Source organism: Rhinopithecus roxellana, chromosome 6 (assembly GCF_007565055.1).
Source record: "Rhinopithecus roxellana isolate Shanxi Qingling chromosome 6, ASM756505v1, whole genome shotgun sequence".
In the NCBI taxonomy this organism is placed as follows: domain Eukaryota; kingdom Metazoa; phylum Chordata; class Mammalia; order Primates; family Cercopithecidae; genus Rhinopithecus; species Rhinopithecus roxellana.
The window spans coordinates 69,843,358-69,915,446 of NC_044554.1; the positions used below are offsets into that span (position 1 = coordinate 69,843,358).

Genomic DNA, 72,089 nt, shown 5'->3' on the forward strand with positions numbered 1-72,089 from the left:
AGTGAGCACAGTACCCGTTAAGTAGTTTTTCAACCCCTGCCCCCTTCTGCCTTCCCCCTTCCCTCCTCCCTTCTCTCCCTCCCTCCTCCCCTTCCTCCCCCCTCCTCCCCCTCCTTCCGCCTCCTTTCCTTTTCCCCTCCTTCCCCTCCCTCCCCTTCCCTCTCCCTCCCTCTCCCTCCCTCTCCTCTCTTCCTCCCTCCCCCTTTCCCCCTCCCTCCTCTCCCTTCCTCCCCACCTTGCTCCATGTGGTAGTCCACAGTATCTATTGTTCCCATCTTTATGTCCATGTGTACTCAATGTTTAGCTTCCGCTTATAGGTGAGAACATATGGTACTTGGTTTCCGTTCCTGCATTAATTTTTGTAGGATTATGACCTCCAGCTGCATCCATGTTGCTGAAGCAGCTTATAATTTTTATATTCCTAAGTAATTTCTGATTGGAAGGTGGCTATATACATAAGAGTATGAAACTTGAAACCAAAATTTGCATAGGAATTTCTGGTAAAAGGTCAGTGACAAGAGAAAGGCTTACGTATGTTCTCTGTGTCATAAGATACTCCATCTTGTTAGAGTTTCCGTGCTGTCTGACCCAAAGTTTCTGGTTGTTCAAAAGCGTGCATTAAAGATGGTGTTACCTATGAATATTTGCTGCACATTGATACAATTGTTTTCACATCTTCTGCACTGACAGCCTATTACCAGGAAGCATGTTCTGTGGCTACCAAACGTGATTAAACCATAGTTTTCAGGAGGCACTTGGTTTCAATGTCCTTCTTAAAATTATCTTTAGCCAGAAATGGAGATCCTATTTAATGATGGCCTATGGAAAGATAAAACATGCTTAATGAGAGTTCAGATCGTCTTTTTTCCACCCGGACTCTCTGTGTGATACAAAACAAAATCCACAGGGACTAAAACAGTCACAGACATCTTGGCAACATGGGGGAAGATGGCATCCAAACTCTGCCATGTTGATTCCACAGTGGTTAGACAGGCTCCACTGTAGAATGTTTGGCTTCTTCTAATGCTGACTGGGTAGGAGCAGCTGTTACCCTTTCCCGGATAAAGTGACATACTCTAGAAGAAACAGAGTCCTAATGAGATGGAAATTAATTCCTTTTTCCATCCAGCCATCTCAAAAACAAATACACTGCTAGAAAAACCCAAAATATGGTAAGCAAAAGATCAAATCTGATTTAGATATAGCAATTGCTTGTTTTTCATAAGACACATTTTTCTCTTGCTTCATAAATGCCAAAAAACCCACTTTTAAAAACCCATAGCATGTGCAGTTAATTCATATCTTTATATCTAAGTATTTTTTGAATATTATCTATACAAATATATATCAAATAAAATGTTAAAGCTTTAGTGAGCAAAAGTTTAATATATGAAGTATCATAAAGCAGACTTATAACCTCAATATGATTTTTTATTTATTAGAGTAATATTTTTAGGTAACAATACATTTAACCACATCTAAGAGTACAACACAAGAATAATAAAACCTTGTATACAAGATGTTACAATTAAAGATAAATACATTACAGTTTAATTTACATATAGAAATGTCCTCTAGGGAATACAAGAAGTTAAAATTATAGCCCTAATTGTGCAATTTTTTCATACTTATTTATCTTTCGAAGGTAACTAAAGCTAAATACAACTTGAAAACTTTGCAGACCAGTGAGATATTACCATTGAAAGAATATAGTAACAAGGTAAAAATAAATATAAGAAAAATACACTATTAAAATCTAAGAAAAATAACATTAAATAATTACATTATAAGATTACATAACTCACTCAGAAACTTAAAACTATTATTTCACCATGATGTCACTGATTATTTTTGTCACTTATTCAATGTATTTCAACAAATAATTATTGAACTCCATGCTCTAGGGAATGTGTTTGGCCCTGAGAAAGCACTGGAAAACAAAACAAACATAGAACCTGCGCTCATAGAGCTTATAGTCTAATAGGAAGACAGCAGGGAACACAGGCAGCTGTAATACAGCATGACAAGTTCTGTGCTTAGGCTTCCCATCCTAGAGGAAGCAACATCTCAGCTGAGACCTATAAGGTAAGTGGGATTTGATCAGGTGAAAGAGTGCAGAAAAAGTGGAAAGAGAGTTCCATATGAGAGAAGGAAATGCGAAGACCCTGAGGTTAAAATAGAGCATGGTCTATTCTACAGCAGTGGTTCTCCATACAAAGGTCCTCAGATATTTGATGGCCCACAGTGAAATTCTCACTCATCAGTGGGGAAATGAGAGCAGTGTGAGGTCTTTTCAAAATAAAAGTCATTCAACTTGAATGACTGAGTTTATGACCATCTTATTTTCTGGCATTAAAATGACCCCTCTTTTATGAAATGATGATGATAGTAGATGGTATTTCTTAATGACTCTTTGAAAAATCAACACAACAAAACCTGTTGGTGTATGACACCTTAAAGTCTGGGGATCACTGTTTAAAAAATAAAATTCTTTTTTTTTATTTTCAAGGGAAGGGAGGAAAGGGAGCCATCTAGAGATGAGGCTAGAGAAGAAGGCAGGAGTTAGATGATGAAAGTTCAAGTGAAAACTTTGGAATTGAAGAGCGATGGGAATTATCTTAAGCAGAGAAGAGAAAGTCTATTATATTTGTAAAAGACGATTCTGAGATGCTGTGTGTAGAAAGTGTCTGGGACAGGGCAAGACAGGCAGGGGAGCCAGATAAGCAGCACTGTATTATCCAGGGAAAAAGAAGATAATAGACTTAGGACCAAATGGGGGTGGGGTTGGGGGGTGGTGAGTGGAAGATGACTTCAGGAGACAAACTTAATAGGATTTAGTGATGTGTCTTATTGGGTGAGGAAAATAGGATGGTCAAGCCTGACGTCCAGGCTTTTTTCTTTGGAAACTGAATTGAGCATTGTGGTAACTATTGAGCTTGAGAAAGAGCGTTTTTATTTTTTTTGAGTTCATCTGGGGACATGTTGAATTTGAGGTGCCTTTGTGTTCAAATGTTCACTAGGTCAATTGTCTACATAGGTCGGCAGAACATGAGAGAAAGAGTTGAGCTTCGGGTAGAAATTTTGTAGTCTCTAGCAAAATGATTAAGACCATGGATGTGAATAAAATTTCCCAGAGAACAAAGCAAAGAGGGCTTAGGATATATAACTTAAAGAACAAAGAGAAGAGGTCTTAAGATATATAGCTATAAGATTGGCTAGAGATGAGCTAGGCAGAAAGAAGCCAGAGACAGAGTGTCCAGGGAGGTGGGAGGACACCCAAGAGAACAGGTTTTGCAAGAAACAAGGAAAGAGGTATCATTTCAAGCAAGGAACAGGCAACAATGTTGGATGCTGTAGGAATCGATTGGAAGAGGGACTGAAGAATGTTCACTGAATGTAGCAACAAAGAGATTGTCAGGCACCTTGAGAAAAGCAGTGGAGGGGTAGATGCCAGATCACAGTCTGTGAACTTACAGGCAGGAGGAGCTCTTTTACACAGCAAGACCTTGAGAGACAGGAGAATTCGGTCAGCAACTGGCAGATGTGGGTTTGAGAAAGTAGTTATCTGTTTTTTAAACATAGAGACTTGATGTGGATATTGTAGGAGCCACTTGATAGGGAGAGTTTGATGACTTGTAGCAAACAAAGATACAAATCTAAGTTCAAAATACTATCTTTAAAAAATGCTAATGTCTTTAAGGACATAAATCATGGTGTTCCCATAAGAACACATGATACAACTATAAAACTGTCAATGCATTTAAATACACTTTACAATTAGGGATGTAAAACAGTTACAAGAAATTATCTGAGGGAATCACATTTCAAAATATTTTTTTAAATCACATTTTAAAATATTAAATTATGGCAATTTTAGCTCTTGTCCATAGAGATCATACTCTTTAAATAATATGTATCTTTGAATAGCTGGTGGTAGAGGAAGCTTCTCCATTGAGGCTGGCTGGCAGAGTTTCTGGAGACCCATAAGTCTTCGAATTTTTAACCGACACAAATGCTTCAAGGAACAAGGATTCTCTAAAAGGAAAATAAGCAAAAAAAAAAAAAAAAATTTAAATAGTAGCTTGACCCCTAAGATATGACTGTTTCAGAATAACATGAGTAGTGTATTCTGAAAAACACGTATGCACACTTTAGCACCTGGTGATTTTAAGTGAAATTCAAATTGTAATTGAACATTCTAGTCTACTCCTCTAGAATGTAAGTTCCATGAGGGCAGACATTTAGTCTGTCTCTGTGCCAGGAAGAGTCTGGCTCATGGTAGGTGTTCAACTAGAATTTGTGGAATTAATAAATGGACTTAAGAAATCAAATGCTCACATCTCTTCTCTATTTTTTAGAGCTAAGTATTATAGAGATAGATTTCTTTACTTTCTTTCTCCTACCAAGCTGTCTGATAAATAATTATCCATGAAACATAGATGCAGATGATTCCACATATCATCAATAATCCAATCTGAGTTTTGTTTCCAGTGTCTGATACTTAAACCTTGTATATTCTCAAAAAATATACTAACATTATTTAGATATCTGATATTTTCAATTCTTACTTTATCTATATTATAATTGCAAAATTGATATTTTATAGCAGCAATATGAATGACTGAAGGAGCAGCATAGCATTGAGGATTAGATGTGCGCTCTGGACCTGGTCAGCTTGGATTAAACTCCTAGCTCTGCCCCCTAATATTTGTGTAACCTTGGGCAAATCACTTGATGTCTGTGAGTTTGGTATTCCCATCTGTGAAATAAGAATAACAACAGTACTTATCTCATAGGGTTGTCTGAAGATTAAACAAGTCATGTAAAGTATTAGAAAAGTGCTCAGTACATTGTAACCATTCTATAAATATTAACTGTCATTCAATGCAATAATAAACATGATCACATCTCAATTATGTTTGATGATACAAACAATTTATCTTTTAAAATTAAAAACAATGTTCTCAAAAGTTATTGATGCAACATTACCAAAATAAGCAGAAAAAAAAAAAAATCTAAAAAACAAAATACGGTTTTTTTTTTCCTAACAAATACACTGCCTTACAGATAGCTGGAGGACTCCTGACATCCAGTGGTTAATCACACTCATAACAATCAACTGGCTTCGACTCTAGTCGCAATAATATATGATGGAAACAATAAAAACAACTTTCTGCCCTTATTCTTACTTGGATTGTCTTTCCAAAGTCATCAGAATCGGTAAGTATTTTGCAAAAAAAAAAAAAAAAAAAAAAAAAAAAAAAACAGTGAGCAATTAATTTCCATTTAGAAGCAAAGTCTGTTCTTTCTATGACAGGAAGTATAATGGTATCATAGAAAGAGTCTGTGTTTTCAAGTAAGACAAACAAGGGTTCAGATCTTCACTTTGTTATTTTCTATGTCTATTACTTTGAGAAATTAATTTATCTAAACCTCAGCATTTTTCTCCCCTTTGCAATCTCCAAGCTAAAAAAGAAGGTTTTAAGCTTTTTATTGCAAAATAAAATAGAGAAAGAAAGTACACATGTATAGTTGCATAAGTTACGTAAGTAATTATTGGTTGAACATCTAGAATCACCTCGTAGGTCTATAGGAAATAGGACTTTGCCAGAGACCAAATAAATTCTTCTACAATCCATCCTTCCTTATTCCTTTCCCCTGCCATAAATAACTACTCTTCTGACTTGTAATCACTTTCTTTAGAGTTTCATCATCTAAGTGCACTATGCCTGCACTATAGTATTGACAATATATTTTTAAAATTTTTGCTATGTCCTTTAAGTCTTTTCTAATCTGCAGGTTATTCTCTCCATCCCCTTCTTGTCCTTTCAACTAATCTTTGAAGAACCCAAATGCCCTGTAGTTTTCCACAGCCTGAACTTTGCTAATTGCATTTTCGTGGTGCAATTCCATGTCCCACTGTCTCCTCTATTTCTTGCAAATTGGTAACTGGCTCCAGATGCTTCACCAGGCTTGGGTTTGATCTCTTTGGCAAAACTATAGCTAGTTCTGTGTTTATTCTTTGGGGGCTATGTTGATTCTCATTGACTACATCCATTAATTTATTGGGGGCTATATAATGGTGATATCTAATTATATCTTTTAAAATTATTTAGAATACTTTTATAAAGGAAGGCTTTTGCTCATCTACTCTTTAGTTATTAATGGCACAGTTTATATATATATATGTGTGTGTGTGTATATACGTAAAGCAAAATAAATGCTTAAATCTTTCTTTTCATAAGTTTTTAAGATAATGAGTTGATTTTCTATCATCTTCTGGAGCTGACCAGTTTTTTTAAAAAATGTATATTTAATAAATCGTTCTATTGTAAAGATACAAGCACATGTATATTCATTGCAGCACTATTTGCAGTAACAAAGACATGGAATCAACCTAAATGCCCATCAAGAAAATTTGGTACATATACACCATAGAATACTATGCAGCTATAAAAAGGAATGAGATCATGTCCTTTGCAGGGACATGGATGGAGCTGGAAACCATTATCCTCAGCAAACTAATGCAGGAACAGAAAACCAAACACTGCATGTTCTCACTTATAAGTGGGAGCTGAATGATGAGAACACACAGACACATGGAGGGGAACAACACATACTGGGGCCTGTCGGAGGGTGGCTGGGGGAGTTTCAGCATCAGGAAGAATAGTTAATGGATGCTGAACTTAATATCTAGGTAATGGGATGATCTGTGCAGCAAACCACCATGGTACATGCTTACCTGTGTAACAAATCTGCACATTCTGCACATGTACCCTTAAAACTTAAAATATAAGTTGAAGGAAAAAAAGAAAAAAAAGAAAAGAAACCCACACATCGTATATTTAAATAGATTGGTTTCAATTCATTGAAATCATTACCCTTTTGAAACTTAAATTGTCCCATCTTTGGCCAGTTGGAGCCTCTTCAAGTTAGCTCCTGAATTCTTTTGTCATGAATCACGTAGTCTTTGCTTTCTTTGTTTTCTGGTATGACCAGATGTTCCAGGTTCATCTTATTCATTTCCTTCCCCAGATGCAATCATCCATTTAGCAAAAACAAAACAACCTCCAGCAAAAACGCTGGTTTCTTTTCGTAGGAAATAGCATTTCCAGGCCAAAATCTGTGTCGTAGGAATGCTCATTGCTACTGGGTTTATCATTATTTCTAAGACTTATCTGTAAACAGACAGACAATGCACACACACACACACACACATACCTAACACACACACCCCCACCCCCCACAGCAGAGTCCTCATGCACACAGATGCTTTCAAGATACAATAGCTTATGAGTTTATATTGTTACTTCTAATTCAAATTCAGCACTACAGGATTTTTTTTAATCGCTTCTCTATTACATCTGTATTTTTTTTCTGACACCTGACAATCTTTGGTTTCAAGAATACTAAGAATGGAATTGGAATGTTCCTTAATTACTCATTTGCTGAATATATCTCTCATCCTCAGCATAGCAATATTAATATTATATCACCATCAATATTTTAAGATATTTAAAAATATGTATTTTAATTATTAAAAATTATTTATTTTATCTACTTACTAATATTCAAAAATAAATAATTGTGCTGTATCTGTCTTATCAGCGCATATAACCATTACGTGTTGCATCTTCTCCCTTTTAACTCTCACTTAGTCTTGGCATTCTATTTAGTGTTAGTCTTGTTTAATACTAGTTCTCATGTTGATATCTCACTAATCATTTTGGGCTGTCTAAAGGCCATTTCTTAGTGGATCATTCAGACGTCAGTAAGAGGAACAATATTTCTTGAGTTCTTGCATGCTGACAACAGTTTGCCTACATTGATCATTGGAAGTCAATTTTGCTGTGTAAGCATCCTTGGCTCACATTTTCCTTCCATGAAGAGTCTTAAATATGTGACTCCATTTTCTTTTGGCATAAACTATTGTTGATGAAAAGTTTAATAATAATCTATATTTTCCCTTATAAGTCACTTGTTCTTTTTGCCTATGTGCCCAAAGGATATAGTATTTTGTATATTATAGTTTCAAATCTTTCTTTTTTATTACAAGTTTTTCTTGAAACTTAGTTTTTTGTATTCGTTATGTTCCCTTCACTTGGTTTTCCTTTTCAAGGAATCTTATTATCCATGTATTGACTATTCATTGTCGTCAATGTTTTTAACTGTCTTTCAAATCCTTTTATCTAAGCTACAAGGATGCATGAGAATGATACAATGGACTTTGAGGACTCAGGGGGAAGGGTGGGCCAGGGATAAAAGAGTACACATTGGGTACAGCGTACACTGCTTAGGTGTACCACCACTAAACAACTTATCCATGTAACCAAACACCACCTGTTCCCCCAAACCTATTGAAATAAACATATATATATATATATAAATCCTTTATCTATTTCTTCATTTATATTTGATTTAAAATTTTTCTTTCATATCCTCTTATGTCTCTCAATGTATTGTCAACTGTGTTGCTAGTTCTTGTTTTCATTCTAGTTTGGTCTTCACATTTGAAATTAATTTTTTCTAATTTTTATTCCTAATTCTTTCCTCAGTTGTTACCTGATTTCTGAATTTTTCAAATTTTGACTCATGTTGTTCATTCATATCTGATATTATTTTCCTCATGCTTTTTAGCTCATTTTGAAATAGAAGGTTTGAATTTTGATTGTTCTGAGAGTGTGGTTTATTAGTTATGTATTCATTGCCCATGGGGATATCATTCTGTTCTTTCTACTTTTTCTTACTATTATGGGATTTGACTGTTATATTTTCTGTTGCTCATTTTTATTTGCATTTAGTTTTCTTGCATTTTTAGAAGGATGCTTGGTACCAGATAGCTATTCTACCTTTACAGAGCTTCTTACTCTATTATTTTCTTGCAATGACCCAAAATACGGTGGTTAGATCTCTGTGGTTTCCTGACTCTGTCTGCCACCCCCACTGTTTTGTGGGTCCTTTCTTGTTTCTGTCCTGCTTGATTTTTGATTTTACTCTCAATGAGGACTTAAGTCCAGGAAGGGAACTTAGAGAAGTGGTTTTCAAGAATGCATAGGGTCTAGACTATTTTGTAATTTCCCTTAGCCTTAGCTTTTTATTTGTAAAAAATAAGCATAATACTTAACTCTACAATATTTCATAGCACACTGTACATATACATTTCAGATACCTCACATAAACCTACCATGTAATAAAAACATAAAAATGCTAATACTTTAATTTTAAAACTAAAGAAATTTATTAAGTAATTTAAATATTCTAGACACTAAGCACCTTATATGCATTATTTCTTTAGATTCCCACAACAACCTTAAGAGGTTAATACTATCCTACATCTGAAAACCTAGACATAAGAAGAATGAGTAACTTGCTCAAAGTCACACAACTAGAATGTCTATCTTGGTCTTTTTATAGGAAATAAAAAATCCTCCTCCACTTAGAGAAGCAAAAATGGTAACAATAAATTGTTGCTTTTTTCATGAAAACATCAGTCCTGAATTACATATGCATTTTATAATCTAGCAATCCTACTCCGAGGCAAGGCCAGAATTCCATTTCATTCTAGGTCTATCTGACCCCAGAGCTCAATTTCTGGGCTAACAATACTATATTACTCTTCAGATTCTCCAAGATTCCTGTTTTAGTTGCCACAAAATCTCTTCTATTGTAGAACTAATTCCAAGAGAAGGCTAATTCAGGTATATTAAAGATGTCAAATTATTTAAATGTCATATAAAATTCTATAATGCTTCTTTAGGCTTCATGAAATTGATGTCCAACTAGTTTTTGAAAGTTTATTTTCCCAAACTCATATTTTGAAAGTAAAAGCATCTCAAATCTATGATATTTTTCTGGGTTTTATTTGTATTTGGATTATTTTAAAATGTACCTACACTGAAACTTGTATAATTCATTTTCATGATAAACTTTCATCTAGAAAAGACAAAATGGCCTGTCTATAAATACTAACCTATGATGGTAGGACTTTGTCAATAAAGACCTCAGAGAAAGCATGCCAAAAAGAATAATTCTAATCCCTTCCATTAATTCATTTACTCCATATTTATTGAAATGTACTACTTATTAGGCACTATGCTAAGCCTTGCAGATATAACAAGAAACAAAGTAGATCTCTAACCATGTGGAGCTTGCAGTCTACATATTGTACGATATTATAGAAGTTAATTTTAAAAATAAATTGTAATCTGTATGTTAATATAGTTGTAGTATTACTCATTACACAATTACAAAGCTGGAAAATAAAAAGAAAAATGAAAATATGTATCTTACAACAGAGGAGGTGGTAAGGATGATTTTAAAACCCAGATAATTCTGGAAATACAGTAGAGTAGCATAGAAAAAGTATCAAAGAAGACATTAAGAAATTTCCCCCATATATGTTCTTAATTTAAAAATTGTAGACAAAACTTTTGGTTTTTACCTAGTATTTGGCGGATTTCTGGCCATTCTCTCTGTACTTCTAGTGCAGACTTCAGTTTAGCACACAGAGGAACATAATCCATGTAATCTATTAGTACACGAGTAACTCTGCCTACCAAGTGCTTCATCCAAGGAACTGTAATAAACTCACAGAACTGAGAGAATTGATAAAATTTAATTTAGTAATATTTTTTAATATACCATATACATAAACACTCAATTGTGTTATGGAAAAATTACTCTTTGTCTTATTACAGAAAATAAAAGATACCTCCTTGTAATGAACAAAAATTAAAAATAAATTGTTTGCTTCTCTCTGTGAAACCATCAGCCCTGAAGACTCGCCTGGCTTTAATGTGACTGTGGTCAGCAAAGCATGGAGGAGTCACGCTTCTTTCCATCTGGCCCCAATATTCCACCAAACAGGCAGATGTGATTAATTGCCTACATTTTTACATTCTTCTACATTCAGTTTTCAAGTCAAGAAAAAACAAACAGCATCTTCTTGTTTGGCAGGGGGGCTAGATTTATGCTTATATCCCCATATCATTGCAAACAAAAGTTGAAGAAAAACTAAAATAGAAAAATTAGAGTTTATTTTTCTTGTCTTATAACATCCCTAATTGAATGAATGGGTCTTAAATTAAGATGATGACCCAACATAAAGCAGAAAAGCATAACTCACCGGGTTATCTTTTATTACACAAGATGTCCATCCTGGCAGCACCTCTTCCTCTATCTCTGACCACACAAATGAATTTCCAAAGATGTCACCATGCATGCAGTCAAAGCACATCTCCACTTGATAGCCATTATTCAGCAATAGCCTCAGCATTACCTCGTCGTTTAGGGCATACTGAATGACACTGGGGAAACGAGTGTCATTCACATGCATAAAATAACAATTGACATTGGCTCCATGGGAGAGAAGCAGCCGGACAATTTCATAATTATTGGCCCTCACTGCCACAAGTAGACAGTTGAGCGGATCTAAGTTTGGGTCTGCACCTGCAGCCAGAAGGACTTCTGTGCAACGAACATCATTATTAGAAACGGCAAAATACAGCGCAGTCTTCCTCTCATCGTCATAGCTCTGGGAAATGTGGTCAGCAAGTAGAGTGTTGACATCAAAACCATTTTCAATGAGCAGCTCAAGACACTGTGCACTTTGTCCATCTGCTGCTGAGTGAATTGGTGTTAGCCCACTTTTCCGAATTGCATTTTTAGACGTTGCTGGGATAAGATATTTGAGTGCACTAAAAGAAAAAAAGTCAAATATCTACGTGCCATAAAGAAAATCAAGAAATTAAATAAACTACCATTCTCACTAGATAAGTGAATGCAAATCGTATCGTTTCCTTTATTTTCTCTAGATAATTTTGTACTAAAACATTTAACCTTTGTCTGCGAGGTACAACTATTTAGTTTAGTGTAATGCAGCTCAGTTTTGATTTAGCTTTCTGTTCTAAATATTCCTAGGAAACTGCATCTTATACATTTTTTCCTAGAATTGTGGTTCCTTGGGAACCCTCCCCATCTTCCAATTCTCCTCTGAACAATATAGTATTTACAGACGACCAATACTATTTTTAAAAATATAGGAGAAAAGTAAGCCTTTCTAATGCCATGGAGGACTGTTTCGTAATCTTGACCATTAGGATCATGGGGTCATAGGAAGTGACCCTGGATGTCATTTAGTCCAACTGCTTCATTTAATAGAAGAACAATCTGAAGTCCAAGGAGGCAAAATGATTGTCCAAGGTCACACAGTTAGATGTAGAACAGGATGAGAATTTGGACCTTTTCGAATTCTTATGAATTTTTTCTCTTTCACTAATTCCTACACAATCTATTTTTAAATATTGACCATGTACATTCTGTCTGCTTCCATATAACTTGCAATTGAATTATTAGCCAAAAGAAGAGTCTTTAGTATTCCATCAACTTTGCATCAGTCCAATTGAGATAACCAACCACAGTTTATATTTCTAAGTACATGTGATATAGTTGTGAGTTTCACACTTGACTAACCAGCTAGACATGTATGAGAGCCACTTGGCAAGGATAACCTGATCTCTTGTGCCTACTTTGTGAATTTATGAACACTGGGATTAAATCCAGGTAAACTCTAACAACATGTCACTTAGCATCAATTACGCATCACTGGCCACTTAGCCAATGGCCCACTGAAAACTGTAAAGCCCAATTACTTCAAAGTTTTTGATCTTATGAAATATATTTAATTGCCTAAAACCATCTTCTCATGGTGGGTAGTTTAATATAGTGATCTAGACTTCTACCAATGTGTTAATTTTATACATTTTGTGATTTAAGAATCTATTCAACCATTTGTATGGAATAAAGAATTCTAAACTTATAATGAAACTTTTCTATTCAAGAGTATATTTGACATTATACTATAATATCCTGGATATGTTAAGAAATAATTGGAATAACACTGATAGTATTGTTATAAATTTTAATCCTTTGTCAAGGGCAAACTTTTTAGAAACTCTCTAGCCTTTTGTTAAATACATTTGTAAACAGAAAGGCACTCTTGAGTGGCTTGTGCAGAATTCTCACTTATGGCTTAATTCCTTCTAAAAGAAAATTTCTTTTCATTATAGAAGTACTACAAATTCATTTTTTGGAAGTACAAGAATATCAAAAGGAGGAAAATTAAATGAGCTCTAAATATCTAAATATGGAGCATCAAAACCTGAAGATTATGCCTATTTCTCCTCAGATTTTGGAAGGTATTACATATAGACTTGTGATTATACTGTATATACAAATTTGCATTTTTAACTCAAATAATTACCCTATAATTTATCACTCACAGATAATGCCCCTCATAGGCAGCTCGGTGTATAGGAAGATGCCCTGCTCGATTAGGTACATTTCCGCTTCCTCCATATTCCAGCAGGAGGGAAATGCAGTCAGGATTGCCACCTCCTGCTGCCTCAAACAGCACCGACGCTCCATCATCCGCCAAAGCAAGCACATCACCACCTGGCAGTATAAAACACGTGGCATGATGATAACCGGATAGTATTGTTTAAACAATCCCCTTAAAAACAACCTGTTGTGGGACTGGATGCAGTGGCTCACGCCTGTAATCCCAGCACTTTGGGAGGCTGAGGTGGGCGGATCATGAGGTCAGGAGTTCGAGGTCAGCCTGGCCAACATGGTGAAACTCTGTCTCTACTAAAAATACAAAAATTAGCTGGGCGTGGTGGCACATTCCTGTAGTCCCAGCTACCCAGGAGACTGAAGCAGGAGAATCACTTGAACTGGGAGGTAGAGGTTGTGATGAGCCGAGATCACGCCACTGCACTCCAGACTGGGCAACAGAGTGAGACTCCATCTCAAAAACAAACAAACAAACAAACACCCCCCACAAAGCCTGTTGTGTTCCTTTGTGGTTAGGACTTAAAAAGTACAGAATTAAGGGCCTCTATGTTTTCTATATTTTTAATAAACAGTCATGAATGCATCATGCTTTGTTTTATAAGAAAATCTTTCGGCCAAAAATCATGGGAGAAATTAAGTCAATTTTCTTGACAGGCAAATTCTTCCAAAAAAGGCTCATTAGACTTTTTAATTTAAAGACAATAGTTTTTTTGTTTTTTTGTTTTGTTTTGGTTTTTGAGACGCAGTCTCACTCTGTCGACCAGGCTGGAGTGCAGTGGTGTGATCTCAGCTCACTGCAGCCTCCACCTTCTGGGTTTAAGCAGTTCTTCTGCCTCAGCCTCCTGAGTAGCTGGGATTACAGGCATGTACCACCACAGAGTTTTGCCATGTTGGCCAGGCTGGTCTCGAACTCTAGGCCTCAAGTAATCTACCCACCTTGGCCTTCCAAAATGCTGGGATTATAAGCATGAGCCATGGCGCCTGGCTCCCTCTAGTTTAACTTAACAAATACTTACAGTTAATAAAGTATTAACAAATACTTTATTGCCCTCTTATGTGCAATCAGTGTGTGTGACCCTAAGAAGAATAAGTGTGACTACTCTAAGGAGCTTAGAGGGAAAATGAAACAAAATATCAGACAGCACAAACTGTATGATAGTCCAGTGACACTGACATTAAGACAAGGAGACATGATATAGGGGACAGGGGCTCTGCTGCTTATGGTGAGAGCTGGGGGCCAGCCATTTACTTCCGTGCACCTCCATCTCCACATCTGTGAATGATTAATGCAGTTTACGTCACAGGGCTTATTTGATACTTAAATGTGCTTGTATTGGGAGACCTCAAAAATGTTAGCCTTTTTCCCATAGGGAATCACTGGGGATCATGTGGCGCTAGCGTTCGTTTGCGGATGAGGACGCTGAGGACCAGATATTGAAGGAACAAGGCTAGGGTCTCACAGTGAGCAGTGGCTTAACCCGTTTAGGAGTCAGGTCTCCTTAACTCATGGTTCTGCAGTTATATAAAGCACCTGGAGAGTTTAAAGGAGGGCAACGTCACAATCTGTTGGGAAGAATTAGGAAAGAATTTAGGGAGGAGGTGTCTCAAGAGATTGACTTTGAATTGTGCTGAAGAGATGAAGGCAAGGACCTGACCCAAACCCAGAGAGAAGGAATGTAAGGTATGTTTGGGAATATTGCTAGTGTATTTTGACTGGAGTGTAGGATACAAGATGGGAGCAGTGAGGGATAAACGTGGTAAAACAATTTGAGATGATGCAATAGGGATTATGTTTTGGATAGTTGACACTATTGTAGCTGTCCTTTAGGGAGGGAAGACAAGTTGCAGTATGTACTGTGATCCTCTGATGGGAGACTAGAAACCCAGAAAATGGTTAGAAAGTATTTGCACTGGTCCGGGGAGGGTTGAGGGACCTGATCAGGACGGCAGATGGATTGCAATGAGAGGACAAGAGAAACGCTACATGAATTTGCAACTGATTGGATTTAGGAAAGCAGGTGATGGAGGAATTAGAGATAAACCCAACCTTTTGATCCTGTCAAGAGAAATTGTTACATCAGAAATGTGGAAAAACAGGAGGAATTCAGTTTAGGAGAAGATGAACATGAGGCCCTGATGAGCCATCTATGTGCAGACTGAACTGTCTTTCTCGAGAGCAATCAGGACTGGGCTTGTAAATGTGCAGGTCACAATGCATAGGGCTTAGCTCAGTTGTATAATAAGGGTCTATCAAGGGACCAGGTGGGAAAACCTGATGCCAAGTTCCATTTAGCAGAGGAAGAGGAGCTCCCCTAGTTACATTCAGGGGAGGAAGAGTGAGGAATGGAGAAAAGGAGAGTTCAAGAGGCAGGACAGAAGTCAGGAAAGTGTAACTCCTTTTCACATACCTTTGTGGATTAGATGTTCTAACACGTCACAGTGACCATATTCGGCAGCAACGCCTAATGGTGTGACTCCAAAGCCATCTCTCAGGTGGACATTGCCTCCGTGTTTTAGCAGCAGAGATATGATATCTTTTCGGCCTTGCTTGGCTGCTTCATGCATTGCTGACCATCGCTTGACACAGGGCTGGTCCAGACTAGTGTTGTGTTTGATCAGAGTTGATACCATGTCATAGGAGCCCTTTTTGACAGCTTGAAAATGATTGTTAAAAACAACAGTAAGTATATTAACACAAATACTTTAGGTGGTATTAAACTAATTACTGAATTTAATATCAAACTAGATAATAGCTAGTAACATTTTTTCTACAAGGAAAATAATGTATTTCTCATATCCCTTCTATTTCTCATACCCAAGTTTATATTTGTGAAATATAAGTTTACAAGATGACACTACCTTTCCTTTAAGACCTGGAGGAGGGGTAAGAGTTTCACAGAAAATAACATATATCACTAGGATAGGATGCTGTGTGCCCTCTTTCTAAACTTTAATTTCTTCACCAACAGAATGGAAATAACATTTTTTGTTGGGTTGTACAAATTAAATAATGTATGTAAAATTCTCAGTGTAGTACCTAGTATATAACAGGAGCTCAGTAATTGACTATTATTATTATTCTATTGCTCCTAGGATCTGGGAACCTATATGTAAATAATGTTCATCAGGTTTCCCCTATAGAAACAGGGTTTTTTCCCTCGCTACCAAAGATAGCAGTAAGTATTGAATGAGCTTGTCTTTCTTATATATATATTTTCTTTCTTTCTTTCCTTTTTCTTTCTTTCTCTTTTCTTTCCTTTTTTTTTTTTTTTTTTTTTTTTTTTTGAGGCAGAGTCTCGCTCTGTCACTGAGGCTGGAGTGCCATGGCACAATCTCAGCTCACTGCAACCTCCACCTCCTGGGTTCAAGCAATTTTCCTGCCTCAGCCTCCTGAGTAGCTGGAATTACAGGCACACACCACCAAGCCTGGCTAATTTTTATATTTTTAGTAGAAACAGGGTTTCACCATGTTGGTCAGCTGGTCTCAAACTCCTGACCTCGTGATCTGCCCGCCTTGGCCTCCCAAAGTGCTGGGATTACAAGCGTGAGCCACGGCGCCCGGCCCTCTTTCTTACATTTTTAATGGGTGATTATCAATAAGATCGTTTAGAATCTACATAGGCCAGCTGCTCCCAGTGAGTGAAGTGAGGGTTAATGCAGTACAATTAAGGAGGTTCACCAAATCAGTTGTCTCTCTCCCTCTCTGCTTGTCTCTAATGGCTGAAATTATACTGTTACAAGGTTTTTCCCCTTTTGGATTATTAAGAGATTGTCCCCATTTAGATGTATACACTTCTAAAAATATAACTTTTTTTTTCCTTGTAAGTAAAATCTTATTAAAAAACAGATTAGAATGAGCGCTACCTCCTACAAATGACGATATACACAGTTACATTCACTCATTCATTCATTCACTCGCTCATTTACTATTCAGTTACTACGGCTGGTTCTACTAAAGGCTCTGTGTTATGCTCTGTGGACAACAGGAAGAATAGACAGATTTGGATCTCACTCATAGAGTTTATGGCCTAGAGAAGAAGCCTATGCTACCTTCTATTTAAAGAGAGACTCAAAGTCTGGGCCTATACTGGGAAATGTAGAAGAAGATCTGAGGCCGCATGGAACATTCTGGGGTAACCAGGAGGCAGAATGCAGAAAGAATATAAAGCCAAGGCAAGGAAAGCAGCTCCCAATGTGGTAATGGGAAGGTGAAGACAAACTTTGCCTACTTCATTTGGGAGGAGGCAAGCTATCCCTGCAGGAGATTCCAGTTTTTCTCCCTCTTCTTGTCTAAAGTAGAACCTGTTGACAAGTGCCTCCTCTGAATTGCCCAACTGTCACTGGCAGCTCTAATTACAGTGAATTACCTCATGCTAGCTGGTGTTATTGCAGAGCAAACATCACGTAAGCTGAACAAACTAAGAGATCCTCATGGATCTTCTTGCTCTGATGGCAGTTTTTATAATTAGAGAAAAAATGTATTAAAATAATGAGCCTCTTTCCCCATCATCTTTTAACCTTTTGTCTGACTCAGAAAACATATTGATTAAAATCGTTTCTCTTCATGAAAATAACTGCATAAATGTGTCATCTTCAACTTAAAATAGTTTTTAAAAAATCATAACTCCACTTCCAATTTAGATTTTTGAAATCAAGAATATATTTCCCACAGAAAGAATAATGCAAATAGTAGGAAACCCCTTCCAAGCTAACTCACGAAGATATTCTTAAGCAATAAATGACTGAAATAATGAAAACTCATAAAGCACGGTACTGGTGTAACTTAACTGATTAAGTAAAATAATTTTAAAATGTCTTGTTTTACATATGGATATATATATTTACATATTATATATAAATTTTTTTCTCTAGAACTTAAAATTCTAAAATTTAGAATTCTTTAGAATTTTTTTCAGAAATGTTCAAATTCTTTATTAAGTTTTTAAATGTATAGCTTCAATAGTAATGCTTAAAACTGACTTTAAGTTGAAGAGTTTAGGGAATTAGATTAAGAATTTTGCATAGATGATAGGAAAGGGTTATCTTGATTATCTTGACAAGGACTGGTGGATTAAAAGCAGAAATGGAGTGAAGAGGATGTGTATTGATTTGTGAGAAAGAAAATGTCTGAAGCAAAATGAACTGATCTGTGAATGGCGTAAGGCCATCAGGAATGGAGGGCAGTGGGACTGAAGCGTTATTCCAGATGATCCCTGAGCATCCTTCTTAGTCTGGGCTCCACTGGCCAGGATCAGCTTGTGCCTATCCAACTAGGGAAAGGTGACACCAACTCCAGGGGAGTGGGTAGAGAAGGAGTCCAAGTGCAAAAACCTTTAATAAGTGTCAGATCATCACAAATCAGGTATCTACCACTCAGCAAGTAACTGTATAACATGACTGTAGTACATCAAATTACCTTAAATATGGAAGGGCCAGATGACTGATAGGGACCAAAAATGATTTTTTTCTTGGCCCTCTAAGGGTATCTCATAAATAGAGAGAAGGATGATGGCATTAGGATAAGAAAAAGTAACATGGCATTGTACAGACAATACTTTTTTCCCTCTTATCTCTCCTCTACAAGTTAAGGGACTCTGAATAGCAAATCCCAAAGAAGACCATAGATTGAAGAACAAACTGAGGAAGTGCCATGAATAATCCATTTTCCTATAAAACCTAAGAAGACTTGGCATGGCTTCCACAACAAAGGTGCTGATTAAGGTAACCCAGGAAAAGTCCCTCTTCCCCAGATGTGTGGCTGATGAGGACGTACACGAGCACCTCCAGAATATTAACTTCATGGAGACTGTAGTCCTCTCTTGATCTTACCACTTAGTTTTTAAACACATTATTTCCTAAAATTAATTCTATTTCAATTCTGATAATTCAGTGATAGAATTCCTTTCCTACACTTTAGATATTGCTAGCACAGAGAATGAAACCAACATGGAACTTCGAAATGCATGCAAATGTTTACTGCTCTGTTGTAGGACTTAAGCATTAAAGAAAAATATAAATGAAGCCAAAAGAAAACAAGGAGTGATAATCACGGCTTAGTTGTCCTTTAAGAAATAAGTGGATTGAAACTTACAAGTGGAGAATAATTCTCTGTTTGCAAAGTGAAGCAGTATACAATTCTGGAAGTGTATCCTTTTTGTGCAGAAATTCAAGCTGATCTATAGAAACAACACAGATGTTGTTGCAAATACTCTGTGGCCTATTCTGGGCTTTAAAAAATAATATAGGTCATGGGCCGGGTGCAGTGGCTCATGCCTGTAATCCCAACACTTTGGGAGGCCGAGGAGGGCAGATCACAAGGTCAGGAGATCGAGACCATCCTGGATAACATGGTGAAACCCCATCTCTACTAAAAATACAAAAAATTAGCCGGGTGTGGTGGCGGGCACCTGTAGTCCCAGCTCCCAGCTACTTGGGAGGCTGAGGCAGGAGAATGCTGTGAACCCGGGAGGTAGAGCTTTGAGATTGTGCCACTGCACTCCAGCCTGGGCGACAGAGCAAGACTCAGTCACAAAAACAAAAAACAGGCCACATTACTAGTGGTGAATCAACATGCACAGATACATATTCTGTTTAATGTCTATAGAGCCTACTCAGGAAAGGAGTTCTGGTTTATTTGTGAAAAGTGTCATGTGACTGATGACTTTAAAGCCTTCAAAGGCAGGCTAAAATGTATGCAGAGACTATCATTGGTTTCTCAGTATTTATGCTTCCCCTTTTCCTTTTAGCCACAGAGGCCCCAAGTATTTAGCTGGCCACAGACCATCCAGGTAGACACTAAATGTCCTGGCCTCCTTTGCCCCAAGGTGTGGTGGCATTGTGACAAAATATGAACTAACGGGACATGAGGGGAAAGGCCATGTGCACTGTCCAGGTCATCTTTTTAAATTGAAGATGCTTGCCTAGAGCTTCCTCTTTCCTCCTTCCTGCTGCCTGGAAAATGGTGACATTGGGAGCAACCTTGGAAACACACTGTAATGTTGATACAGCCACCCTCACAACCCTGGGCCATTCTGCAATGTGTGAGAGAGAAATGACTTCTTTCTCTTTAAGTCATTCTTGTTTATTTGTTTGCTTTGTGGATCTGTTTTTGGTTTTTGTTACAGAAGCTTTGTCTGTATTCTAACTATATGGATTAGATTGTTTTTCCCATCTTATCTGAATTTGTGAAGGCTGAAAGCTCTGACATGGAGAAAGAGTAGGCAAGAAGGGGCCAGGCACGGTGGCTCACGCCTGTAATCCCAGCACTTTGGGAGGCTGAGGCGGGCTGATCATGAGGTCAGGAGATCAAGACCATCCTGGCTAACACGGTGAAACCCCGTCTCTACTAAAAATACAAAACATAAGTCGGGTGTGGCGGCGGGCGCCTGTAGTCCCATCTACTCGGGAGGCTGAGGCAGGAGGATGGCGTGAACCCGTGAGGGAGAGCTTGCAGTGAGCTGAGATTGCACCACTGCACTCCAGCCTGGGCGACAGAGTGAGACTCTGTCTCAAAAAAAAGTAGGCAAGAAGGAAGGAACCAGGCCAAAATGATACCACGCTGTGGAGAACGTCTTCACAGAGCAAGCTATATTGGGGCAGAACACTTGCCTCGGAGTCTGCCACTCCTGTCTGCTGACGTTCCCCTATACAACCCTCAAGACAATTGAAGAGCAAGGCTCTTCGAAGCCTTCACAGATTTACTGCTCTTTTATTCTCCTAATGTAATTTAAATACATACTTTATTATAGCACTTATAACACTAATTTTCCATTTAAATTACATTTAACTTTCCTCCTAGACTCTGAGAAGAGGAAGATTAGTCCATTCATCTTTATGTCCACACTGCCCAGGACAGTCTCTGGCTTAATGTGACTTCTTCTTTTTTTTTTTTTTTTTTTTTTTTGAGACGGAGTCTTTCTCTGTCACCTGGGCTGGAGTGCAGTGGTGCGATCTCGGCTCACTGCAACCTCCACCTCCCAGGTTCAAGTGATTCTCCTGCTTCAGCCTCCCAAGTAGCTGAGATTACAGGCAGCTGCCACTAAGCCCAGCTAATTTTTGTTTTTGTATTTTTAGTAGAGATGGGGTTTCACCATGCTGGCCAGGCTGGTCTCGAACTCCTGACCTCATGATTTGCCCGCCTCAGCCTCCCAAAGCGCTGGGATTACAGGCGTGAGCGACCACGCCTGGCCAATGTGACTTCTTAACGCATGTTTTTTGCATTGATATTGTTGAATCAATGCCATCAAATATAAATATTTTACTAATGTTCATGATTTATCCAAGTTTGCTTAACAATATTCAGATTTTCTTAATATTCAGGCTGCTTAATTTTTTTAAGTGATTCCTCTGTGAACAGGAGCTGTGATGGTTCTTAACTAGTTATGACCTTAAATGTCTTCCTTTGTGATTGCTAGTAAATAATCTTATGTCCTGTCCTCCCTCTCCTCCTGCTCCTGCTCCTCTTCCCTCTCCTCCTCCTGCCACACAGACAACTTCATAATGGCTCTTCCCTTTTGAGCATCTATTACATGTGAAAGCTTTTATTTTTTTTCTCTAATTTTTAATCACAATTCTGCATGGTAGGTGTTGTATTTCCATTTTATACTTGAGAAAACTGAGGCCCATGACTGCAATTCACAGCTAAGATTTAAACCCAGTAATCTCCGTGCCAATACCAAATTCTTACTCCACCATCCTATGTCCCTAAGAGAAAGGAAATGTTATCTCTGGGTCATTTGGAGTTAATCTTATCACTCTCTCCTTTCACAAACAGACTTGCCAATTCTTATTGTCCAACAAATAGCAGGATATATGAGACAGAGCTGGTAAACGTCACCTTCACATTTCCCGTTCTTCCCTTGTTGTGTCACAGTGTACCCCTCATAGGTGCCATGCTCTGCATCTGTGTGCTCAGAATCTGATGGTTCCCCTTCCTTCCAGCTTTGCCTGATCAGTCTGATGTGAACATGATCTCTCCCTTTGGAATCCCTTTCCACCTCTTGCTTCTGGCTACATATTGCACATGCAACCCTCTTTACAACTGGATCCCACCTAGAGAATATTCCTTTAAAATTGCTATCTCTGGCTTCAAAAAACTAATTCAGATCCCTCCTGGTTAGTTGCAGTCTCTACAACTGGATACTGAAGGATATAGCCATCTTTCATATTTCACATCCTTGTAGGATAGGAAAACAAAATCACAGGACAGAAGACATGGGGGTTAAGCAAGTAGCTCAGGGAATGGAAGGAACTGAGATCACAATTTTAGCCATTATACAGTGATTTTCAATAAATAGTTATTATTTGTTTCAAACGATAAAAGTTCTAGAAAAAAAGGTCATTTACCAATCAGAAGGGGGGTCTCTCCTTTGTCATTTTTTGTGTTGGGCCACACTCCCTTTTCTAATAAAGTTCTTACATTTTTCACCAGACCAGCTTTGACTGCCAAAGTCAAGGGTGTTTCTCCATCACAGGTCTTGAACTCCCAGAGTGTCTTATAGGATGCTGTGACATGAAAGCATTATGTTGAAAAGTTGAAAATACTCACTGACAGGATATCAAACAAATCAGAGCCACCCAATATTATATACATCAGATTGAACAAAGTCAATTGATGAAAATGAAAAGACTTTGACAAAAGTTTACCAAATGACGGTGAGGATAAAGTAGATGCACATAGAGTTGCTAATCAAATTGACAGCTAGAAAACCAAAATCTGTTTCTAGCTGCTTTTTTGAAAATGGCAGGCTCTCATTTCTTGATACATTACAAAAGAGTGCTTCAATCCTTTGTATTATAATTTATATTGTAACTGAAATTGTTTTTTGTGAAATGCAGTCTGTGAATGTGGGAATGAGAATGTACTTGAATGTAGGTATCATTGTGTCAAAATGATCCTTAACATCATCTATATCTGTCTGTCTAGCTGTCTGGTTTTCTAGATGGCTGGCTAATAATCAAGTGTGTATCTCCCAGAACATACAGCTGTCATGCAACAGTGAAAGCTGAACAATAGGGCACTCTCAAAAGTGTTCTGTAAGATGCTGAGATGTGAAAACACTGTGTTAGAACATAAAAGTTATTGTTAATATTTAACATTGGCTTGATTTACCACAACATTTTTTAATGCTTACATTAAGAAAAAAATCAATGTAATGTAAAGACAAATATTTCAGTACTCCCTGTTGTACTATACAAGAATCTTTTGGAAACTGTTAACTCAAGAGATAGTTCAAAATGAAAAATTTAAAATTGACTTCCAAAAGAAAAGACTGTTATATATAACTCAATTAATTCATGATATATAGAAGCTTTTATCACTATTATGTGATAACCACACCTTTCCACCAACCTGTGTCTCATTCATAGGTAAAAGGATGCAAAAGGTAAACCCCGAATGTAAAAAAGAGTCCTAATTTTTGTACTCTGAGTTTAAAACACAGGTGCTGCCTTTTTCAAATTCCAAATAATATTTTAATCCACCTTTTCTTTCTGCTAGTTATGTTCACTGAAAACACTTATAACATCAACATGTCAATATTCTTGGCCTGGTTTGGTCAAACGTGTTTTATGTTCTCTTACCATCCAGAACAATCTCAAGTATTTGTTGAATGGGTTGAACAACAGCTTCATGCAATGGAAACCATCCTTTTTCATCAGCTTCATCCACTGCATATTTATATTTTACACATTCCTGGAGCTCAAGAATGTGACCTAAATTAAACACATCGACTGATGACTAATCTCTGTTTTTGTAAGGTGGAATCTCCAGTCCATCCCACTGTAGATGGTAGACTCATTTACCTTGTTTGATGGCCTCCACAAGTTTTCTGTTTTGACCACTTAGGGGTACAAATCTATGAGATAAAGAAAAACCATATTTATACTAGATACTAGTGATATATTTCAAGGAACCAAATATTTTAATTTATATTGTATTTTTAAACTTAATTTTAATAATCAAGATCCAAATGAGACGCATACAACAGATTTTATCTCCTTAAAAAAGTAAATGTACAGGAGTCAGACACAGAGTATACTTACAATGCATTGATCTAAGAATATTAGTGAAGATGGTGAAATAGAAGAGTGCAATGCTATCTCTGAGAGATCTCAAAGCAATAAAAAAGGAGTAAACAATTGGAGTCAGATTCAGAAGAGCTAAGTTCAGATCCTAACCTGATTTTGTGATTCTGGGGAGGCCAATTAGCCTTTCTGGATGTGGGTTCTTCATCTGAAAAATGATGGAATTAATAGATCTCTAGGGCTTTTTCTAATTTTAAAAATTCTATGCTCAAAAAATGTTTATTGCTTTGAACTTAATAATTGCTAATAGGGTACTTACTTGGGAGCATATGCTCTAAACTATATATATGAGTTTTAAATCAACTGTTCCACATGTGAAAATAGGCAGGTCATTTACTAAACAAACTCCCAATCACTGGCCCAGCAGGTCATGATTTAAATCCTCATGGAAGTTTTCTGGTGTGTGTGTTTGTTAAGTGGAAAGAAGGAATTCCATAACAAATTTACTTAACTCTATTAAGCAGAAACATCTGCTAGCATACCAGGGTTGTGAATGCCCTCCAGGGAGCTCTAAAGTTCTAAAGCTTGTTGGAGATAAGGGAGACATTTCAGACATTTCAGACGTAGACATTTCAATGTACTACGTCTATTTTTTCAAAGCTCAAAAGCAACCATTTTTAAACACTGGATCTCTTCAAAAGTACTACTAAATTCCAGAATACAAGATTTTAAACACTGTAACAAAAAGTAAAGGTAAACTAATTTATTTCTGCCAGATGTATAATGTCTTTTTTTAAGAAAGAAATGGACTTTTGCAGTTTTAGACTCAATAAATCCTACCTACATAATACATCACTTTTAAGTATATTTTAATTTATTAATTCTTGTCATTTAGATAGTAGATAATCAAATAGGTGGTAGTTTGTATATTACTTATACAAACTGCAACTCTTCTCTCATATAAAATAAAAACCTGCAACTCTTCTCTCATTTATTAACTAATGGGCTACGTGGTTTAGCATTATTCTTCATATTTTAAACATACAACAATGGAATACATTACCTATAAAGGGTTAGCTGAATCAGTAGCAGACTGAGCTCTAGAGTGTACAGATCTCTGTATACCAACCTGTCTGTATATTTATTGTATAAACTGTACTTGCAAATATGTTCAAATTACTCATTGCCCTTTTTGAATCTATATTAATTTAGAAAATAGGCAATTCTATACAACCAAATTCATCTAGGAATTTTCCTCATAGGGTTTTTCCTGTTCTCTACATGAGGTGAGGATTTGTGGAAGATCAGATTGCTAAAACTTATGTACAGTGGCTCTTGGAAAGCTGTTAGATTCCCTATCAGAAAGGAAAGGTCAGTTTTCCTAGAGAAGGAATTAGGAAATGGTGTTCATTTTATCTCACAACAAAATGAATGCCATAAAGAAATTGTGCTGAGGATAGTTGGTTTGAATACTACCTTTCAGGATAAAGCACAGTCTTGCTGGCTTCAATGGATTCTTGAATACTTAGCTGAATATCATAACTTGTAAGATGGTCTTCATCAGGGTCATCATTAGTATCCATTCCTGCGTATAATTTTGAAGGAGACAAGTTCTTATTTTCAACAAATGACCCAAAACAGTACACAGAATAAATATGAAAAATGCATAGTGAAAAACTAAAATGCATTTTTGTTTCCCTGGTTAACAAATACAAATGCGGGTAACATTTTAATCCATATTATGTGTGAGGTTGATTTTATTGACTTAAATGATCTAACTGTTGAAACCTTTAATGACCTGCCCTTTGAGCATTTCTCTTTCTAACTTTTGACTTTTTTTTTTTTTCAGTAATGACTGCAGATGGGCTCATAAGAATTCACTTTTTCCTGAGCTTCTGATTGATGCCAATTTTGGCCCATCAGTTTTCTTGGAGAGTGTGTACATAGCACATTAAAAACTTAAAAATTGATCCAATGAGGATAAGATGGATAGTGGCTGTAATGGAGAACAGACATCCTTTTACATTCTTTTTTATTTTTTTTTTTAGATGAAGTCTTGCTCTGTCACTCAGGCTGGAGTGCAGTGGTGTGATCTTGGCTCACTGCAACCTCTGCCTCCTGGATTCAAGCAATTCTTCCTTCTCAGCCTCCTGAGTAGCTGGGATTGCAGGGTGCATGCCACCATGCCGGGCTAATTTTCATATTTTTTTTAGTAGAGACGGGGTTTCTCCATGTTGGCCAGGCTGGTCTCAAACTCCTGACCTTGTGACCTGCCCGCCTTGACCTCCCAAAGTGCTGGGGTTTACAGGCAGTGAGCCACCGTGCCTGGCCCCTTTTACATTCTTTACAAACCATCAATGGTCAACTGCAAAGTCTGATTGGTCTCAGAGCATCACTTGAACATTGTGATAAGGACCATTTTAACCTCATCCATAGACCAGAAACCAGCCCTTCTATAGAGTCCCTATTAACTCCCTTACACAGTTCTGTTACAAGCCACTGCTCTTGACTGGCCCATCTTGCTGAAGAGAATACAGAAAAATGTAAATTAGTCTTCATTTACTTATTTCTCCCAGATATCAAATTAGGAGAATGAATTTACTATCTTACTCTTTACTATTGAATTAATTGCTTTATTTTATTTAGAGAGGACATTTAGTAAATATAGAAATAAAATTTCTATAGCTGAGTTGACTGGCTAATATGAAATTATCTTTGATTGATGGTACTTTTCAAGCCTTTTATAGTCTGTATATGAAATTTTACTTTATAGTATGTCTTCTGAATGAGAGAAAAACAAAAGAGTACTCTGCAGGCAATTTCCAAAACACAGTTGACACATGCTTTACCTCTTCTCATTCTTCCTTAAGGTTGGATAATTGGATAATAAATGCTAACATCCAAGGCCTCCAACCTGTGGACAGAACTCATTGACAATATTATGATTAATTGTTCATCGTTCTATAGCAGTGGCCTTAATATCACCTCAGAACAAAAGGTATAGAACAGTGCTAATGTTCAGAGACCACACACGAGATAGTCACCATGTTCCACCAAGCCTCACACTGTGGTATCTCAGTCTCCTCAAAAGCCACACTAGAGATCTTACTCACCACATAGACGTAAATGGTATTTTGCTTTTTAATGTATTGTTTATTGGTTCATTGTGTGTCTCCTCTCCTTAGAATGTAACTCAGGAATAGCAGGGAATTAGTCTGTGACCTCAGTGCCAAGAGAAGCATCATCTCCTGGTTCGTGCTGTCTAAATATGTGTTGAATAAATGAATTAATGAATTAATAAGGGAGCATTGAAACATAATCCAGTCTCCTCTTTGTTCTTAGAACTGACCATTTCCTTCGGATATGGAGTTTCTTTTTTTTCTAACTAAACAAATTTGATCGTTCACTCTGTGCTTAGCTTCATTTGTCTCTCTTCTGTTCTTTTCCATAATATTCCCCTTTATTCACGAGGTCCTCTCAGCTGATCCCCACCCATGGTTCACACTGTGTCAAGGCTGGCACAAGACATTCCTCTATGGAAACCCTTGGTGTCATTCTTCAGTTCCTCTCTAGCTGTCTTAATCTGTGAATATCTCTTCTTATGTAATATTTTTCCAATGTCTTGGTTTATACTCACTCATTCTGTGTTTGCTTTACAAGTTCTTTACATACTTGTGTTTGTGTTTTCACTTGGACCATTAGTTTTCTGAGAGGAAACAAAATCTCTTTTCTTTTTTCTATCTTTTCCCTCTATTCCTACTCCTTGTCAACTATAGCAAACAGCTGCTGTCTGTGGTCACTGGAATAAAAGTTGTTGACTCATTACTAGCAGACAAGTACTGAGTCTGTCAGCCAGCACCAGTAGATGACAAAGTTCAACCTGCGACCTCGCCTGGTGACTTTCTCAGTGATATTACTGGGGTGATAGGGGGGATTGTATGGCTCTGGGATTAGTAATAGGATACAGAGCCTTTCACCTATTTAAATCACCAGCTTAAATCTAACCCTGTTTGAAATTTGGGCTTTCAGTGTATGAGAGAGTACAGACTCCATAGAGAACTGAGCTGGTCTGTGGAAAGTATTTTATTTCAGTGTTTTTTGTTTGTTTGTTTGTTTTTGTTTTTTTGCCCTACTATCACAAAGGAAGTTACCTACGTTCCTGTTTGGTATCTCTAATGACCGTAGGGTTAAAATGATGGGAACACTTTCTATGCAGAACAACTCCAATCTAGCACAGGTGTCTGCAGCCTTTTCCTGAAAGCTTGAGATGAAGTGAAGATCTGAATGCAGGTGTACTAAGGTGCCAGACAGTCAGTCAAAGGAGCATTACTGGAATGTACTTAAAGACATCAAGACACAATGATAAAGGCAAGAGAAGAGTAACTTATTTATCTAAACCTCACACAAATTTATCCTTTAGATAAATAAGAGTAACTTATTTATCTAAACCTCACACAAATTTGTCCTTTAGATAAATAAGAGTAACTTATTTATCTAAGACCAGCTCAGTTCTCTATGGAGCCTGTGTTATCTCATAAATAAGAGTAACTGGCCAGGCGTGGTGGCTCACGCCTGTAATCCCAGCACTTTGGGAGGCCGAGGCGGGCGGATCATAAGGTCAGGAGATCGAGACCATCCTGGATAACACGGTGAAACCCCGTCTCTACAAAAAAATACAAAAAAATTAGCTGGGCGTGGTGGTGGGCGCCTGTAGTCCCAGCTACTCAGGAGGCTGAGGCAGGAGAATGGCATGAACCTGGGAAGCAGACCTTGCAGTGAGCCGAGATCACACCACTGCACTCCAGCCTGGGTGGTAGAGTGAGACTTCATCTCAAAAAAAAAAAAAAAAAAAGAAAGAAAGAAAGGAAAAAAAAAAAAGTAACTTATTTATCTAAACCTCCTTGAGTGGCTAGGACTGAATCCCACCTAAGGGCCAGCAACAGTCTATGGGAAATTATTTCTATAAAGCACTACTCAGAAGCATGAGGAAAGGCCAGACAATATTTGAACATCTTTAAGATATATGTATAGGTGTCTCGCTTCTCAGTCTAGAGAAATTGACTCTTTTTTTTTTTTTTTTTTTTTTTGAGATGGAGTTTTGCTCTTTTGCCCAGGCTGGAGTGAAATGGCACAATCTCAGCTCACTGCAACCTCCGCCCCCGGATTCATGCGATTCTCCTGCCTTAGCCTCCCGAGTAGCTGGGATTATAGGCACTGGCCACCATGCCTGGCTAATTTTTGTAGTTTTAGTATAGATGGGCCCCCAAATGTGCTAGAATTACAGGCATCAGCCACCATGCCTGGCCTAGAGAAATTGACTCTTAATAAAAGAGAAATCATTTGTTCTCCATAAGTAGCTGATTTACAAAGTAACTGATGCAATCACATTGTACCATCAGCCTCTTCATTCAAAGCACCTGGTTAACCTTGCTTAGGGTCATGAAAACATTTGATGAAAGCTATGGATTCTCTCTCCAGAGGGACACATGTCCACTCAAAATTTTGCATGCAATTTTAGGGAACTTATGGAATCTCAGAGGTTTTTTCATGTTCTCCTGGTAAAAAACCACTGAATTAAGGATTCCTAAATGCTAAATTCCAAATATATTCCTCAGATATCAATAAGTATTAGTTTATTTTACAGATAGGCTAAGTAAAATCCTTAATTCAGATAGTGAGAAAAGGAAATTTGGTGACCATGTAAATTTTTTGATACATTTGGCAATAGTAATAATAACTATAAATTATCAAATGCTCACCTTGTTTCGAGCACTGTGGAAAGCATTTTGTATACATTACCTTGTTTTAAATTCTCATTCCAATTCTGTATTGTAGGTATTATAGATTCGAAAGGTTAAATGACCCACCAAATGTCTCAGAATTAATAAGTAGAGTCTGGACCAAGCAGGCAATACCTTCACTTTTAAGGTCTTTCAGAAGTTAGAGGAAAATATCTCACAGTCTGTTGCCTTTAAAAGAAAACACTGTGATCTTGCTTTTAACAGCCAGCTTTTGATGACAATCACTTCCAAAAATAAAAAATAGCTTCCAGGGACACATAAATCTTTTTCTTTGGCTCCATGCAATAAGGCTTTATGTTACTCAGGGTGGTCTGAGGTTCCTAAGCTTGCCTTCATTCTGTACTTTTTGCCTTGGAGTCTAAACAAGAGGATCAACATACCAGTTGGTGCCTGACTGAAATGGTCAGGAGGTTGGTAGTGTTGCAAGGTATGATGCAGGAGTGAACATGAGTATATGACACCTTTTTGCATCAGTTTTGCTAAACTGCCTCCAAACCATGATCTGAGCTATTGCCTTCTTGTAAAGGTAGCTGATAAATTTGTGACACCTGTCAGAGCTTCCTTTGAAATACAATAGCTCCCACAGCATGGAACCAAGGTTCTCCCTTTCCCTGAAAAAGGATGAATACAAATTTCTTCCTCGTGAATTGTTTAGTTGGTTTACTCCTGCTTACATGCAGATCTGTTTGCCCCATCTACCCTCACACTCTGTCTTGGGCCTAACAAAATTGAAACTATCTCTGTGAGTCCTAAACAAGGCCGGTCTTGAGAGTAAGCAGAGTGGACAGTTGCTTCCATGGTGCAAGGAAGGGCTCTGTGTCCATAAATAACACACTGCCCCCAGCACCTGTCACATCAATGTCGTTCTATTGCATCAGCAAGAGATTCTGTCCTTTAGGGCTTATTGTTCCATCTTCCAGTGTCCCTTTTAAAATGTAGATAGCAACATACTGGCCCCTAGTTTAGAACCAAGATGTCTTGGGATAGTTACTGGAGTACGTGAGGCTGGGAAGATGGCAGAAAGTTTAAGGTTAGGATCTAGTGGGAAGTGATATGAAGGGACATGAAAAGGGCAATAGAGTACAACTTGGTTTTCTTTACAGTTTTATCCAAGGCCAGCCTAAATAGAAACCCTGAGGCTCTGAGGGAGATGCCGATTTCTGCTGTGTGGAATGGGGGACACTGATTCCCTGGGAATTTTTCTTTTACCTTGAAGCTGCTATGGTTCTTGAGTGTTGAGCTCATCTACTAGAGGTCCCTGAGAGAATCATCAGGATTTATCCTATCGGAGGAAAGGCAAGAGTTAAAAGACATTTTTTTTTGATATTGTCAAAAAAATACAGTTGTTATATACAAAACAATACTAAGTCTCATTTTTATGCACTTTGATCATTTGTATGCATACTTTTAAAGATGTGGATAAATCAATATAAATAAAATCCTGTTGTAATTTTGCTTTTTATTTGGTGACTGAACACTTATTTTTTAAGAATTGCATAGCCCGAAGTGGCAAATCACATGAATGGATTTGTTAGGATGATTTAAACAACAAAATCAACTAGTTCCCCGGAAATTTCAGATAGAAGTGTAACTCTGTCAGAATTGGGTTTTACCCCACAGTCACAGGTAACTTACACTCACAAGCAATAACTTACGCAATTCGCTCTTTATGGTATTTGCCTTTTCTTCTGAAGAGAAGTCCTATGCATGATGGGGAGAACTAGATCAGTTTAAATAGCATCTTTCTTAACAACAAAGTATGATCTTCTGATACATTGAAAACGTGCACTCACACAAACAATCTTAGTCTAAAGAACAAATGCTACTTTTATGTTACTTCAAAGAAACACAATTTAGTATTTTAGAAAAAGATATAAAAGGCAAAATGATCTGTAGAAACTAAACATGATATCTGGCACGTGATAAAAATTCAGTATTTACTAAATGAACGAATAATTGTATAATTAAATAAACACAACTCTTAAAATTAGCCTTGTGTTTCCTCTGTAGGTCACAGATATATTTTTGCCAAATTATTTTCAAATTTTAGGGTGTCACTGATTGATGCGTAATTTCTATGTAACGATAGAATGTTTAGTAGTTTTGTTTATCTCTAGTTTCATATTACAAAAGTAAAAATTTTTAATGAAATTAGTATGCAGATTAGTTAAAAAAATAAAAACACCAAGAAAAAATAGAGAAAAAGAAATTTTTACTCTTTACTATTGATTTCCAAGTCAAATTTAATTAGAACGGAACTGTGGGAAGACGCATGTTAGCTTTTGAGGACTACACTCACAACAGTTTAAGAAGGAGCTTTAGACTCACAAACTCATGGGTTTCTAGGGCAATATAAACTCACAGAATAGCAACGAGTAAAGTAAGATAGGTCCATGAAAAGACAGCTTATCAGTAGACATGCCCTGATCACAAGCTAATATGATATAATGATTTTTAAAAGCCCTATCCTTTGTCTGTAATTCTACATCTAGGAATCTATCTTATAGAAATAGTCAGAAGACTGTGCCTGGTGGCTCACGCCTGTAATCCTAGGACTTTGAGAGGCTGAGATAGGTGGATTGCCTGAGTTCAGGAGTTTGAGACCAGCCTGGGCAACATGGTGAAACCTCATCTCTACAAAAAATACAAAAATTAATCGGATGCGGTGGTATGCACCTGCTGTATCAGTTACTTGGGGGGTGCTGAGGTGGGAGGATTGTTTGAGCCTACAAGGTCGAGGCTGCAGTGAGCCATGTTCACGCCACTGCACTCCAGTTTGGGTGATAAAGCAAGATTCTGTCTCAAAAACTAAATAAGTAAATAAATAAAAGAAATAATCAAAGATGTAAAAAAAGATGTGTATGTGAGAATGTTTATCTCAGCTGTGTTTAAATTGCCAAAACATTAGAAACAGCATAAATGTCCCAAAATAAGAAATTTGTATAAGGCATTATTGTACACATAAAAAGTGGAATACTACACAGTTATTTAAAATCATATACTTGAAGAATATTTAACGTTATATGTCAGTTAACGTAAAGTGTCAGTTTAAGTATGATGTTTATTTAACCAGCTATGACTAACCACTTTTAAGGAACTATGATGGATTTTCCCCCGACTTTATTGAAGTATAGTTGACAATTTAAAATTATATGTATTTATTGTGTACAGCTTGATGATTTGACATATGTATACATTGTGAAATATTCACCACTGTCAAGCTAAGTAAACTACCCATTCTGGCACAGAGTTGATCTTTTTGGGGGGTATAGCCATTGTAAAAAACAGCACAAAGTTTTCTCAAAATTTTAAAAATGGAACTATCTTATGATCCAGTAATCTCACTTCTGCGTGCATATCCAAAGGAAGTGAAATCACTATCTCAGAGAGATATCTGCACTTCCATGTTAGTTGCGGCATTATTTATAGCAGCCAAGATATAGAAACAACCTAAATGTCCATTGACAGATGAATAAATGAAGAAAATGTGCTACGTATTTACAATGGACTATTAACCTTAAAAAAGAAGAGAATCTTGCCATTCGTGACAACATGGATCAACCTAGAGGACATTATGCTAAATGAAAAAAGCCAGGTACAGAAAGACAAATATTGTGATATTTATCTGTGGAATCTAAAACGTTGAAGTCGTAGAAAAAAGAGTAGAATGTTGGCTGCCAGGGGCTAGGAGGTGCTGGCCAAGGGGTACAAATTTCAGTTAAACAGGATGAATAAATTCTGGAAATCTAATGTACAACAATGTAACTATAGTTAACAGTATTGTATACTTGAAATTTGCTAAGGGTGTAGATTCTAAGAGTTTTCACCACCAATAGCAACAAGAAAAGGGAACTAAGATGGACTTTACAGAGGCAAAGCTTACAAAGCCCTCTCAGGAAAATTAGCTTGGCATCTGCCTCTCAGGACTGAGCAGGCCAGGAACCTTGGTGACCTCGAGAAAAGAGATTGCCCAAATGTACAGGAAAGCAGGTAGAACTTTGTGAAGAGAGTTTCTTGGCGTTGGAAGGAGCAGAAATTTGAAAGAGCAATTCATTTTTCTGAATCATCCAAGCACAGGCTGCATTACCCAAGTTATTGTGTCTGTCTGCATGAAACCAAAAGTTTATTTTCCATTAATTAGTGAGTGGTGGCTCCTGAGAAAGGTGAGGCCAGTTACAGACAATAAAAAAGCTACTTCTGGTTTCTGCAATTGAGTTGTAGGGTGAGTAAAAAATATTTTGACTACATTGATTACTTATAGTAACAATAAACATAATATCTCTAGACTTTTAAAAAGTATTAGTTTTTTAACTTTCATTTTAAGTTTTATCTTAACATTTGTTATATAGGTAAATTGTATATTCCAAGGGTTTGGTGTACAGAGTATTTTGTCATCCAGGTAACAGGCATAGTACTTCATAGGCAGTTTTTCTATCCTTGCTCTTCTCCCACTCTCGACCCTCAAGTAGGTCTTGGTGTCTGTTGTTCCCTTCTTTGTGTGCGTATGTACTCAGAGTTTAGCTCCTACTTGTAAGTGAGAACATGGGGTATTTGGTTTTCTGTTCCTGTGTTTGTTAATTTGCTTCGGATAATGACCTACAGCTCCATCCATGTTGCTGCAAAGGACACGATCTCATTCTTTTTCACGGCTGACTAGTATTCTATGGTGTATATGTACAACATTATCTTTATCCAGTCTACTGTCATTGTGCATTTAGGTTGATTCCATGTTTTTGCTGTTGTGAACAACTGTTGCAGTGAGTGTATATATGCATGTATATTTATGGTACAATGGTTTATATTCTTTTGTGTATATATTCAAAACTGCGATTGCTAGATCGAATGCTAATTCTACTTTAAGTTCTTTGAGAAATCACCAAACTGTTTTCCACAATGGCCGAACTTCATTTACATTCCCACCAGCATTGTATAAGCATTGCCTTTTCTCTATAACCCCGCCAGCATCTGTTATTTTTTGATTTTTTATTAGTAGCCATTCTGACTGGTGTGTGAGATGGTATCTCGTTGTGGTTTTGATTTGCATTTCTCTAATGATTAGGGATGTTGAGCATTTTAAAAAGTATTATTCTTATGAATATACCTCTAAATATTCATATACAAATATATATACATATATTCTCTCCAAAAATATTCATTCCTGGCATAATGTACTTTGTTCAACATGACAAACAATCCTGTCTGGTGCTCAAGTCAAATTTTTTTCCCTTCAATATTGATTCAAATAATAATGAGGCACTGCATTTTTTCATATCTTGTTTCGAAATCATGTACAGGCCATTGATTTCTTTCTGTTGGAGGCAGTTGATTGTAATGGTCGAACTTTTGTTCAAACCCTGACCTGCCTACATTAGCTGCCTGGTTAACTGTGTCTGACGGGTCACAAGTAGTCAGTAAACGTTACCTGTTATTATTCTGTGATTGAACTCCTGTGGAATGGGAAAGTAGGATTCTAGTACTTTTTGAAAGTTTTAGTTCTATTGCTTACCCTTGAATATTCACCCTGACACCCCCTTTTTATTTTCTTCTCCCTGCTTTTCCCTAGAATCACCAATTTTCAGAGTTAAAGACCGTCAGGGAGCCCCATCTGTAAATTTTGTTTACAACATGCCCAACAAGTAACTAATAGCCTCAACTTGAACATCAAAGTGTCACAGGAGCTTGCTATCTTCTCACAGAGCGCTTCTCCTTTAGCCAGCATTTTTTTGTTTTTTTTTGGACAGAGTCTCCTTCTGTCAACCAGGCTGGAGTACAATGGCATGATCTCGGCTCACTGCAACCTCCACCTCCCAGATTCAAGTGATTTTCCTGCCCCAGCCTCCCGAGTAACTGGGATTACAGGAGCCCACCACCATGCTGGGCTAATTTTTGTATTTTTAGTAGAGACGGGGTTTCACCATGTTGGTCAGCCGGTCTCGAACTCCTGACCTCAGGTGATCCACCCCCATCAGCCTCCCGAAATGCTGGGATTATAGGATGAGCTACTGGTGCCCGACCTAGACAGCTTTAACAATTAGGAAAACCAGTGACTTGAATCCATCTCTTCAAAACATTATCTGAAGATAATGTTTCTACTTCTCTTCTAACCTTTTTCTGGTTCTGTTTCTCAGAGTTACACTGAGAAAGTATTGTTCCTCTGCAACACAGGAGCCCTGTTAATATCCCCCAGGAAGGCTCTCAGGTCTCCACTGAGCCTTTTCTTTCAGAGGCTGAACAACTGCTCTTCCTATAAGATGGTCTCATCTCCTGCACTGTCTTGATTGCTTTTCTGTAAACACATTTGTTTATCCATTTCTTTCTAAAAGTGACACTGAACCACAGGCTCTGAGTGCAACACAACAGCTACAGTCAGACCAACACAAGTTTAAGTGGGTGTGACCACTTTCCTTTTCTCAAACACTATACATCTGTTAATTTAGCCCAAGCTCAGATAAATATTTAGACTATCATGTTACACAGTTGATTTAGACCCCAGTATCCCAAAGTTCTACAAACCATATGTTTTCTCCACATTGTTTTCTGTGTAATTGTATGCAGGACCCTATTGGACTCTATTTATTCCTATTACATTTTATATTTTTTCTATTTGGCTTTTATTTCCTTCTGCTAAAATTGAACGCATTTTCTATCTCTCCAAGTATTGTTTTATTTGCTGACTTAATGAGCATGCCTTCTATATGTCCTTAAGATCCACCGATAACGACAAATGTTGAAAAGAAATCGGCACAGGACAGAGGCCTCTATGTTGACATTGATCCATTAATTTGCACCCTCCCAGAAAAGGTGTTTATCCAGCTACAAATCCTCTTAAAGATACCAACACCTAGCATTAATGTCTCCTTTTTGAAAACAAGACCATCACCAAGGAATATTGTCAAATACCATCTTGAAATATGCACAGTTATCTATGATACTACATTCTTCTGCTCTGCTAATCAAAAAGACAAAGGAAAAGAATTAACCCACCAATTCTTAGTGATTTTTTTTTCCTAAGTATGTTCAGACTATCCTAATTGTCCATGCAAAAATATACATTCGATGTCTGTTATGTTCTAGGCACAGGGCTAGACACAGATATACGGGATCCATGTCCTCAGGGAGCTTTCTGCCTTTAAATAACGTATTTTAGATTTTTCTCCAGAAATAATACCAATTTCTCTTTAAGGTTTAGCACACAGTCAAGCACATAGCATAGCAGGTCTTTAATATATATTTTTATATTGAGTTTAATAATTATTATACCTAATATCTATTGAGTGTTTACCTGTGACAGGCATTACACTAAGTGCATTAAATGGATGTCACTTAATGTCTATGACATAATTCTCCCCTACTTTACAGATGAGAAAACTGAAGCACAGAGTAGTTAGGTGACTTACTAAGCCCACATATCTAGTGGGCAGTGCAGAGTGGGATACACCCCAGTCAGCAGACAATGGAGGCCACCCACGCTTAACCAGTATACTCTAACTATGACTCAGCTACTTTGAAGGTATTAGTGAAAAGAGGGTCTTATTTTGTAACCTAAAAATTCATAAACCTGAGAAAAAGTTTTCTCACAAACTTTAAGCAACTACCTAACAAATTCATCCAACAACTCCAAGGGAAATATAAAACTTGTAGGCAAATTTCTATTTGAAAATAAAATATTCTCATAAAATAACTGAAATATAAAATTATAATTTTTATCACAATAACTTAATGCTCTCAGCACAAAGCAGTGATAAGATTTTTCTCATCCACATCACTGCTCTATTTCATGGAAGTCAAATCATTTTAGATACAGAAAGCTCCTTAGAAGTTAACTGTGCATTTAAGAACAATATGAGTGATGGTATCAGATAAATTTTAAGGACTTTCCAACCTTTAGATTTTGTGATATAATTTGCAGGAGTAAATTTCCAATTCTATTCAGTTTATTTTTTAAAAATCTAAGTACAGAAATTTTTCAGTCTGGGCAGAAAGCATTCATCTTTTTCAACAAATGATGAAAAAGCCTTAAAAGAGATTTATTTTATTTATTCACAAAAATTATTTAATTTTTAAATTAGAAACCAAGAGGTGAGCTGAGACCCTTCTAGGATTCTATAAATATATTGACATGTTCTATAAGGATATTCATTCTTAATCTGTTTTTCTCATGATATAATTTTTTTATGCTTAGTAATTATGCAATTGAGTTGACGTTCTATCAGCAAACAAATTCTAGCTTTATTCTCTAATTAAAAAGACTCTAAACAGATAAGCCTGTAAGTGATCAACCAGAAAGAAAGTAATGAGTAGCTACTATAATTTGTATTTCCATCTGTTTAAAATATTACCAATAATGAAATATTCAATAAGCTAGTTGGTGAGGTACAGATCAAATATTTCATAATCTCACCTTTTGGAATGATCATCTTGTCATTCTTATCCAGGGACTTGCCTTCCTAAATCAGAGGAAGTGCCCTGGAGCCAATGTGTGCTTCTGTGTATCTAAAATTAAGTATCCAGCTGGTGGTTAAATTAAGATCTGACCTTGTACAAGTGAAACATAAGCGGTCTCTGGCACACAGTAAAATATTACCCATGACTTCTCTAGACTTTCATCAAAAGAAACAGAAGCCTACAGAGGTATAATAAGATTATCTGTGTCCTGATTGGTTGAAAGAACTCTTATGAAAACAAAGGACCTGCCAACTCAGCTGCAGGGAGTGTTCCTACTGACGGAACAACCAAACCGCTTAGAATTAACACACAATTTAAAGGTATTTGTTCAAGAGACAAATCTGTAAGTCTTTACGTTGTCAGAACCTAATCCACTTCTGACATATTTTAATGCACACTATTTTTCTTTCTCCATCTTTCAGATTCAGGGCAAATTTCATTAAATACAATTTTCTCGTCATACTAATTTGCTGTCTTTGATTTTTGTTTAATAATTGCTAGTCTGATATACAGACAGAGATAGGGCAGTCAGTGACATCTAATCTGATCAGGAATTTTTAGGTCAAGTTATTGAGCATATATAGTCTAAAAAATGAGTAGCAAATGTGTTAATAAAGCAAGCAAAAAAACTGGGATTTTTGATTGAGGAAGGTTGTCTGTTTTCTTTTAAAAAAACCAATTAAGTTTATTATCTTACTGATTTTCCAATGAAAATAGTCTTCCTTAAATTTGTTTTGACATAGCTATCCTTGAATTAACTCAGGCCACTATCGGCACTCACAAAGCAAAGCCATCTGGCCTCTATCCCCTTCACACAAACCGGCCCCCCCCCACTAAAACAACTCCTCTTGGGGGTCTCAGTGACCTCTTTCTGACTTACTTTAGAAACTCATTTCATATTTTATATTCATTTTCATTTCTTAATTTACAGACCCTCGTTGGATTTGCTGCCAGTGATTCTTCCCTTTTTCCTGAAACTCTCTACTTCTTAAGCTACTGGGAGCACTACACACTTTTGTTTTTCTTCTCATCTCTGACATTTTCTTTATACTCAGTGTTAATGAATATAAATATGTGGATTGTAGTGAATTTGCCAGTTTTATTTCAAAAATTGAGAAAACTGTAAATGTAAAATTAGAGGTCCTAACTCCTCTTTAACTGTGATAAAAGAAGGTCCGTTTCAGTCATCTTCAAAGCAAGCTGAGAAGTATTTTATGTTTAAACCACTATTAACTTTGTATTGCAATACTCAAGGGTAAAGGTTAGATCATTGTATACATTGTCTACATTTTATCATTATTAATCTAATTTGGAATTTTTCAATAAAGAATTCTTGTGAAAAGCAACCAGCATTGTGAAACACTTTAATTTTATACAACTTTTTTTCTTACAATATTAGAAATTCACATAAAGCTTTGGAGTATAATGCAGATGTATGGGAAAATGTGCACCTAACACTTTAAAGTATGGCTTGACACATTGCAGTGACTTTTCTGCTCTTAAACCAATGAAGCTCTGCCTGTTTTATCCATTTATATAATAGTTGTTATAGATCTACCTATACCATGCAACATTTAAAATAATACATATGATAGAAAAGCCAAAATAAGACCATGTGGTAAAATAAATGAGAGCCTGTTACTGAAGACATAGTCCTGTGAACACGTCTTGGTTTACCACTTACTGTTTCTGTAGATGCATTATTTACATTTTTGAGATTATTTATCTGTAGTGTGGGACTGATGATGATGATGATGATACAATGACCATGGCACCACCATTTTAATGAGGCCTATTCCTCAAATAGTTAGTCATCTATGCACACACAGTAAGACATACTTTGAGTAACTCATATATTTGGAAGAATGATCTATTCATAATGCTAGTAATCACCTCCACATTTGCCTCTATGGAAGCTGGCTTTTTCTGTGGGTTTTCTCAAAGGGGAAACAAAATCAGTCCTAGCTTTTCAAACAGTGCCTCTAGTTTTGTCTGGTGAGAATGAGTTTCAGGGAGGGCACAGATTTAACAGCGAAGGACTAGTTGAATACTACTGTTGTTCCAAGGAAGGTACACAAAATGACACTGACATCCAAATACTCATTCTTTCTATCTATATATAGCAAGAAATGCATGTCCTGTTTCAAGATGATAATTATAGCAACTGATACGAAGAGTCTTAGGTTAAAATAGTTGAAGCACAGTGTTAGAAGAACTGTCCTTGGACCCACCTATTTCTATTTTGGGAATAAGAAATTTAGGTAGCATTGTTTGTGAATTTCCAGGGAGCAATGTGGCAGCTTGGCCTTCATATTTTAGGACACCTGCCGCTGCTACAGCCTCACTTTGCCCACAGGTACTCTGTCTTCCTGAAAAAGAGTGTGGCACTTGCAGGCCTGGATTTTAAAAAACCGCTTTTGCTGTGATTAGTCATACAATCCCATGTATCCCTTACACTTACTACAGTCCTTTCTGATCCAGCCCATTCTTTATGAGGCTTTATCAGAACTGGAGCTTTATCTTTGCCTTCTACAAAAAATGGTGTTGTTCAAACACCTTGGAGAGTCCTACTTTAAGTTATCCTGTTATTTTTTGTTTGTTTGTTTTGTGGGTTTTTTTTTTTTTTTTTGTATTTTTTTCTCTTTTTTTTTCTGTTTTTAAGTTATCTTATTATTTTGTTGTTTAGTAAGCAATACTTAGGTATATCTCGCTTGGCTTCATTTTTACTTTGGTGTATTTCAGGCTTTCTCCTTTTTCTCCTTTTTCCTTTTCTGTACTTGACCATTATTTTGGCCTTTGGGTCTGTGATTTAAGAAATGCACATTTTATTTTGGTTAGGTATAAAACAGTAGAAAAAAATATGAAAACATAAAATAAATCCTTTATTTCTAGTATGCTTCCCAGAACCTTGGTAATTGTTTATTTTTGCTATGCCAGTACGCTGTTTTTCCAGACTGAAAATCAAACAACTGAAACCATGAGTTAAATCTATTAGCAACGAACTCCTCCAACAGCACTGATGTCACAGGCCCCTGGAAGAATCCACGTAGTTGACATTACTCTGGCCATTTAGTTGCCATGCAGCCAAGCAAAGGCAAGTGATGGAAATAGTATTTTTTAGTAAGGTAGCACTATAGGTAGTTATACTAAATTAATGACGAACAAACAGCAGGGAAGATCCTGTATGGGGTTTCAGTTATAATTACCACTTTATCACTTTGTCTAGTAAAGTTTTGGGCACTCATCAAATATGTGTTGAATATTTTGTTGAATATTTTGTTGAATATTGATGACTTGTTCAAATGCGTTCACAGTTATTTCTGTTTAACCAAAGTTTAAGTCAATTAAGGTTGAGTCATAATACATTTTTTAAAAGTTGGTTGATCTTTCTTTTTTTCTTTCTTCCTTTTGTGAACAAAGTACTTAATTTTCAACATTGTGAAAGGCATTTCAAGTGTATCTAAGAAAAACAAAACTTGGATTAAAAGGAGAGAATATGTATTTTAGTCTAAGATCTGTCAGTTTTTGTGCATTAAGACAAATCATCTAGAAGTATCTAAAGGTTTATACTTCAGTTTCCTACTGCGTAGTAACACTGTTCTTGTTATTTCATATCATTGTTATGAAAATAAGAGCATAATTATGAAAGTTCTTTGTAAAACTAATAATCCCTCTACAGATACAGGACTTATAGTCTAAATATCAAAGTATATTATACTTCTGGGGACATAAAATGGACATCAGGGATAACGTTGCATTTGGTTGTCTATTCTGTATATACAGACACACATTTTAGTATATGCAGAATGTGATGCTAGGCACTCCTGGGTATGTCAAGATGGGTGGGACATGTGGTTCTAGTCCCAAAAGCTTACCACTGTGTAGTGACAAACAAGTAGAGAGATGAGACCTAAGAAGGCTGTGGAGGAGGAGGTCAGAGAACAAAGACACACACACACACACACACACACACACACACACGAGCTTTGAAAAGAGAAAATGGTTTTACATTAATGGATCATCAACCTAGAGTAGTTTCTCCATATCTGTGAAGGATTTTTTTTTTTTCAGATGCAGTCTCGCTCTGTTGCCCAGGCTGGAGTGCAGTGGTGCCATCTCAGCTCACTGCAACCTCTGCCTCCTATGTACAAGCGATTCTCCTGCCTCAGCCTCTCACATAACTAGGATTACAGGTGTGTGCCACCATGTCTCACTAATTTTTGTATTTTTAGTAGAGACAGAGTTTCACCATGTTGGCCAAGCTGGTCTTGAACTCCTGACCTCAAGTGATCTGCCCGCCTTGGCCTCCCAAAGTGCTGGGATTACAGGCGTGAGCCATCACGCCCGGCCAGTGGAGGATATGCTCTAAGATTGACAGTGGTGAGTGCCTGAAAACACAAGGAATACAGAACTCTATGTATGCTGGGTTTTTTTCCTATACATAGATACTTATGCTAAAGTTTAATTTATAAATAAAGCACAGTAAGCAATTAGCAACAATATTAATAATGAAGAACAATTATAACACCATACCAGCATCAATATTCTTGTGGCCACCATTAAATATAACAAAGGTTCCTTGAACACAAACACTGTGATACCATCATGATTGATCTGACAGTCAGGCAAACCACTAAATGTTCAAATAGGCTGGTGACATATGCAGAGTGAATATGTTAAACAAAGGGGTGATTTATGATCCAAGTAGAACAGAGCAGGGTGACCCAAAATTTCATCACACTACTCAGAATGGCATGCAATTTAAACTTATGAATTGTTTACTGCTAGGATTTTCCATTTAATATTTTTTGACTAGGGTAACAAGCAAAACCGTGTGTAAGGGGGATTATCGTTTAAGAACCTTCCTTTTTCTTCTAGTCTCTTATAATTCTAACTTCTTACATATCTCAAATTGATAGTGCTAAGGCAAAGAGATTGTCACTATTCTTAGTACCTTATTTAATATAAACCAAGCATAATTATAATCAGGACTTACAATAAAGCTCTATATTGGCAACCAAAGTAAATTTTGAATTATTGAAAATTCAGTATTGTATTCTATTCTCTCTGAAAAGAATTGATCTTTTCATGTGCATTTGTGTTTTGTTTCAATTTCTAATTGAAGTTGCTAATGCATAATGACATTTAATTAATATTTGATTATAAAAAGAGCATTTTAATAGTACATACTATAGAAGAAATTATATGAATTTATTGAAGAAAACTTACCATACTAATTCAAAATTTTCTCTTTCTCTTTCTTTCTTTCTTCTTTCTTTCTTTCTTTCTTTCTTTCTTTCTTTCTTTCTTTCTTTCTTTCTTTCTTTCTTTCGTTCTTTCTTTTTGCCTTATCATTATTATTATTATTATTATTATTATTATTTTGAGACAGGGTCTCCCTCTGTAACTTAGGCTGGAGTGCACTGGCACGATCTTGATTCACAGCAACCTCCACCTCCCAGGCTCAAGCAATTGTCCCGCATCAGCCTCCTGAGCAGCTGGGACTACAGGCATGCGCCACCACACCTGGCTAATTTTTTTTGTATTTCTTTTGTAGAGACAGGGTTTGACCATGTTGTCCAAGCTGGTTTCAAACTCTTGAGTTCAAGCAACCTGCCCATCTCTCAAAGTGTTAGGATTACAGGTATGAGCCACTGCACCAGGCCTAAATATTTCAATGTAAATTCATCCTTTCTATGATTAAAAGATATCACTCTTGCCTCTTGTGGATACAGGCCTTTATATTTTGTATTTCAAATTTGAGCCACCACTTTGTGTATGTTAAAACAATTTCTAATGGTCTCATGATTTGCCTCCCCCCAAGTTTTCTTCAATATAAAAGGTAAGTTTAATAATTACTCCAGGAAACTAGAAAAACTGTGATGATTTATGCTAGATTTAGATTTATCTTTAGTAGAACAGTAAAAGTACTGAGACAAAATATTCTGGATATTCCCAAAGTATTTACTAAATATTTGACTTAGTTATGGCTTGATTTTAAGATTTAAAATGGAATTACCATTCAAATAAAGCAAAATTTTACATTTCCTTTATGTATACAGTAATATAAAAAGTGTTAAATCAGGTTGAGTTTTAAGGTTTGGTTAAGCTGTTTTTATGCAGCTTGGAATGTCTGGGTAATTTTCCAGTCTTGAAGATATGCCCCATTTACCCACAGTGTAGACAAATACTTTCAAGAGGGCTTTGGGTGGGAAATAATAGTGAATTGGCTCACTAGCTAAACAGCATTTTACAAAGTCAAGAATGGTAGGACCCAGAGAAGTACATGAAAGTGGGATTCTCACCAGTGCAGTATTTAACAAATATTGACCATCTACAATGCCAGGTATTATGTTGTGCACTAGGTATACCAACGAACTATATCAAGTTCCTGTCACTGAAAAGTTTGTATTTAAGTTGGTGAGGTGAATGTTACATAAGTAAGAAAATGAACTGTGGTAAACTCTGTGAAGAAAATAAGCATGACAATAGTTGGTCATTGAAGTGGGGAAGCTTCCTTTAGAAAGGATAGTCTGAGAGGGAACACATCTGTGCTGAGAACTTTCACTAAGAATAACCAGACACAGAGAGGTATAGAGGACAAACTTTTAGGAAGATGGAATGTAAGTTTAATCTTTACTTTTTGTCATGAGACAAAAAGAATGTGCCATGTGAAGGGATCAACTAGAGAACAAATGAAAGTGAAGCTCATCAAGGGAGGGTAGGGATGGGAGGTAGGCAATGGATAAAAGTTTGGTATTTATTACAAACACAATGGAGCATGAATTGAATCGTTTTGAGTTAGGGACTAATAAACTGGCTCATTTTTTAAACAGTGATAAGCGTCATTTAGGGCAAACAGCCACTTTAACATTGGTTTGCAATTGAGTTTAGGAAAGCAAACTCTATCTTCCCCTCATCCTAACTACAGTTAAAACAGCTTAGATCTGTTCTGTTGCCATGATGCATCGTTCTCACAGTTGAATTTCTAGCTTTAGCACCAAGAGGTTAAGCTTGCTTGTTTAATGTCTCCATCCACAACTTGTACCCTTTGTCAAACTGGTTTGAAGTGTAAGAGGCTGACATTGAGTAACATCAGCAAGACAGAGGAATATGTTTTTTATTTTTACTGTCACCTTCCCACGATGCACCAATTTTGATAACCACCCGTGGATGAGAGAATCCTTCATTTATGGGAGTCCAGGAGTCCAGTGAAGAAGTACCAGCACATGACTAGATCATAAAATACAAGAATAGAAGCGTTGGAAAGGATGAGAAGAATAGTTACACTTTATACATATTACCCCTTCCCCCAAAGCAGCACAACTAAGTGCCAAAAGAGATTTCTTCAGCCATGATTCCTCCCATGAGATAACGTGAAAGCATAGTGAGTGAGCAACTGGCTTCTCCAGCTGTGCAGGATGCTACCAAGACACCTACCTTTCTCTCATCCCACCCAGAAAACTGAAGAAATCAGCATGGCTAAGTGGCCAGGAGAGGCTGGGAGCAGTGAAGAAGGTTGGGGATTTATAGAAATTAGGAACTGAAACTCAATAAAGAACTGTGTGTTCATCTACAGCCATCTGATCTTTGACAAACCTGAGAGAAACAAGAAATGGGGAAAGGATTCCCTATTTAATAAATGGTGCTGGGAAAATTGGCTAGCCATAAGTAGAAAGCTGAAACTGGATCCTTTCCTTACTCCTTATACGAAAATTAATTCAAGATGGATTAGAGATTTAAATGTTAGACCTAATACCATAAAAACCCTAGATGAAAACCTGGGTAGTACCATTCAGGACATAGGCATGGGCAAGGACTTCATGTCTAAAACACCAAAAGCAATGGCAACAAAAGCCATAATTGACAAATGGGATCTCATTAAACTAAAGAGCTTCTGCACAGCAAAAGAAACTACCATCAGAGTGAACAGGCAACCTACAGAATGGGAGAAAATTTTTGCAATCTACTCATCTGACAAAGGGCTGATATCCAGAACCTACAAAGAACTCAAACAAATTTACAAGAAAAAAACAAACAACCCCATCAAAAAGTGGGCAAAGGATATGAACAGACATTTCTCAAAAGAAGACATTCATACAGCCAACAGACACATGAAAAAATGCTCATCATCACTCGCCATCAGAGAAATGCAAATCAAAACCACAATGAGATACCATCTCACACCAGTTAGAATGGCAATCATTAAAAAGTCAGGAAACAACAGGTGCTGGAGAGGATGTGGAGAAATAGGAACATTTTTACACTGTTGGTGAGATTGTAAACTAGTTCAACCATTATGGAAAACAGTATGGCAATTCCTCAAGGATCTAGAACTAGATGTACCATATGACCCAGCCATCCCACTACTGGGTATATACCCAAAAGATTATAAATCATGCTGCTATAAAGACACATGCACACGTATGTTTATTGCGGCACTATTCACAATAGCAAAGACTTGGAATCAACCCAAATGTCCATCTGTGACAGACTGGATTAAGAAAATGTGGCACATATACACCATGGAATACTATGCAGCCATAAAAAAGGATGAGTTTGCATCCTTTGTAGGGACATGGATGCAGCTGGAAACCATCATTCTTAGCAAACTATCACAAGAACAGAAAACCAAACACTGCATGTTCTCACTCATAGGTGGGAACTGAACAATGAGATCACCTGGACTCGGGAAGGGGAACATCACAAACCGGGGACTATCATGGGGGGGGGGAGGGGGGAGGGGGGAGGGATTGCATTGGGAGTTACACCTGATATAAATGACGAATTGATGGGTGCTGATGAGTTGATGGGTGCAGCACACCAACATGGCACAAGTATACATATGTAACAAACCTGCACATTATGCACATGTACCCTAGAACTTAAAGCATAATAAAAAAAAGTAAAAAAAAAAAAAAAAAAAAAAAGAAAAGAACTGTGTGTCTTACTAACCACCTTGTGGACTCTTTCAGGAGACCTGTCCACAAGTGACTTAGGACATCTTGCCTTTAGGGACTCCCTCAACTAGTCAACAAGTGTCTGCAATGTCTCACATGCCCCACCTCCCCTACACAGATGTCTGGGTCCCCAGGCATGCCCCAGATTCACGAGTGTGAGCTTTTGCACACAGTTATGAGCAACACAGTAAGCTTATTTGACTCTGCTAGATTGGGAAAAGGAACACAAACTTGAGCATTTCAGGGCACTGCCCTAGAGCAAAGAAATGGGAGGCTCTCAAAATCTGGCCTGACTTTGCAAGATTGAAAGAAAGAATATGATTTTGAGACTCCTCCCCTACTCCCAAGAGGAAACAAGTGGATAGGCAAATCCACAAAAAAGACCTGAGAGAGTCTCAGAATCTCTAGTCAAGCAGGCTTGTGATTGAATTTTTCTCTCAAAGACTCTCAGTAAAACTTGAAGAAAGATAATTTTTCAAATGTGGAAACAACACAAGACTTCAAGAAACATGAAAAGCTAAGGAAACATGACACTACCCAAAGGAACCCAATACTTTTCCAGTAATAGCTAAAAACCAGATTTACAAATTGCCTGACAAATAATCCAAATAATTGTTTTAAGAATGAATGCTCAGTGAGCTACAAGAAAACACAGATAAAAAAATTCAGTGAAATAAGGAAAAGAATATGTGCACAAAATGAGAAATTCAACAAAGATATAGAAATAATATAAAACAAATTCTGTTGCTAAAGAATTCAATACATATGTGAAAAATGCAATAGAAAACTTCAACATCAGAGTTGATTAAGCAGAAGAAATAATCTGTGAATTCAAAAACAGGTCATTTGAAATTATGCAGTGAAAGATGAAAAAAATAAGTAAAGCTTTGAGGATTTATGGGATACGATCAACATAAATAATGTAAACATTAGGGCATTTCAGAAAAGGAGAAGAAAGAGACAAAAGAGGGAAAAAGTTTATTTAAAGAAATATGAGCTGAAAATGTCCCAATCCTGAGAAAGAAATTGACATCCAGGTACACGAAACTCAAAAGTTCACAGATAGACTCAATACGAAGTGGAATTCACTAGGACATACTATATTCAAATTGTCAAAAATCAAAGTCAAAGGGAGGATTTTGAAAACAGCAAGAGAAAAGAGATATATTACACACAAGGGAATGTACATTAGACTATCAGTAGATTTCTTAGCAGCACCGTTGCAGATGAGGAGAAAGTGGGATAATATATTCAAAGTGTTCAGAGGCAGGGAACTCTGTCAACCAAGATTACTTTACTTTACCCAGCAAAGTCATGATTTATATATGAAGGCGTGGTAAAGATTTTCTCAGACAAACAAAAGCTGAGGCAATTTATTACCACCAGATATGCCTCACAAAAAAATATTAAAAGGAGTTCTTCAAGATGAAATAAAAGGACATTAATTACTAACATGAAAACTTGTGAAAATGCAAAACTCACTGGTGAAGGTAAGTATATAATCAAATTCAGAATATTCTATTCATATACTGAAATGTTGATGTATAGATCACCCTTAATTTTAGCACAAAGGTTAAAAGACAAAATAATTAAAAATATAACTAAAATAATTTGTTAATGGATACCACAGTATAACAAGAAGTAAATTGTGCCATTAAAACTTAAAATGTGGTGGAGTAAAAGTGGAGAGTTTTCTATGTGATTGAAATTAGGTTGACATCAGCTAGCTTTAAAAGATTGCTATAAGATGTTTTATGTAAACCTCATAGTAACCACAAAGCAAAAAGTTGTAGTAGATACATAGAAGAGAGACAGGAAGAAATCAAAGCATACCACTATAGAAAAGCATCAAATCACAAAGGGAGACAATAATAGCAGAAGAAAAGAACAAGAAAAACTACAGAACAGAAACAATCAACAAAATGGCAACAACAAGTCCTCACTAACTAATGATTATTTTAAATATATGTGCACTAAATTCTCCAATCAAAAGACATGGAATGGCTGAACAGATTTTAAAGAACAAGACCAATCTATATGCTGCCTGCAAAAGACTCACTTTACCTTTAAGAACACACAGTCTGGGCCGGGCGTGGCGGCTCATGCCTGTAATCCTGGCACTTTGGGAGGCCAAGGCAGGTGGATCACGAGGTCAGGAGATCGAGACCATCCTGGCTAACATGGTGAAACCCCGTCTCTACTGAAAATACAAAAAATTAGCTGGGTGTGGTGGTAGGCACCTGTAGTTCCAGCTACTCGGGAGGCTGAGGCAGGAGAATGGCGTGAACCCAGGAGGTGGAGCTTTCAATGAGCTGAGATTGCACCACTGCACTCCAGCCTGGGCGACAGAGCAAGACTCTGTCTCCAAAAAAAAAAAAAAAAAAAAAAAGAACACACAGGCTGAAAGTGAAAAGATAGAAAAAGATACACTATGCAAATAGAAACCAGAAGAGAGCAGGGATAGCTACATATATGTCAGAAAAAAACTAGCCTTAAATAAAAACTGTCGTAAGAGATGAAGGTCACAGTTGCTTCCAAGAGGGCCAAATAGGAATAGCTCCGGTCTACAGCTCCCAGCAAGATCAACGCAAAAGATGGGTGATTTCTGCGTTTCTAACTGAGATACCTGGTTCATCTCATTGGGACTGGTTGGGCAGTAGGTGCAGCCCATGGAGGGTGAGCCGAAGCCAGGCAGGGCATCGCCTCAGCCAGGAAGCACAAGGGGTCAGGGGATTTTCCTTTCTTAGCCAAGGGAAGCCAAGAGTATCTGTACCTGGAGGAACGGTACACTCCTGTCCAAATACTGCGCCTTTCCCACGGTCTTCACAATCAGCAGACCAGGAGATTCCCTCCCGCGCCTGGCTCGGTGGGTCCCACTCCCATGGAACCTTGCTCGCTGCGAGTGCAGCAGTCTGTGAATGACCTGGGATGCTAGAGCTTGGCAGGGGGAGGGGCGTCTGCCATTGCTGAGGCTTGAATAGGCGGTTCTATGCTCACACTGTAAATAAAGCAGCAGGGAAGCTCAAACTGGGCAAAGCCCACTGCAGCTCAGCAAGGCCTACTGCCTCTCTTGATTGCACCTCTGGGGGCAGGGCAGATCTGAACAAAAGGCAGCAGAAGGTTTCTGCAGCCTTAAATGTCCCTGCCTGACAGCTCTGAAGAGAGCGGTGGTTCTCCCAGCACGGTGTTCGAGATCTGATAATGGACAGACTGCCTCCTCAAGTGGGTCCCTGACCCCCGTGTAGCCTGACTGGGAGACACCTCCTAGTAGGGGCCGAGAGACACCTCATACAGGCAGGTGCCCCTCTGAGACAAAGCTTCCAGAGGATAGATCAGACAGCAATACTTGCTGTTCTGCAGTCTCTGCTGGTGATACCCAGGCAAACAGGGTCTGGAGTGGATCTCCAGCAAACTCCAACAGACCTGCAGCTGAGGGACCTGTCTGTTTGAAGGAAAACTAACAAACAGAAAGGAATAGCAAAACATCAATAAAAAGGACATTCACACCAAAACCCCATACATAGGTCACCAACATCAAAGACCAAAGGTAGATAAAACCACAAAGATGGGGAGAAACGAGAGCAGAAATGCTGAAAATTCCAAAAACCAGAATGCCTCGTCTCCTCCAAAGGAACACAACTTCTCACCAGCAAGGGAACAAAACTGGATGGAGAATGAGTTTGACGAGTTCACAGAAGTAAGCCTCAGAAAGTCAGTAATAACAAACTTCTCTGAGCTAAAGGAACACATTCTAAACCATCACAAGGAAGCTAAAAACCTTGAAAAAAGGTTAGAGGAATTTCTAACTAGAATAAGCAGTGTAAGGAAGAGCTTAAATGACCTGATGGAGCTGAAAACCACAGCACGAGAACTGCATGAAGCATACACAAGTTTCAGTAGCCGATTCGATCAAGTGGAAGAAAGATTATCAGTGACTGAAGATCAAATTAATGAAATAAAGTGAGAAGACAATATTAGAGAAAAAAGAGTGAAAAGAAACAAAGCCTCCAAGCAATATGGGACTATGTGAAAAGACCAAATCTACATTTGAATGGTGTACCTGAAAGTGACGGGGATAATGGAACCAAGTTAGAAAACACTCTTCAGGATATTATCCAGGAGAACTTCCCCAACCCAGCAAGGCAGGCCAACATTCAAATTCAGGAAATACAGAGAACACCACAAAGTTAGTCCTCAAGAAGAGCAACCCCAAGACATATAACTGCTCAGAATCACCAAGGTTGAAATGAAGGAAGAAATGTTAAGGGCAGCCAGAGAGAAAGGTCTTGTTACCCACAAAGGCAAGCCCAAGAGACCAACAGTGGCTCTCTCGGCAGAAACCCTACAAGCCAGAAGAAAGTGGGGGCAAATATTCAACATTCTTAAAGAAAAGAATTTTCAACCCAGATTTCACATCCGGCCAAATTAAGCTTCATAAGTGAAGGAGAAATAAAATCCTTTACAGACAAACAAATGCTGACAGATTTTGTCACCACCAGGCCTGCCCTACAAGAGTTCCTGAAGGAAGCACTAAACATGGGAAAGAACAACCAGTACCAGCCACTGCAAAAACATGCCAAATTGTAAAGACCTTAGACACTATGAAGAAACTGCATCAATTAATGGGGAAAATAGCCAGTTAGCGTCACAATGACAGGATCAAACTCACACATAACAATATCGATCTTAAATGTAAACAGGCTAAATGCCCCAATTAAAAGACACAGACTGGCAAATTGGATAAAGAGTAAAGACCCACTAGTGTGCTGCATTCAAGAGACCCATCTCACATGCAAAGACACACATAGGCTCAAAATAAAGGGATGCAGTAAAATCTACAAAGCGAATAGAAAGCAAAAAAAGAGCAGGGGCTACAATCCTGGTCTCTGATAAAACAAACTTTAAACCAACAAAGATCAAAAGAGACAAAGAATACCATTACATAATGGTAAAGGGATCAATTCAACAAGAAGAGCTAACTATCTTAAATATATATGTACCCAATACAGGAGCACCCAGATTCATAAAGTAAGTCCTTAGAGACCTACAAAGAGACTTAGACTCCCACACAATAATAATGGGAGACTTTTACACTCCACTGTCAATATTGGACAGATCAACAAGACAGAAAATTAAGTAGGATATCCAGGACTTGAACTCAGCTCTGTACCAAGCAGACCTAATAGACATCTACAGAACTCTCCACCCCAAATCAACAGAATATACATTCTTCACAGCACCACATTGCACTTATTCTAAAACTAACCACATAGTTGGAAGTAAAACACTCCTCAGCCAACGTAAAAGAACAGGAATCACAACAAACTGTCTCTCAGACCACAGTGCAATCAAATTAGAAATAATGATTAAGAAACACTCCCAACCACACAACCACATGGAAACTGAACAACCTGCTCCTGAATGACTACTGGGTAAATGACAAAATGAAGGCAGAAACAAAGATGTTCTTTAAAACCAATGAGAACAAAGATACAATGTACCAGAATCTCCAGGACATATTTAAAGCAGTGTGTAGAGGGAAATTTATAGCACTAAATGCCCACAAGAGAAAGAAGGAAAGATCTAAAATCATCACCCTAACATCACAATGAAAAGAACTAGAGAAGCAAGAGCAAACAAATTCAAAAGCTAGCAGAAGACAAGAAATAACTAAGATCAGAGCAGAACTGAAGGAGACAGAGACACAAAAAACCCTTCAAACAATCAGTGAATTCAGGAGGTGGTTTCTTGAAAAGATCAACAAAATAGATAGACCACTAGCAAGACTAATAAAGAAGAAAAAAGTATCAAATAGACACAATAAAAAATGATAACGGGGATATCACCACTGATCCCACAGAAAATCAAACTGCTATCAGAATACTATAAACACCTCTATGCAAATAAACTAGAAAATCTAGAAGAAATGGATAAATTCCTGGAAACATACACCCTCCCAAGACTAAACCAGGAAGAAGTTGAATATCTGAATGGACCAATAACAGGTCCTGAAATTGAGGAAAAAATTAATAGCCTACCAACCAAAAAAAGTCTGGGACCAGATGGATTCACAGCCAAATTCTACCAGAAGTACAAAGAAAAGCTGGTACCAATCCTTCTGAAACTATTCTAATCAATAGGAAAAGAGAGAATCTTCCCTAACTCATTTTATGAGGTCAGCATCATCCTGATACCAAAGCCTGGAAGAGAGACAACATAAAAAGATAATTTTAGGCCAATATCCCTGATGAATATGGATGCAAAAATCCTCAATAAAATACTGGCAAACCGAATCCAGCAGCACATCAAAAAGCATATCCACCACGATAAAGTTGGCTTCATCCCTGGGATGCAAGGCTGGTTCATCACATGCAAACCAATAAACGTAATCCATCACATAAACAGAACAAATGACAAAAACCACATGATTATCTCAATAGATGCAGAAAAGGCCTTTGACAAACTTCAACAGCCTTTCATGTTAAAACTCTCAATAAACTAAGTATTGATGGAATGTATCTCAAAATAATAAAAGCTATTTATGACAAACCCACATCCAGTATCTTACTAAATGGGCAAAAACTGGAAGCATTCCCTTTGAAAACTGCCACAAGATAAGGATAACCTCTCTCACCACTCCTATTCAACATAGTACTGGAAGTTCTGGCCAGGGCAATCAGGCAAGAGCAAGAAATATAGGGTATTCAGTTAGGAAAAGAGGAAGTCAAATTGTCCCTATTTGCAGAGATATGATTGTATATTTAGAAAATCCCATTGGCTCAGCCCAAAATCTCCTTAAGCTGATAAGCAACTTCAGCAAAGTCTCAGGATACAAAATCAATGTGCAAAAATCACAAACATTCCTATACACCAATAACAGACAAACAGAGAGCCAAATCATGAGTGAAGTCCCATTCAAAACGACTACAAAGAGAATAAAATACCTAGGAATCCAACTTACAAGGGATGTGAAGGACCTCTTCAAGGAGAACTACAAACCACTGCTCCATGAAATAAAAGAGGACACAAACAAATGGAAGAACACCCCATGCTCATGGATAGGAAGAATCAATATCGTAAAAATGGTCATACTGTCCAAGGCAATTTATAGATTCAATGCCATCCCCATCAAGCTACCAATGACTTTCTTCACAGAATTGGAAAAAAGTACTTTAAAGTTCATATGGAATCAAACAAGAGCCCACATTGCCAAGTCAATCCTAAGCCAAAAGAACAAAGTGGAGGCATATCACGCTACCTAACTTCAAACTATACTACAAGGCTACAGTAACCAAAACAGTATGGTACTGGTACCAAAACAGAGATATAGACCAATCAAACAGAACAGAGCCCTCAGAAATTACACCACACATCTACAACCATCTGATTTTTGACAAATCTGACAAAAACAAGAAATGGGGAAAGGATTTCCTATTTAATAAATGGTGCTGGTAAAACTGGCTAGCCATATGTAGAAAGGTGAAACAGGATCTCTTCCTTACACCTTACACAAAAATTAACTCAAGATGGATTAAAGACTTAAATTAAGACCTAAAACCATAAAATCCCTAGAAGAAAACCTAGGCAATACCATTCAGGACATAGGCATGGGCAAAGACTTCATGACTAAAACACCAAAAGCAATGGCAACAAAAGCCAAAATTGACAAATGGGATCTAATTAAACTAAAGAGCTTCTGCACAGCAAAAGAAACTATCATCAGAGTAGCAGGCAACCTACAGAATGGGAGAAAATTTTTGCAACCTATCCATCTCACAAAGGCCTAATATCCAGAATCTACAAAGATTACCAAAAAAAAAAAAAAAAAAAAAAAAAAAATCAAACAACCCCATCAAAAAGTGGACAAAGGGTATAAACAGACACTTCTCTAAAGAAGACATTTATGCAGTCAACAGACATATGAAAAAATGCTCATCATCACTGTTCATCAGTGAAATGCAAATGAAAACCACAATGAGATACCATCTCACACCAGTTAGAATGGCAATCATTAAAAAGTCGGGAAACAGCAGACGCTGGAGAGGATGCAGAGAAATAGGAACGCTTTTACACTGTTGGTGGGAGTGTAAATTAGTTCAACCACTGTGAAAGACAGTCTGGCGATTCTTCAAGGATCTAGAACTGGAAATACCATTTGACCCAGCAATCCCATTACTGGGTATATACCCAAATGATTATAAATCATGCTACTATAAAGAGACGTGCACACGTATGTTTATTCGGGCACTATTCACAATAGCAAAGACTTGGAACCAACCCAAATGTCCATCAATAATAGACTTGATAAAGAAAATGTGGCACGTATACACCATGGAATACTGTGCAGCCGTAAAAAAGGATGAGTTCCTGTCCTTTGCAAAGACATAGATGAAGCTGGATACCACCATTCTCAGCAAAATGCCACAAGGACAGAAAACCAAACACTGCATGTTCTCACTCATAAGTGAGAGCTGAACAATGGGAACACATGGACACAGGGAGGGGAACATCACACACCAGGGACTGTTGGGGGGTGGGGGCTGGTGAAGGGATAACATTAGGAGAAATATCTAATGTAAATACGAGTTGATGGGTGCAGCACACCACTATGACACATGTATACCTATGTAACAAACCTCCATGTTGTGCACATGTACCCTAGAACTTAAAAGTATAATAATAAGAATAATAAAGAGATGAAGCTCATTATATAGTGATGAAGTGGTTAAATTTATCAAAAAATATAACAATTGTTATTATGTATGCACCCAACATCTGAGCACCTAAACAGAGAAAGCAAATATTAAGAGCTCTGAAGGGAGAAGTAGACAGTAATAGTAGGGGACTTCAATACTCTACTTTCAACAATGAAAAGATTATTTAGACAGAAAAACCAGCAAGGAAATATTGAACTTTAGACTAAACGAACCTAACAGACATATGCAGAACATTACATAGAAATATACACATCATCAACAGACATAGAACATTCTCCAGGATAGATCATGTCAGGCCCTAAAGAAACCTTAAGAAATTTAATTAGATTGAATTCATATCAATTATCTTTTCCAACCACAATGATATGGAACAAGAAACCAATAATAGAAAGAAAATTGGAAAATTAAAAATTATGTGAAGATTAAACACACTCTTGAAAAACCAGTGGGTCAAAAATGAAATCAAAAGGGGAATTTAAAAACTCTTGAGACCAACAAAAATGGACATACAACAAACCCAAACTGCAAGATGTAACAAAAGCCACTCTAAAAGGGAAAAGCATAGCAGTAAACACCTATGTTATGAAAAAAAAAAAAAAAATCTCAAATAAATAGCCTAACTTTGTGCCTCAAACAACTAGAAAAAGAAAAACAAAATAACCCCAAAGTTAGTAGAAAGAAAGAAAGAAAGAAAGAAAGAAAGAAAGAAAGAAAGAAAGAAAGAAAGAAAGAAAGAAAGAAAGAAAGAAAGAAAGAAAGAAAGAAAGAAAGAAAGAAAGAAAGAAAGAAAGAAAGAAAGAAAAAGGAAGGAAGAAGGGAAGGAAGAAGGGAAGGAAGGAAGGAAATCATAGCAAAAATAAATGAAATAGAGATAAGACAAACAATAGAAAAGATCAAAAGTTGTCTTTTTGAAAAGATAAAATTAATAAAACTTTAGCTGGCCTAACTAAGAAAAAAAGAGAGAAGATTGAAATGAAATGAATAAAATCATAGATTTAAAAATACAGAAATACAAAATATTATAAGAAACTGCTATGAACAATTAAACACTAACAAACTGTATAACCCAGAAGCAATAGATAAATGCTAGAAACCTACAACCTACCAAGACTGAACTATGAAGAAACAGAAAATCTGAATAGACCAAAATGAGAAAGGAAATTAAATCAGTAATCAAAAATCTCCCTACAAAGAGAAACTCAAACCTAGTGGCTTCACTTTTGAATTTTTATAAACACTTAAAGAATTAATACCAATTCTGCTCAAACTCTTGCAAAAAGCTGAAGAGGAGGGAATACTCCCAAACTCATTTTACAAGGCCAGCATTTTCCTAATACCAAAGCCAGACAAGGACACCATAAGAAAGAAAATTACAGGGCAATGTCCCTGATGAACACAGATGCAAAAATCTTCAACAAAATACTAGTAAACCAAATTCAGCAATGCATTAAAAGGATTATGTACCATGCTCAAGTGGCATTTATCTCTGGGATGCAAGGATAATTTAACATAAGTAAATCAATCAATATGATACACCACATTAACAGAATAAAGGATAAAAATCATGATCATCTCAACTGATGCAGAAAAAGTATTTGACAAATATCAACTTTTTTTATATTAAAAACTCTCAACTAATTAGGTGTAGAAGGAATGTACCTCAACATAATAAAGGTCATATTTAGCTAGCTTACAGTGAACATACAGGTGAAAAGCTGTAAACTTTTCTTTAGGAACTGGAAAAAGACAAGGAAGCCTTCTCTCGCCACTTCTATTCAGTATAGTACTGGAGGCTCTAGCCAGAGCAACTCAGAAAGAGAAAGAAATAAAAGGCATCCAAATAGAAAAGGAAGATGTTAAATTGTCTCTGCAGATGACATAATACCTTGTATATATATTTAAAAAAAAAACCCAAAGACTTCACCAAAGAACTCTTGGAACTAATAAACAAATACAGTAAAGTTGCAGGATACAAAATTAACCTACAAAAATTAGTAGTATTTCTATACACTGACAATGAAGTATCAGAAAAATAAATTGTAATAAAATCCCATATACAATAGCTACAAAAATAAAATACTTGAGAGTAAATTTAACCAAGGAGGTGAAAGGTGAGTACACTGAAAAACATAAAACAATGATGTAAGACATTGAAAGAAGACACAAATAAATGGAATTTGGAAGAATTAACATTGTTAAAATATTCACACTATGAAGTGATCTACAGATTCAAACCAAGTCTTACCAAAATTCCAACGATGTTTTTCACAGAAATGGGGGGAAAATCTTGAAATTTGTATAGAACCAAAAAAGACCTTAAATGGCTAAATCAATCTTAAGAGTAAAGCTGAAAGCATCAAATTATAATACAATTCAAATTATAATACAAAGATTTCAAATTATAATACAAAGACAAAGATATAGTAATCAAAACAATTTAGTACTTTCATAAAAACAGACAAATCAAGAGAGAACACAGAGCCTAGAAATAAACCCATAAATGTATAATCAACTGATCTTTGACAAAAAATGCACAATGAGGAAATGATAGTCTTTTCAATAAATCATGTTGGGAAAACTGGATATCCACATATAAAAGAATGAAATTAACCCTTATCTTACACTATATACAAAAATTAACTCAAAATAAAGACAAACTTAAGACTTGAAACTGTAAAACTACTAGAAGAAAAATGGGTTGGCTGGGGGGGACACACTTGACAATGTACTTGGCAATAATTTTTTTAATATGACACCAAAAGGACAGGCAATAAAAGCAAAAATAAATAAGTACAAACAAATCAAATTTTTAAAGTTTCTGCATGCAAAGGAAAGATACACAAGTGTCCAACAGGAATGAAAAGGTCCTCAACATCATTAATCCTTAGGGAAATGCAAATGAAAACCACAATGAGACATCACTTCACACCTGTTAGGAAGGCTGTTGTCAAAAAGTCAAAAGATAACAAGTGTTCATGATGAAGCAGAGAAATAAAACATCTTGTACACTCTTGGTAGGAAAGTAAATTGGTATAGTCATTATGGAAAACAGTATGGTGGTTCCTCAAAAAATTTAAAATAAATCTACTATATGATCTAGCAACCCCACCTTTTCGTACATCTCTAAAGGAATTGAAATCAATATCTCAAAGACATTTGCACTTCCATGTTCATTGCAGCGTTATTCAGAATAGGCAAGAGATGGAATTAACCTAAATGTCCATAAGTGCATGAATGGATAAAGAAAATGTAATATATATTTATCATGGAAGATTATTCAACCTTAAGAAAAAAGAAATTCTGGTATTCGTAACAACATGAATGAAACTGGAGGACCTTATAGTAGGTGAAATAAGCCAGTAACAGAAAGACAAATACTGCATGATATCTCTTATATGTGGAATCTAAAAATGTTGAACTCATAGAAACAGAGTTTCAGTTTTAAGATGAGTAAGTTTTAGAGTTCTAATGTACAGCATTATAACTATAGTTAATAATAATTTATAGTATACTTAAAGTTTGCTAAGAGAGTTTGCTTAATTGTTCTCACTACACACACACACACACACACACACACACACACAAATAGTAACTATGTAAGGTGATGGATATGTCAATTAGCTTGGTTGTGGTAATCATTTCACAATGTGTAAGTGTATCAAACAATCACATTGCAACATTAAGTATATACATGTTTTATTTATTAATTATACCTCAATAAAGCTGGAAAAATGTAAAGCATAAACATAGGTAAGAAATACAGGTCAGAGGGGGCTGATGTTAATCCAGCAATATTACATATGAATTCCTACGTGTAATGTGTCAGTTTGAGGACTTTATCCTAGTGTGTCCTAAATTGAGGTTTAGGGAATAGGGGGAGGAAGTTTTCTCTCTGCTTGGATAAATTTGCTTGTTTCTTTAATAATTTCACAGTTAAACAGTTTATTTTTAAGACACAACATTTTTTTCAATTTTCAGAAATTTAAAAATAAATTTCTAAGAGGGAGTTCAGTACAAAATTCAAATGCAAGATTATTTGAATTCTTTGTTCAGATAATTATATTTTACAACTGAATGACAGAGTCAGGGAAATGCTCACACACACATATATTGGTCTTTTCCTTTACTGGGGTCACATTATTTTTATTTGGGAGGGAAGATCTTTCCTCGTAATTTTCCTTTTAAAAATATTTTGATTTCACTCATTGTTTCTTTCAGGTGACTCTTAGAATCATCTAGTCAAAATGGAATTGTGACTGGAAGTGCACTAAGAAAAGATTCCTTTGGGAAGAATGAACATATTTTTACATATTTAAAATATTCACTCTCACTCATCCAGGAAAATATGTCTTAATTTATTCAAAACTTTTCTTTTGAACGAATGTAAAGTTTCATAGTTTTACTGAAGCCTTGAATATTCCTGACATATTTATTCCTCAATAGTTTGTGATTTTTATTTCTTTGTGAATAGAATTGTTTCCCCTGGTATGTTTGAATTGGTTATTCTGGCACATCAAAAGCAAACACTCTTTGTGTATTTATTTTTATTCAGTTGCCTTTTAGAATTCCTATTTGTTCTAATGATTTTAGGTTGATTTTCTTGCATTCTGTACAAAACGCTGTCATGTTGAGTGGTTGAAAACCTTATATATATATTTCACTAATCTGTTATGGGGGGGAGATAGGTTCTACTAAGAAACATTTAGAACAAGATGTTAGTATGTAAACTCTAAGTGTGACTTCTATAGAGCAGTTGTTCTTAGGTTTGGCTTGCATTGGAATCACCTGGGGAGCTTTAGCAAACACAGATGCCTGGCCCCCTCCCTCAGATACTCTAATTTCCATGCATCAGGACATTAAAATTTCTTTCTTTTTCTCTTACTTTTTTTTTTTTTTTTTTTTTTGACAAGGGCTTTCTGTGTCATCCAGGCTGAGTGCAGTGGCACGATCATAGCTCACTGCAGCCTTGATTACCTGAGCTTAAGTGATCCTCCTGGAGCTCAGTTTTGGATCATGTAAAATGCGAGATAGCTATCAAAGTCTAACAAGAAAGGTTAAGTAGGCAGGTTAATATGGTCCAAGTTTAGAAGAAAAGTCTGAGCTGAAGAAATAAATTAGTGATACTTAAAACCATGTGGCTAAAAGACCTCACCAAAGCAGTACATGCAGATATAAAAATAGAGATGTTCAAGGGATGAACTCTGGGGCTAACCAGAGCTATGAGACAGAATACAAGCCAAGGGAAGAAAAATATTTACAGCCGAAAGGAGTGATCGACTGTATCAAATTCTGCTGCTAAGTCAGGTAAGATGAGGACAGAGAACTGACCATTGGATTTGTCAACATTTACATTTGGTTTTTTATTGTGGAATCATCTCAGTAACTGGCTAGACTTCCTTTCCTGGTTTTCCATCTTGCCCCCCTCTGCTTTGCTTCTCAGTATATTATGAAGATGTTATGGGGAAAAGAGACAGTGTTCTTATACTTAAGGATCACAAGATCCATATACACTTTCCTAAGTCTAGGAATGTTACTCCTTTTCCCGTGCCATCTGTCTGAAAAAATCTTTCTCTGTTCATTTTGACTATTTTATGACTAAGGCTCATTTTACTTATTTTCTGACTAAGGGTTATTGATTTATCAAAATCAGTTTTTTTAGGAGTTTATTCTAGTAACTACTTTAGAATAAAGAGAATGTCATATCACAGAAATTGAAGTAGAATTTAAAACTCGTTTTACTGCATTTTCTTAGAGAATCATCAAACACTAGATGAGCAAGTGATTGAGGTAAAGAGAGTATTACCCACTGTCAGAGAAGACTTTTGGAGGAGTTTAGAAATTTGCTACACTTCATGGCTATCAATTCCAGTTTCTCCTTAGTTCCCACTTCCCATGATATCTCCTCATATAATATATGTCTAAATTAGGCCCCAAAATAGCTCTGATTTGCTGTTCAATTTTAGAATCTACAATGCTGTCTTTTACTTACTTATTTATTTATTTATTTATTTATTTATCTTTTTTTAGAGACAGTATTGCTATAATTGCCCCAGCTGATCTTGAACTCCTGGCCTCAAGCAATCCTCCTGCCTCAGCTCCCAAGTAGCTTGCATTACAGGAGTGAGCCATTGCACCTAGGTCTACAATGTCATCATTTCATGTTCTCTCATCTGAACATTCTATAATTTTAAAGTTTCAAGTTCCGCTAAAATATTTGTGATGCTTGCCATCTCTTTACCTGCTATAAAAATTAAATTTTAAAATAGAGGCTAGTAGATTAATTTTTAAAACAAGATTTACACTAGTTTCTTTCATGCTACTAAGTTATCATTTCTGAGCATCCTAAATGAGGCATATTCCTCTTTGAATAATACTGCATTCATTTATTTGCCAAGTATGTATTTATTAGCTACTGTGTGCCTGGTACAATAATAATGTTTAAAAAGGCAGTTCTTACTCTCAGTCAGCGGAGGGGATGAATAGATGACCAAAAAAAGGTGATGCTTAGCTTCTAGGAGGGGACCAAGAGTATGCCTTAGATGATATAAAGGTTTGAGCTGAGACTTGAAGGATAAGAAGGAGTTTTTGAGATAATGTATATAGGGAGAGGCATTCCAGGCAAGAAAATACACATAGATCTGAGGGAAAATGGCATATCTGGGGGGAATGCTGATCATTTACTCTTGCTGGTCACAGAATGCATTGAGGAACCTACAGACTATGAGCAGGAGCTTTAGGTAAGAGTTAGAATATGTAGGATACGTGCATATACTGAACTATATACTGAAGTAAAGAATTTGGGGCTTTGTTTTATTTCTTCCTCCAGGACGGTGGCAATGAGAAAAGACTTTCTCTTTGGGATGCACTAGGGTAGTGGTATTATTCATCAGAATCTCTGAAGGTCATCTGTGGAGCCTTAACATTCTGAAACGCTCACTCCCTTTGGATATTGTAATACAACCCCCCCCACCCCCCCATCTCCCAGTGTCACACATCCTTCCTTCCACAGGGACGTTACCTTCACATACTGTGGGTTGAACCTGTCCCTCAAAGTGGTCTGGGCCTGAGAACCACTGCAGGGGACAAGAATAAGCCACAGGAACATTTTAGGTAGGAAAAGATCATGATCAGTTTCAGCAATCTCTCCTCCCTTTCCTTGTTTTGCAGATATTTTACCATTACAACATAGATGGAGATTTTCATCTAAATTAATAAAAGATGTTCTCTATTCACAAATGGATATGGAGCAACAGTACACAATTTCTGCCCCAGAATTCATGGCTGGTGCAGCTAAAAAGCTCTTTTCAGATTGCTAGTCAATCCATTTGCTTATCTAAAAAGTTCATTTGTACAGTTTTAAATGGTTTGCAGAAGTCTTTTGAAAAGTACTCTTGAAGTTTCATGTCTTTTCCTCAAAACTTGACAGACTTGGGAGTGACAAAAAGGGAGAAAATATACAAACATATGTGACATATTCATAGCTGGACTTAAACAGTGATAAAAGAAAATTTTCATTTTACAACCTACTTCCAGTAGAATTTTACAATCCTACTATCTAGTAAGAATCAATTCCTCTGAGTGGTGTTCATGCTCTGAGCAAATCATTTCTTAAGCAGCAAATTCTCCTCACAATTTATGTATATCAGTTTAACCAAAAGACTTTTCAGAAACCTAATACGTAGCAAAGCTCACAAGGTCTTTAGAACATGACACATCAAAAAAGATGAAGGTAGAAATAACAAAAATGTGCCCTTAGGACTGAAGTTGAGTGGGATCCCCTTCCTCTGGCATGGACTCTAGGTATCTGGAGAATTTTTATTTTTTTAATAAGTGCACACTTGAATGATCGTGTTCTGTTTTCACTGCCACACTCTTACAATGCCCAAGATGAGCAAATAGTAAAATGATGCTGTTGTTTGATAAACTAATTATTGATGATACACTGGTTTTGAACTCAAAGTGTTAGGAAGTTAATGGAGTTTCTCCTTAGTGGCTTACAGATCTCCCATACCGTTCTACTATCTAGTATCACCTCCTCTGAACGGTGTTCATGCCCTGAGCAACATTCTCTCAGAGAAACACCTCCTCCTCTGCAAAGAGCTGAAGGAGGTTGGTGGGAGACAGATACCACCTGAATTATTGGTGAAGAGAAGCCATTTTTAAATGGAAGACAGGTCCACTGCAACAAGCTGAAGAAAGTCAGCACCATCTAGTGGAAGAAGAGTCACAGGAATGGACGCCTGTTGGTTTGGTTTCCAGTTCTGTATTTTGAACTCTTTTCTGAGACTTAGGTGTGCATTGTTAATATTGGTCTCTTTTCATTATAGACTTAACCGAAAGGTCTCCGACCAAGCTTCAACACTACGTTTTTTTAGTGGTTTGCGGTATAATAATTATGATGGCTATATTTATTGAGATTTTTGTTATACCTAAGCATTTCTCTAAGCCCTTGTCTCAGGGCTTCCAGGTACAGTTGTGCAGGTTGTATCCTGCACAGGGTTGCTTGGGTGAGGGAATGGGGAGACTGGAAACCATCTCCATCTCCACTTACCCATCTGGGTGCCCTGGAAAAGGGTTGCATTCACTTGGAGAGATGATCAAAATTTTCCAAACTGCACAAAGGTGCTATACGATGCAGTTCTGGTTTTTTTTATATGTTTTATCTCATTTAACCTCACAGCATTCTTGCAAAGTAAGTGTCATATTATTGTGACCATTTTTCAAGGAAGAAGTAAGGCTTAGGGGGTTAAGTAAAATTGCCAAAGGTCACATAACTACCCCGAGCAGTTTTTGCTCAAGTGACTCACAGCAGAGGCAAGCTCAAAGCCTCTCCTGTGTCTCGCAAGTTCGATTGCAATGACCGCTTCACTCACTGACTCAAGCAACTCAAACCAAAAACTTAACAAGCAAAGCCAAAAATTTAAAAAGCACTATAACGGAGAACGGCCTGCCATGCACCTGCTGACTTCGCCTGCCACCTTAGCATAACTCCTGTTTGCTCTCTGAACAGGCAAGACACATTCTCCGGATTCTTGTTCATCTTGTCCTTCCAAATGCCCTTTCTTGGCCCCTCCCCCATTTCCTTCAGTAGCAATCTTTCGGCTCCTTTAAGACCCAATTTAGACCGTCCTTCTCCATCTTCATCAATTTTTCTAATCCTGCCCATCTCTTTTCCTCCTTTATTTTCCTGTCATATTTATTTTGTTTGCCTTACATAGTAATTATTTATGTATTTTTGTTACATCAGGATTTATTGTAACCTTTTTCAGGACAGGAGGTGTAACAGGCTTTACACAATGCGGCCATTCAATAAATGAGAATTAAATTGAAAACCTAGGGACCTAAACAACGGCAAGAGAAACCTGCAGTTTTATTATATGCTTTATGTTCTCACTTAAACTAAATGTCTAAATAGGAATTTCATAATATTGAATAATGATAAGCTGGGAGCCTTAAGCCAAACCCACAATGCATTCTACAGCATAATAGATTTGTTTCTAATAAAGACCTAGTGAGTAATTGAATTAGTGTGATTCGCCATATTTAACTCAACTCCCAGGAGCAGAAGTTACAGATTTGCAAATCCCAAGGTACCAGGCATGTTGCAAACTTGTTCTAAGTTAATTTTTAACTTTCATTTTGACTGCAATTATCCATTAAGCCCTCAGGCTACAGTCAGGTAGAGAGCAAGGAGAAAAGAAATCAGAACAACACTTCATGGTATTTTTGAGACTATTTATAGAGAGTTTACTTTGCATGGAAGTGAACTGGTAATACAAAAGAATTCATAGAACAAACATATATCTATTGTAACCTCTACAGTGAGTACATAGCAAAACAGAAATTTAACAATAGTTATTCATTGAAAACGTAAATCTAAGATCTTTATTTTTAACTATAACTAAGAACGTATTTTTATCTAAAATTTTCCCGATTACACTTATAAAGAAAATGTAGTACATATACACCATGGAATACACAGCCATAAAAAGAATGAAATCATGTCCTTTGCAGCAACATGGATACAGCTGAAGGCCATTACCCTAAGTGAATTAATACAGAAACATAAAATCAAATACTGCATATTTGTGGGAGCTAAACAATGATAGATGTGGACATAAAGATGGATACAATAGACGCCGGGGACACCAAAAGGGAGGAAGGAGGGAGCGAGAGGGGCAAAGGTTGAAAAACCATCTATTAGTACTACAATCCCTATTTGGCTGATGGGTTCAATAGAAGCCAAAACCCCAGCATTATACAATATCCATGTAACAAACCTGCATATGTACCACCTGAATCTAAAATAAAATAAAATAAAATAAAATACCTTGTGTATAAATTACATAGTCATAGGTTTATATTAATGAAGAAAAACAGAACTTGTCATTTCAAACAGATTGACAAAAATAGGGGAAATAAGACTTTATAAAATAGTTTAAAGATAGCAATGATTCGGTAGCTTGAATCTATAAGAGGAAGGTGGATTTTAGCACATAAAATTCTTACCATGCATTCAATGTCTCCCTGAGAAAGAAAAGACTAAGCTATTGAATGAAATTGCTGTGGTAAACAGCAATCTCTCTCATTAGCTCAGATATTAAAAGACTATGTACAAAAATTGGCCGAGGTCTCTACAATAAGGAAAAATATCAGTCTGGTGATAGTAGTTAGCAAAGCAAATGCCTGAAATTAACTGAGCTTGCACAAATAAATACGTGAATGAATAAAAAAGCAAGAACTAAAAGTATAGAGGAAACAAAGGTCCGAAAAAATAAGTAGAGGGAGGAAAGAGGGCAAAAAGTCTAGACAGATGGCAAACATTAAAATGATAGATGTTTAGGCCAAGGCAAATTACTCCCTAGAGGCTAAAAAACACAGTTCTAATCACAGGAATACTGCTGGTAATTTTCATTTTTGAGCAACAGAGAGAATGAAAGAGGGATCACGGGGCTTTAGATAAATTTTGTGATTTTTTTTTCCAACTGATACAAAATATCAGCAGGTAGTTTGTGAATGGTGAAAACAGTAATAGATTATCTAGTATGGGTTATGAATAGCTTTGATAATTTGAAATTTGTTTTACTGTTCATTTGTCCTTTTATTCATTCAACATTAAGTTGAACAATGAGAACGCATGGACACAGGGAGTGGAACTTCACACACTGGAATCTGTCTCAAAAAAAAAAAAAGGAAAGAAAGAAAGCCTAAAGGATAGTAAAGCATATTTCCATATATCCATATATTTATATCTATATTTACATATAAAACAGTCAAGTAAAATGCAACAAATTCGTAGTTGGAGACCCTAAGGAAGGAAGCTGAAGAAAATAGAAGCCAACAAGAATTGAAAGTCATAAATCAAGAAAATTTTCCTGAAATAAAAGAAGATTTAAATCTAAATACTTACAGGACACACTATGCATGCCAGGGAAATGTAACCAAAAATTTAATATGGAGACATAGTCTAGGAATGTCAGTAGATTTCAAAAATTAAAAAAAGAGAACTTCATGCTGCCAGTTTAAAAAATATCAAATAATTCATAAAAGTAAAAACAATCTAATATAGTAATTCTCCAAAGCATCACTTACAAGATAATTAAGTAAAGAAAATATAAGCAAACAATTTTTTTTCTAGCCAAGCTATCCTTCAAAGACAAAGGTTACAAACATATTGTTACTACCAAACAATAATGGCTTGGGTAACTATGACAAATGGAGTAGTAGGAAACATTGAAAATATTTCACTGTAGAAATATCATAAAAGAAATGTAGGGAATTAAGATTACTGAGCAGAATGTTGATATTATATGCCCTGACAATACAGAAGTGATACAATTAAAGTTGTTTTCTTCAATTGTGTATGATTTCATTGTGTATGATTTGTGTATGATTGCCTCATGTGGAATATCTGAGATTGAAAGGAGATACATTTTATCTGACATATGAAATAATAGAAGTATGAACATATTTAACATGTGAAAGCAAACACTAGGAAAGGCAATGTTTTACTAGAATCAATGGAAGAGGATATGCAAAGCATGAGAGAAAAATAAGGAACATGATAGTTTCACTATTTTTTCTATTAGGGAACTAACAGGTATTGTCTAGAAAAAATGGAAAACCAAGAGTTATGTAATATAAATATAATGTTAATCCTTAAATTAAAAATACAAACCTTAAATATCTGAAAAATTATACAAAAATTGAAACAGGCTGCCTAGGCAAAGATATTTTTAAAACCTACCAAAAAAAAAAAAAAAAAAAAGGAAACATACCTGTCATATTAAATGCAAGTAAGCCTAACTCATTGCTTAGGGAAAAGGATCAATGTAACTTATTCATGGTGGATTCTTACATCTGTCTCCATATTTTTCTTCCCTATGTGTCTTAAATACAGCTCAAGGGAGCTGAGAGTTGAACAACTGTGATGTAAATCTAGTAAAGTCTTCAAGACTGAAATAGAAAAAAATAAAAAGAGTACTGTGGAGGAAAACAACCCTGGAACTACTTGAACATGTATGAGCTGCTTGTTACTGGATAAGAAAAGAATCCACTCTTCAAGAAAAAAATAATATTGCTTGTTGTAAGATCTTTTGAACAAAGTACAGTGGGTTAAGGAATTAGCTGTAAGACTGCCACAGAGATGGAGAAATGGAATTGGCAAGTAGAATGAGGTTCAACGTCAGAGGGCCTCAAACTTGGGAATGTAGGTATGATGTTACTGGCAATAGGAAATGGCTGAAGGATATTAAGTACTGGAGTGCTAACATTTAAACAATGTTTTTAACTAGTGGTTCCTAAAGTGTGGTTCACAGACCACCATCATCATCATCACCAGAGAACTTGTTAGAAATTCATATTCAGGTCCTATCCCTGACTTACTATATCACAAACTGGGGGCCTGGGGATAGGATCAGGGAGGCTTTAGCTGGGGCCAGCAATCTGTGTTTTAACAAATCCTCAGGTGATTCGGGCACATACTAAAATTTGAGAGCTACTATTTTAAAAGATTGTCCTGGGCTAAACAGATGCTTAGAAGTCTGTTGTATAGTACAGGAGTGAAGTGTTGAGAAACTAAAAGTAGGTAGAAGTGTTGCAACAGTGAATCAGGGAAAAAAAAAAAAAAAAAAAAAAAAAAAAAAAGGAGATGGAACTTGGTGATCAATTTTATATAAAAAAAAGAAGAGATGTCAAAAATGATTCCAAAAAGCATTTTGGCAAAGGATGTGGTACTCCAAAGGAGATATTTAGCTGGCTAAAAATCATGTGGAAATAGACTGCTATCACTTTTAACAGAAGCATAGCAAATTCAATGAATAACATGTATTTTTTTGGTCTATTTTATTACTAGGTATTTATAAAAGCGACTTAATGAAATTCAGTCAAAATAATATTGTAAATTTGTAATTTTTGTCCCCTGCCTTGACCCAAGCACAAGACAATGGTAGTTTTTTTTCATTAATAAGACCCAGTCATGCTAAAAATAATATAAACATTTCTGTAGAACAGAAATAAAACTGAAACATACATTTAAATGATGATTGAAGCTATAAACCTGTTGGTATTTAGACTTAAATCTAAAGTAGTCTAGAAATTTGAGACTTTCTGGGTAATGGGAACCAAATTTATTCCACTCCTGGAAGGATACAGAAGTCAGGCCTACTACACGAAATTTAAGACTGGGACCGGACTCCCTCCTCAAGAAAGGAGGCTAAGAAAAACTATGTTGATTGCTAGGGTCACAGCTCTTATAAACCTGAGTGTTTGGGACGGCAGTGGGAGGCAGGCTGGAGAGAGGAGGTTTAGAGAAAGCCCTCACAGATCGGGACACCACCCAAGCTGCTTCTTTGCTTGAGGACTACAGCACAACGTGGTATCTTCAGAGGCCCGAAGACAAAAAATAAATACATAAATAAATAAGACTTAGTTATAGACTGGGAGCTCTAGGCAAAATACACAGACAAATAAGGGTTGGGTGATGGGAAGAAAGAAGATTCCACTTAAGATGAGCATTTAAACTAAATTTCCAAACACTAAGATGACACATACACACACACAAAAAGCAGCAAATCCAGAGAGAAAGGAGTGGAGCGATTATGGGGAGAAAAAACTTGGTAATGAAATAAGTAAAGTATATTAGAAAATAAAATTAACTCTTGCCTGTGGGGAGAAAAATCTCTATTTTTACATAAATGATGGAATTAAAATCATAGACAATAATAAAAAAGAACACGTAAGGGGTGATTTCAGGGAGTACTTTTAGAGCATGCTAAATCCTTGCATTTTTTTCATTAAGAAGCTAAAAATTTACTGATTACATTCAGATGTTGTTAAAAACACATAGCTAAAATGTTTGTTAAAATTTGATAGGTCACCATTAGAAAATGAAAAGTAAATCATTTTTAAACCGGTAGGGACAAAAAAAGACAAAAAAGAGAAAAACGAAAAATGTCAACAATTAAATAATATAAAATAAGGGTATAGAAAGCAAAGAGAAGCATAATAAGTTTAAAAGATGGAAAATATAAATACCTCAGTTATAATATATGTAACAAATGTATAAAACGCATCTAATAAAAGTATATACTACTTAAAGTACACACATTTAAAAAACATGTTGCAGAAAATTGAAAAAAGAGAGTGAATATACAAAGAAAATGTTAAACAAAAACAAACAAAAAACCATGGGGCAATAAAATCAGACATATCAGAAGTTAAAAGAAAAAGCATTAATAAGGAAAGGAAAGAAAAATTATAACAATATAAGGAACAACCACCAAGAAGATATATCAATCGTAAACTTATATGCAACTGAAAAGAGCATAGAATATAAAAAGCAAAACCTGACAGAATTATAAGGAGAAATAGTATCCAGGTTACATAAAGAAATTCCACAGGCTGGGCTCGGTGGCTCATGCCTATAATCCCAGCACTTTCGGAGGCTGAGACAGGCGGATCACAAGGTCAAGCGATCAAGACCATCCTGGCCAACATGGTGAAACCCGTCTCTACTAAAAATACAAAAATTAAGCAGGCGTGGTGGCACGCGCCTACAGTCCCAGCTACCGGGAGGCTGGGGCAGGAGAACGGCTTGAACCTGGGAGGCAGAGGTTGCAGTGAAGCAAGATCGCACCACTGCACTCCAGCCTAGGGACAGAGTGAGACTCAGTCTCAAAAAAAAAAAAAAAAGAAATTCTATAGTCACTGTAAAACAAGACAACTGGTCTGGCACACTGGCTGACACCTGTAATCCCAGTGCTTTGGGAAACCAAGGCAGGAGGATTGCTTGAGCCCAGGAACTTGAGACTAGCCTGGGCAAGATCCCTACAAAAGATGTAGTGAGACCCCCATCTCTATAAAAACATTTTAAAAAACTAGTTGGGCATGATGATGCATGCCTGTGGTCCCAGCTACTCAGGAGGCTGAAGTAGGAATGATCACTTGGGCCCAGGAGGTCAAGGCTACAGTGAGTCATGATCATGCCACTGCACGCCAGGTTGGGCAACAGAGCAAGATGCTGTCTCAGGAAAAAAAAAAAAAAAAAAGAGAGAGGGAGAGAGAGAGACAACACGAAAGAAAAAGAAAGGATATAAACAGAAACAATTCATAGAAGAGAAATCCTAACGGCTAATCAACATATGAATAAATGCTCAACCTCTCTAGAAATCAAGGACATGCAAATTAAAACAAAAAGATACATTTCAGAGCTATTAGTTTAATATTTTTCTGATGCTAAATGTTAAGTGAGGATCTCTCAGATACTGCTGATGGGTATGAAAACTGGA

At 36.7% G+C, this 72,089-nt stretch overlaps 1 protein-coding gene across 6 annotated transcripts; it reads right to left on the bottom strand.

The window, feature by feature from the left end:
- Nucleotides 1-1,369: 1,369 nt before the first annotated feature.
- On the bottom strand, nt 1,370-38,716 carry ASB15 (ankyrin repeat and SOCS box containing 15). 6 transcript variants are annotated; one of them, XM_010367982.2, is made up of 13 exons: nt 38,581-38,716; nt 31,835-31,880; nt 31,389-31,461; nt 27,228-27,292; nt 25,855-25,963; nt 24,157-24,209; nt 23,935-24,066; nt 22,699-22,857; nt 15,762-16,007; nt 13,281-13,452; nt 11,126-11,696; nt 10,442-10,595; nt 1,370-4,035 (listed from the first exon to the last, which is right to left on the bottom strand). In XM_010367982.2, the coding sequence occupies exons 4-13, from the start codon at nt 27,235-27,237 to the stop codon at nt 3,863-3,865; spliced, it is 1,779 nt and encodes a 592-aa protein (XP_010366284.1). In that variant the 5' UTR covers nt 27,238-27,292; nt 31,389-31,461; nt 31,835-31,880; nt 38,581-38,716; the 3' UTR covers nt 1,370-3,862. The 6 variants fall into 6 exon arrangements, with proteins under 6 accessions (XP_010366284.1, XP_030789279.1, XP_010366285.1 ...); XM_030933419.1 differs by having other exon boundaries at nt 27,228-27,304; XM_010367983.2 differs by lacking the exon at nt 27,228-27,292.
- Nucleotides 38,717-72,089: the final 33,373 nt, after the last annotated feature.

What these genes read in the sequence shown, in the direction of transcription:
- ASB15 (XM_010367982.2), bottom strand. An exon ending in TGTGGAGGCCATCAAACAAG is followed by an intron (nt 24,067 to 24,156) that starts GTAAATGAGTCT and finishes TGTTTAATTTAG; the next exon opens with GTCACATTCTTGAGCTCCAG. An exon ending in GTGTAATAAAAGATAACCCG is followed by an intron (nt 10,596 to 11,125) that starts GTGAGTTATGCT and finishes CAATTCTCTCAG; the next exon opens with TTCTGTGAGTTTATTACAGT.